This window comes from Oncorhynchus gorbuscha, unplaced genomic scaffold (genome assembly GCF_021184085.1).
Source record: "Oncorhynchus gorbuscha isolate QuinsamMale2020 ecotype Even-year unplaced genomic scaffold, OgorEven_v1.0 Un_scaffold_428, whole genome shotgun sequence".
Classification (NCBI taxonomy): Eukaryota; Metazoa; Chordata; class Actinopteri; order Salmoniformes; family Salmonidae; genus Oncorhynchus; species Oncorhynchus gorbuscha.
In genome coordinates this window covers 99,904-161,539 of record NW_025745273.1, presented here as the reverse complement: position 1 = coordinate 161,539, position 61,636 = coordinate 99,904, and the positions used below count along the sequence as shown (strand labels likewise).

At 42.9% G+C, this 61,636-nt stretch overlaps 2 protein-coding genes and 2 long non-coding RNA genes across 4 annotated transcripts; 3 read left to right on the top strand and 1 right to left on the bottom strand.

Annotated features, from left to right (window-relative positions):
* The first annotated feature begins 8,716 nt into the window (after positions 1-8,716).
* On the top strand, positions 8,717-23,559 carry LOC124018196 (zinc finger protein 239-like). Its single transcript, XM_046333466.1, has 2 exons — positions 8,717-9,321; positions 22,590-23,559. Exons 1-2 carry the CDS (start codon positions 9,006-9,008, stop codon positions 23,192-23,194), a joined length of 921 nt encoding a protein of 306 aa, XP_046189422.1. The 5' UTR covers positions 8,717-9,005; the 3' UTR covers positions 23,195-23,559.
* Positions 23,560-25,292: 1,733 nt separating this feature from the next.
* LOC124018197 lies at positions 25,293-35,668 on the top strand. Its single transcript, XR_006835584.1, has 2 exons — positions 25,293-25,795; positions 32,972-35,668. It is a non-coding gene; the product is annotated as an uncharacterized LOC124018197 (long non-coding RNA).
* A 7,502-nt stretch (positions 35,669-43,170) lies between these two features.
* On the top strand, positions 43,171-48,930 carry LOC124018195 (gastrula zinc finger protein XlCGF8.2DB-like). Its single transcript, XM_046333465.1, has 2 exons — positions 43,171-43,677; positions 46,994-48,930. Exons 1-2 carry the CDS (start codon positions 43,443-43,445, stop codon positions 47,809-47,811), a joined length of 1,053 nt encoding a protein of 350 aa, XP_046189421.1. The 5' UTR covers positions 43,171-43,442; the 3' UTR covers positions 47,812-48,930.
* Positions 47,817-53,569, bottom strand: LOC124018201. Its single transcript, XR_006835589.1, has 3 exons — positions 53,302-53,569; positions 49,893-49,984; positions 47,817-49,441 (listed from the first exon to the last, which is right to left on the bottom strand). It is a non-coding gene; the product is annotated as an uncharacterized LOC124018201 (long non-coding RNA).
* Between the last annotated feature and the right edge of the window lie 8,067 nt (positions 53,570-61,636).

The window sequence follows — 61,636 nt, the reverse complement described above, 5'->3', positions numbered from 1 at the left end:
CATGTCTTGTCCATTCGTCAACCAATATGCCAGCATCATAAGAAAATGTTAGAACAGATCTTTCTCAATGATCACTCCAAGTGGACTCTCACAGTATGAGAGAAACATGAAAGAAAAGCAGTTGATAGCTTAGATCTCAGACTGTACACCAATTTATGGCTTGGTTATTTTCTCTCCGTAGAAGTGGTTCGGAAAGCCTTCAACACATTTGTCACTCTTCTTCAGCCAGTTAGAGGGGGTTTTGAGGTACAGCAAGGACTCCGTGCAGCAAAACGAGACGAAGGGACTTTGCAAACAAAACTGGCCAAGTTCCTGGCCTCTGTCACGGTGCTGACTTTTGCCCAATGCCTGCAGCAAAAGCCTCTACCCCGTCCTCTGGCTGGGCAGAGTACTTTGGGACTTTAGTTACTTCGGTGTAACAAGGGCCTTGCCGTGCGGCCCTACCAACCCTTCTATTTATTCGTAATGGCCCTTCACGTGAGTTGGGTTTGTTCCTTCATTCACGTTGTCACTCCCTTATTTTCCGGTCTAGTATGAGGCCTTGGATAGATATACTCCTATTAAAATATTCTTAAGCGTTATGGATTCCTCCTATATTTCCTTACCCTCCAGTTATCTTTACCTATGTATATATCAATACCTAATAACAACTCTTAGTAGTTATTATGCTCGTCAGCTAGTAGTCACTCGGAAACTAATATTGGTATATGTTTTGACTCTCTTAAAAATATATTATTGTCCACACAATGAAATATTCTTTAGTGCGATCACTTTAACCTATAACCAAGGTCACTTTCTGTTCAGTGAGAGTGTCAAAGGCGTTTGCTCTCCAGATCGTTAATCTGGCCTAGTTGTCAAAGTTTCAAGCTTTTATTAAGTCACTCTGTTTTTTGTCTTATACACATCATTACAATTCAATGGTTCTACAGTTTCTCAATACAACAATAATGCTCAATCAATCCTTAATGCTTTAGGCTATGCCAGATAATATTGCAAAACTTTAAATGTGTTAACACTTCTAACAATATTGACTAAATAGCAAAAATAGTTCAATTACCTTAAATGCTCAGCCCCTTGGTCACTTTCCCGTAATCGGTATTCTCGCAGCTATGACACTAGATTCCGAATTCCAGTATCTTAATACACTTACAACTCTGTGTATGGACTCAATATATTGTAACTGGTATTTTGCTGTTTCCTTGTATTGCCAATCACATCTGTACCTGATGTCTCACTGAATGACCGCCACTTTGTCTGTATTCAAGAGGTGTTTAGACCTCTGTTTTTCGTAGACTCAGTCTCGGGGTCACCAAATTCAACCAAGTATATTCAGATAGTGATCCAATAAGTACATAGACAAAATAATCCAATTTTCTAATATTGTTATAGTCTAACAAAAAGAGTATAGTGCAATAGTAAATTTACCTGTGATGATTCTCCATATGAAGTCTGTCTCATATGTTAACGAGGATCATACTGTCTTATGATCTCTGTTCTCTTTATATATATTTTTAAAGGGGAAGTTCCCACTGGGGCTGTAGACCTACGTAATCTTAGGCCTGTGTGTTAAACGGAAGCTTCCTATTATTACCATTTAATGTCATGCACTACTGACTCTCACATTGCTGCTTCCGTGTTACTGTTGGCTGATTCTACTCAATCATACCAGCTGGTTGTTTCTACCACTGGAGGTGGCGTAGGAGGTATGTCGAGCGTTAGCTGGGAGAAGTCTATGATAGGTATCTCCTCTGCTTCCCCCCGCTGTCCAGTTTCTGCAGGTGCGGTCCATGGTTCCATGAGGTCCCGTGAATGCCCTGTGTTGTTGTCCCCATTGCTTGATGGAGTGGGCAGATTCTTTTCATCTCTTGTCACACCTCCTACCGAAACACCCCACGACAAATGAAAGCCCAGCCGCACTGATGTTCGGGAGGCCTCTCCGCACACAGCTGGACATCACATGAAGCCAAACAGGCGTAATGAAGTGCTGAACAAACAAGCCAAGATGTTCTCCGGTGGCCGGGAGCGCCATCTCCAAACAGGACAGGAAGTGATGGTGCGAGACTACAGAAGAGGAGGGAAATGGACAAGAGGGACCGTACACACACAAACGGGACCCAGAACTTACAAGGTTCAAGTGAGCCCAGACATAATGTGGCAGCGTCACATTAACCAAATGCATTCCACGGAAAACAGCACAACAATCGAGAGAGAACAGGCACAGAGAGTTCCTGAGAGTGACACACAAGGAACTGTAGAGGACGGTGGGGCAGTAGAGAGACCCCAGGCTGAAAGAAGGGAACGTGTTGATGAAGGTGCTGCTATAGCAGACGCTATAATGGAACAAGCACACACTGAGGATGTTCAGGAGCCTCCAGACAATCCAAGGCGCTACCCAGAACGAAGGCACCGTCCACCAGACAGACTAGACTTATAAACAAACAAACAAAAACAAACTGTTCAAGTTCAAATTAAAAGATGCAAAATAACTACAACAAGTTCTGGGAAATGTTTCAGTTGTGGTTTGGTAAAAGTAACTCTGATTGTATAAGAGAAGGAATGTTTTGTTCTGTTAATTACTGATGTCCCCTTTAAGGATGGAGCACCCTTGGTCATGCGCAGTATTGTTCTATGTTATTCTGGTACTAACTAGTTTGAGTAAATTTGAAGCTCCAGTTCAATTGCTTGTATTCAGAGTCTTTCTTATTACATAAATAAGCACTAAGTGTTAAGACACTACACAGAGCAAGGGAAACAACCACCCCAAGGCTCAGAGCGAGTAGTGCGCGCTAACTAGCCAGCCATTTCACTTCGGTTACACAAGCCTCATCTCCGGAGTTGATAGGCTTGAAGTCATAAACAGCTCAATGCTTGACGCACAACGCAGCGCTGCTGGCAAAACGCACCAGAGTGCTGTTTGAATGAATGTTTATGCGCCTGCTTCTGCCTACCAACGCTCAGTCAGATACTTAGATACTTGTATGCTCAGTCAGATTATATGCAACGCAGGACACGCTAGATAATATCTAGTAATATCAGCAACCATGTGAAGTTAACTAGTGATTATGATTGATTGTTTTTTATAAGATAAGTTTAATGCTAGCTAGCACCTTACCTTGGCTTACTGCATTTGCATAACAGGCAGTCTCCTTTTGGAGTGCAACGAGAGAGAGGCATGTCGTTATTGCGTTGGACAAGTTAACTGTAAGGTTGCAAGAATGGATCCCCCCAGCTGACAAGGTGAAAATCTGTCGCTCTGCCCCTGAACGAGGCAGTTAACCCACTGTTTCTAGGCCGTCATTGAAAGTAAGAATGGGTTCTTAACTGACTTGCCAAGTTAAATAAAGGTATACAAAAATAAAAAATACATTTGAAAAAAACGGCAAATCGGCACCCAAAAATACCAATTTCCGATTATTAGGAAAACTTGAAATCGTCCCTAATTAATCGGCCATTCCGATTAATCGGTCGACCTCTAGTTCAGACCCACTAGAACACACCCCCATCTCCATTAACCACATCACACCTGCCCAGTGTCTGAGGCGGTGACATACTAGACCATGGTAGTAAATCTAATACTTAGGTGTTTTTAGTTACGCTTGAAAGGTCTGTGGTGGTTCTGTGGTTATAAGTTACTGACCTTGGAATACATTTCTGGCCATGCTGGCAGGGTTTGAATCAAACCCAATGTCCACCTGGCACACTGACAGGATCTGAATCAAACCCAATGTCCACCTGGCAGACTGGCAGGGTCTGAGTCAAACCCAATGTCCAACTGGCACACTGGCAGGGTCTGAATCAAACCCAATGTCCACCTGGCACACTGGCAGGGTCTGAATCAAACCCAATGTCCACCTGGCACACTGACAGGGTCTGAATCAAACCCAATGTCCACCTGGCACACTGACAGGGTCTGAATCAAACCCAATGTCCACCTGGTACACTGGCAGGGTCTCAATCTAACCTAATGTCCATCTGGCACACTGGCAGGGTCTGAATCAAACCCAATGTCCACCTGGCACACTGACAGGGTCTGAATCAAACCCAATTTTCAACTGGCACACCGACAGGGTCTGAATCACACCCAATGTGATAGTAGTTTGAGAGATTGCCTGCCCTGTGAGTTCTGCTATACTTACAGACATAATTGAAACGGTTTTAGAAGCTTTAGAGTGTTTTCTATCCAATAATAATTATTATATGCATATATTTGCAATTTTGGACAGATTTGTTTTCAGTTTACTATGGGCACGCAATTCCGCCAAAGGGGGCAGTATTCTGCCTATCCTTAACTGGTTTTAAATTATGGAATGTTCTGAAAACTGACTTCAGGTTATTGAGGAATCTAGCCTCGCAGGAAGACAGTTTAATTTTATGGAGGTTTAATTCAGTTCTCTGTTTAGTATTTAACTAAATACTCTTGTTTGTCTTTGGTAGGAGAGCGACAAGACTCTCACTCTGACAGCGGGAAGAGTCCTTCAGGGGAACCAGACCCAGAGACACCCAAACCAGCGAGACGACACCACTGCTCCCAGTGTGGAAAGAGTTTTAAGGGGTTAAGGAACCTGAAAGTACATGAGAGAACGCATACAGGAGAAAACCCTTACAATTGCTCCCACTGTGGAAAGAGTTTTACCAAGTTAGGGAACCTAAAAGAGCTTGAGAGGACACACACAAGAGAAAAGCGTTTCCAATGTTCCCAGTGTGGAAAGAGGTTTACCCAGTTACGGTACCTAAAACAAACAAACAACATGAAGAAATTCACACAGAAGATAGGAAGACCTACCACTGCTCTCAGTATGGAAAGATATTTACTGGGTTAGGGAACCTGAAAATACACATGAGAATACACTCAGGAGAGAAGCCTTATCACTGTTCCTACTGTGTAAAGAGTTTTAATCAGTTAGGGAGCCTGAAAACACATGAGAAGGGACACACTGGAGAGAAGCCTTATCACTGTTCCCACTGTGGAAGGAATTTTAGGTGGTATGTGAGCCTGAAGGCCCATGAGAGAATACGCACAGGAGAAAAGCCTTACCAATGTTCCAATTGTGAAAAGAGTTTTACCCATCAATATATGCCATTTAGCAGACACTTTTATCCAAAGCGACTTACAGTCATGTGTGCATACATTCTACGTATGGGTGGTCCCGGGAATCGAACCCACTACCCTGGCGTTACAAGCACCATGCTCTACCAACTGAGCTACAGAAGGACCAACGAATACACTCAGGAGAAAAACCTTACCAATGTTCCCGGTGTGAAAATAGTTTTACTCGTTTAGGGAGCTTGAAAAGGCATGAGAGAACACACACAGGAGAAAAGCCTTTCCAACATACTAAGACACAGAAGGAGAAGACATACCACTGCTCTCATTGTGAAAAGACATTTTCCCAGTCAGAGGACTTGAAATCACATGAGCGAATAGAGAGCCTGTGTTCTGACTTATGTTTTAAACATAGGTCTACATTTTTTTTGTTCAGCTCAAGACATGATCATGTCGAAAATCAGATAAAAATAGTTTTAAAAATATTATGTTTTGATTATGTCAATTATATCAATGGAAATAGTGTTTTTCCTGTAGTATGGAATTATTGATCAATGGAAATAGTGTTTTTCCTGTAATAGGGAATTATTGTTCATTGGTTCAGCGACATGGGAGGATGTAGATGTACACTACTGTTCAACAGGTTGGGCTCACTTAGAAATGACCTTGTTTTTAAAAGGAAGAGATTTTTCCATTAAAATAACATCAAATTGATCCGAAATACAGTCTAGACATTGTTAATGTTGTAAATGACTATTGTAGCTGGAAACGGCAGATTGTTTATGGAATATCTACATAGGCGTACAGTTGCCCATTATCAGCAACCATCACTCCTGTGTTCCAATGGCACGTTGTGTTAGCTAATCCAAGTTTGTAATTTTAAAAAGCTAGTTGATCATTAGAAAACCCTTTTGCAATTATGTTAGCACAGCTGAAAACTGTCATTCGGATTAAACAAGCAATACAACTGGCCTTCTTTAGACTAGTTGAGTATCTGGATAAATGTAACCTCTCAAATTCATAGACAGGTAGATTATTTTTTTTACCCACAAGTAGTTTTTTACCCAGAGACAGTAGTGCCAATTTCTCAAAAAGAACATAAATGCTGAATGAGGAGGTGTCTGTGTTTTAGTAGGAGGAGGTGTCTGTGTTTTAGTAGGAGGAGGTGTCAGTGTTTTTACCAGGAGACCGGGGCCGATCTCGATGCCTTGCCTACACACACTCTGCATGTGTTGCTACCTTGCTGAAAACCCTCACAATTGTTGGTCAACATATTTTGTCTTGAAGTTTTCATTCAGTAGGGTTTAGAGTACATTTCATCTTAACCCGTTTAAATACGGTTGAATACATTTTAATTAGAATGTTGTCAACAGACTCTACAGAATAGATGAAGAGAACAGAATCTAGTTCTAGAATCTAATCTATCAATTAAAGAAAGTCATCATCCATCTCCAACTGGTAGATTTAAAAATACTCGGATCTTGTAGATTATTTAGGTACATTTTAGTGTTAGGAAAGTATGTATGAATTATAAAAAACAATAGTCCTATAAATCTACCCTAGTTCTTACTAATCATGGAAGTGTGATGGCAACGGCCCAATCTCACATTTACATAAGTGTTCAGACCCTTTACGCAGTACTTTGTTGAAACACTTTTGGCAGCGATTGCAGCCTTGAGTCTTCTTGGGTATGTCGCTACAAGCTTGGCACACCTGTATTTAGTGAGTTTCTCCCATTCTTCTCTGAAGATCCTCTCAAGCTCTGTTAGTTTGCATGGGGAGCGTCGCTGCACAGCTATTTTCATGTCTCTCCAGAGATGTTTGATCGGGTTCAAGTCCGGGCTCTGGCCGGGACACTCAAGGACAACATTGCAGTAATATCGAACAACTTCACAACAATACACACATCTAAAGGAATGGAATTAAAAATGTATACAAATGTAGGGGAGTAATGTCAGAGCGGCATAGACTAAGACACAGTAGAATAGGATAGAATACAGTATATACATATGAGATGAGTAATACATAGACTTTGATACAGTAGAATAGGATATAATACAGTATATACATATGAGATGAGTAATACATAGACTAAGATACAGTAGAATAGAATAGAATTAAATATATCAGGTGAGTAATGCAAAATATGTAAACATTATTAGTGACTAGTTTTAAAATGGCCAGTGATTCCAAGTCGATGTATATAGGCAGCAGCCTCTAATGTGCTACTTATGGCTATTTAACAGTCTGATGGCCTTGAGATAGAACCTGTTTTTCAGTCTCTCTGTCCCGGCTTTGATGTACCTGTACTGACCTCGCCTTCTGTATGATAGCGGGGTGAACAGGCAGTGGCTTGGGTGGTTGTTGTCCTTGATGATATTTTTGGCCTTCCTGTGACATCGGGTCCTGTAGATGTCCTGGAGGGCAGGTAGTTTGCAGGGTTTGCAGGGGGGGGGGGGGGGGGTGCAGTTGTGGGTGGTGCAGTTGCCGTACCGGCCGGTGATACAGCCTGATAGGATGCTCTCAACCCCCTCCTGAGGTTGAAGAGTCGCTGTTGCACCTTCTACACCACACTGTCTGTGTTTGGTGGACCATTTCAGTTTGTCAGTAATGTGTACACCGAGGAACCTGAAGTTTTCCACCTTCTCCACTGCGGTCCCATCGATGTGGATAGGGGGGGTGCTCCTTCTGCTGTTTCCTGAAGTCCACAATCATCTCCTTTGTTTTGTTGATGTTTGGTGAGAGGTTATTTTCCTGGCACCACACTCCCAGGGCCCTCACTTCTGCCCTGTAGGCTGTCTCATCATTGCTGGTAATCAGGCCTACTACTGTTGTGTTGTCTGCAAACTTGATGATTGAGGCATGCGTGGCCACGCAGTCATGGGTGAACAGGAAGTACAGGAGGGGGCTGAGCACCCATCCTTGTGGGTATCACCACCTGGGGGTGTTGGAAGTCAGGAAGTCCAGGACCCAGTTACACAGGGCGGGGTTCAGACCCAGGGCCTCAAGCTTAATGAAGAGCTTGGAGGGTACTATGGTGTTGAATGCTGAGCTATAGTCAATGAACAGCATTCTTACACAGGTATTCCTCTTGTCCAGATGAGCAGTGTGATGGTGATTGCATCGTCTGTGGATCTATTGGGGTGGTAAAGCAAATTGAAGTGGGTCTAGGGTGACAGGTAAGGTGGAGGTGATATGATCCTTGACTAGTCTCTCAAAGTACTTCATGATGACGGAAGTAAATGCTACGGGGCGATAGTCATTTAGTTCAGTAACCTTTGCTTTACAGGCTCCCGAGTGGCACAACGGTCTAAGGCACTGAATCATATCTGGCCGTGATTGGGAGTCCCATAGGGACGCACAATTGGGCCAGCATCTTTCATGTTTGGACGGGGTAGGCCGTCATTGTAAATAAGAATTTGTTCTGCCTAGTTAAATAAAAATATTGTGTGAAGATTGATGAGGAACATGTTCTATTTAATCCATTTTAGAATAAGGCTGTAAGGTAACAACATGTGGAAACAGTCAAGGGGTCTGAATACTTTCAGAATGCGCTGTAAACTAAAGTTTAAAAAAAGTTAATTTAAATACATTTAAAATGAACTTTATCTTAAAATAAAATATGATCCTCAACTGCGTTTACCCTCCAGTCAGCAAACGGCGATGTGCGTCTTTCAGGCGACGCTGCCAGGGTGACGTTAATCTAGTGGACGGTTCTTCAGAAACAGCTCGTCAATCACCTCGGTAGCTTGCTAGCCAACATAGCCGAAAGATTCAAGCTATTTATATGCTTTCGATGTATATTAGATACTGTGTTTTAGACACACGTCTGTCGTATCTACTTGTTAAACTATTTAATTTAATATTACGTTATTTTGTATTATTCAGCTAAAGTAGCTGGCTGGTTAAGTTAGCACTAGCCTAGTTGCTAATGATAGCTAGCTAGTTAACATCCCCGACCATGAGCTCCCTAAACTCCTCTCCTGTTAAAGAAGAGGTCTGCTGGACGGAGAAAGAAACTCTGGGGCTGAACGTTGTCGTGAAAGAGGAGAAGGAAGAGGAGGATGTTACAGTTAAACAAGAAGTAGAAGGTGGGGCTGTTAAAGTGAAAGAAGAAGAGGAAGACGTTTCAGTGAAAGAAGAGGAAGACGAGTTCAGAGTGAAAGAGGAGGAGGAAGAGAAAGATGATGATGCAGTTTTTGGAGTGAAGAACCAAGGGGAGATTACTGTCACATTGGAAGATGAAGAGTTGGAGAGGGGAGATCTGATTAACACCAGTAAGTACCGCCTTAAATGTGTTTTTAACTTTGGATATTCGGAGTTGGCTTGTCAATACCTCTTCAACGGAGGGCCCTGGGATGACGACTGATATGTCTAGAATCATCAGACGACGTAGAGAGCAAGCTACAGCTTGTTTTCTACGTTCCGTTTCGAAAAAGTGACTTAACATGTATATTTGAGAAGGGTCTATCTGCTGACCGCAGACTGGGTGGCACGGCATGTAGTGATTTTTGTGTTGTGATGATTTACTACACACCGTGTCCCCCAATAGTGCCATTTGAGAGTTGGGTTGGCTACACCAAACATTATGTATATACTGAAAAGATGTCTCTCCGTCCTAACGAGGGGAGTATAATTGTCCACAAAGCGGCACTGTGGGTTGTCTTGCTCCCACCTATTCTTTATTTGGACTGGTGGATTCATCGTATTATTGTAATCTTGTTTATATTCTATGAGGGTTGTTGACTTCAACCGCCTGTATTCAATGGAGAGAAATGTTAAGCTACTAGCGTCATGGCATGAATATGCATCTGGAGACAACTCCTATAGTGTTTTATTAGAACACACCATTCTATACAGTCCACCTGGTAGAGGTTCATATCTGACAGAGAACAGGAGAGAAATGACATAGTGGTGGGTTTAATAGAACAGGAGAGAAATGACATAGTGGTGGGTGGAATAGAACAGGAGAGAAATTACATAGTGGTGGATCCAATAGAACAGGAGAGAAATGACATAGTGGTGGGTCTAATAGAACAGGAGGGAAATGACATAGTGGTGGGTCTCATAGAACAGGAGAGAAATTACATAGTGGTGTGTCCAATAGAACAGGAGAGAGATTACATAGTGGTGGGTCCAATAGAACAGGAGAGAAATTATATAGTGGTGTGTCCAATAGAACAGGAGAGAGATTACATAGTGGTGGGTCCAATAGAACAGGAGAGAGATTACATAGTGGTGGGTCCAATAGAACAGGAGAGAAATTACATAGTGGTGTGTCCAATAGAACAGGAGAGAGATTACATAGTGGTGGGTCCAATAGAACAGGAGAGAAATTACATAGTGGTGTGTCCAATAGAACAGGAGAGAAATTATATAGTGGTGTGTCCAATAGAACAGGAGAGAGATTACATAGTGGTGGGTCTAATAGAACAGGAGAGAGATTACATAGTGGTGGGTCTAATAGAACAGGAGAGAAATTACATAGTGGTGGGTCTAACAGGTAAATAAATTGAAATGCATTTTCCCAAATGATATAATTACCCCAAAGAAAGGATTGCCAAATAATTTCCAATATGAATGAGACCCCCTTCACCAGTAGGCTAGGCCTCACTCCAACGACAACGGAATGAGAAATGTTTTAAGGTTATACCAAGGATAATTTTGCTATTTAATTTTGAGTATCAAAAATGTGATTTTCTGGATTTTTTTTCTCATTTTGTCTGTCATAGTTGAAGTGTACCTATGATTTAAAAAAATACAGGCCTCATCTTTTTAAGTGGGAGAACTTGCACAATTGGTGGCTGACTAAATACTTTTTTGCCCCACTGTATATATATATAAAAAAATGGGAGGTCTTTAATCCCTTATTTATGTCACTAAAGTCTTTCCACATTTTATGTTACAGCCTTACTCTACAATAAATAAAAATCCTAATCAATCTACACACAATACCCCATAATGAAAAAGCATAAATAGGTTTTTAGAAAAAATGCTTAATTTATTATAAGAAAAAACATTATTATTTATGATTTACTTATTACTATGTACATAAGTATTCAAACCTTTTACTATGAGACTTGAAATTGAGCTCAGGTGCATACTGTTTCCATTGATCATCGCCTTCTGGCGCCGACAGAGATGGCTGCCTCACTTCGCGTTCCTAGGAAACTATGCAGTTTTTTTACGTGTTATTTCTCATCTTAGGTTTCAATACATACAGTCGAGAAGAATTACTGAATATAAGAGCAGCGTCAACTCACCATCAGTACGACCAAGAATATGACTTTCCCAGAGCGGATCCTTGTGTTCTGCCTTCCACCCAGGACAACGGAATGGATCCCAGCCTGCGACCCAAAACAACGACGTCGTAAAAGAGGCAAACGAAGCAGTCTTCTGGTCAGGCTCCGGAGACGGGCACATCGCGCGCCACTCCCTAGCATACTACTCGCCAATGTCCAGTCTCTTGACAACAAGGTTGATGAAATCTGAGCAAGGATAGCATTCCAGAGGGACATCAGGGACTGTAACATACTTTTCTTCACGGAAACATGGCTCACTCGAGAGACGCTATCGGAGTCGGTGCAGCCAGCTGGTTTCTCCACGCATCGCGCCGACAGAAACAAACATCTTTCTGGTAAGAAGAGGGGCGGGGGGTGTAGCTTTATGGTTAACGTGACATGGTGTGGTCACAACAACATACAGGAACTCAAATCCTTCTGTTCACCTGATTTAGAATTCATCACAATTAAATGTCGACCGCATTATCTACCAAGGGAATTCTCTTCGATTATAATCACAGCCGTATATATTCCCCCCCCCAAGCAGACACATCAATGGCTCTGAACAAACTTTATTTGACTCTTTGCAAACTAATCCACACATCCTGAGTCTGCATTCATTGTAGGTGGGGATTTTAACAAGGCTAATCTGAAAACAAGACTCCCTAAATTGTATCAGTATATCGATTGCGCAACCAGGGCTGGTAAAACCTTGGATTATTGCTATTCTAACTTCCGTGATGCATATAAGGCCCGCCCTCCTTTTGGAAAAGCTGACCACGACTCCATTTTGTTGCTCCCTGCCTACAGACAGAAGCTAAAACAAGAAGCTCCCACGCTGAGGTCTGTTCAATGCTGGTCCGACCAATCTGATTCCACGCTTCAAGACTGCTTCCATCACGTGGACTGGGATATTTTTCGTATTGCGTCAAACAACAACATTGACGAATACGCTGATTCGTTGAGAGAGTTCATTAGAACGTGCGTTGAAGATGTCGTTCCCATAGAAACGATTAAAACATTCCCAAACCAGAAACTGTGGATTGATGGCAGCATTCACGTGAAACTGAAAGCCACTGCTTTTAATCAGGGCAAGGTGACCGGAAACATGACCGAATACAAACAGTGTAACTATTCCCTCCGCAAGGCAATCAAACAAGCTAAGCGTCAGTATAGAGACAAAGTAGAATCTCAATTCAACGGCTCCGACACAGGAGGTATGTGGCAGGGTCTACAGTCAATCACAGATTACAAAAAGAAAACCAGCCCAGTCACGGACCAGGATGCCTTGCTCCCAGGCAGACTAAATAACTTTTTTGCCCGCTTTGAGGACAATACAGTGCCACTGACACGGCCCACAACCAAAACATGCGGACTCTCCTTCACTGCAGCCGAGGTGAGTAAAACATTTAAACGTGTTAACCCTCGCAAGGCTGCAGGACCGGACGGAATCCCCAGCCCGAGCCCTCGGAGCATGCGCAGACCAGCTGGCTGGTGTGTTCACGGACATATTTAATCAATCCCTATACCAGTCTGCTGTTCCCACATGCTTCAAGAGGGCCACCATTGTTCCTGTTCCCAAGAAAGCTAAGGTAACTGAGCTAAACGACTACCGCCCCGTAGCACTCACTTCCGTCATCATGAAGTGCTTTGAGAGACTAGTCAAGGACCATATCACCTCCACCCTACCTGACACCCTAGACCCACTCCAATTTGCTTACCGCCTAAATAGGTCCACAGACGATGCAATTTCAACCACACTGCACACTGTCCTAACCCATCTGGACAAGAGGAATACCTATGTGAGAATGCTGTTCATCGACTACAGCTCAGCATTTAACACCATAGTACCCTCCAAACTCGTCATCAAGCTCGAGACCCTGGGTCTCGACCCCGCCCTGTGCAACTGGACTTCCTGACGAACCGCCCCCAGGTGGTGAGGGTAGGTAACAACATCTCCAACCCGCTGATCCTCAACACTGGGGCCCCACAAGGGTGCGTTCTGAGCCCTCTCCTGTACTCCCTGTTCACCCACGACTGAGTGGCCACGCACGCCTCCAACTCAATCATCAAGTTTGCGGACGACACAACAGTGGTAGGCTTGATTACCAACAACGACGAAACGGCCTACAGGGAGGAGGTGAGGGCCCTCGCAGTGTGGTGTCAGGAAAATAACCTCACACTCAACATCAACAAAACTAAGGAGATCAAATCAAATTTTATTTGTCACATACACATGGTTAGCAGATGTTAATGCGAGTGTAGCGAAATGCTTGTGCTTCTAGTTCTGACAATGCAGTGATAACCAACAAGTAATCTAACTAACAATTCCAAAACTACTGTCTTATACACAGTGTAAGGGGATAAGGAATATGTACATAAGGATATATGAATGAGTGATGGTACAGAGCAGCATACAGTAGATGGTATCGAGTACAGTATATACATATGAGATGAGTGTGTAGACAAAGTAAACAAAGTGGCATAGTTAAAGTGGCTAGTGATACATGTATTACATAAGGATGCAGTCGATGATGTAGAGTACAGTATATACATATGCATATGAGATGAATAATGTAGGGTAAGTAACATTATATAAGGTAGCATTGTTTAAAGTGGCTAGTGATATATTTACATCATTTCCCATCAATTCCCATTATTAAAATGGCTGGAGTTGGGTCAGTGTCAATGACAGTGTGTTGGCAGCAGCCACTCAATGTTAGTGGTGGCTGTTTAACAGTCTGATGGCCTTGAGATAGAAGCTGTTTTTCAGTCTCTCGGTCCCAGCTTTGATGCACCTGTACTGACCTCGCCTTCTGGATGATAGCGGGGTGAACAGGCAGTGGTTCGGGTGGTTGATGTCCTTGATGATCTTTATGGCCTTCCTGTAACAACGGGTGGTGTAGGTGTCCTGGAGGGCAGGTAGTTTGCCCCCGGTGATGCGTTGTGCAGTCCTCACTACCCTCTGGAGAGCCTTACGGTTGAGGGCGGAGCAGTTGCCGTACCAGGCGGTGATACAGCCCGCCAGGATGCTCTCGATTGTGCATCTGTAGAAGTTTGTGAGTGCTTTTGGTGACAAGCCGAATTTCTTCAGCCTCCTGAGGTTGAATAGGCGCTGCTGCGCCTTCTTCACGACGCTGTCAGTGTGAGTCGACCAATTCAGTTTGTCTGTGATGTGTATGCCGAGGAACTTAAAACTAGCTACCCTCTCCACTACTGTTCCATCGATGTGGATAGGGGGGAGTTCCCTCTGCTGTTTCCTGAAGTCCCTAATCATCTCCTTAGTTTTGTTGACGTTGAGTGTGAGGTTATTTTCCTGACACCACACTCCGAGGGCCCTCACCTCCTCCCTGTAGGCCGTCTCTGCACGCTCTGCAGGTCGCATCGACACTTCGCTCTGCAGGTAGTATAACTTTTTCATTACATTTCATTACATTTCATTATAGCACAACGGTTTGATTTGTCTAAATCTTAGCAATTTCTTCTTAGCTAGCTACATAGCCGTCTTTGTATCAAAGATAGTTGCGTAATTATCGTATTTCGCCGTCCTAACGTAGTCTTCACTAGCCAGCTAGCTAACGTCCGCTGATTAGCTGCACTGGAGAAACTATTACACTCAACTGAACGACTTGATTAGTGTAGTGTTAGCTAGCTACATAGCTGTCTTTGCTGTCTTCGTATCCAAGATAATTGTGTAGTTTAGAGTGTGTAGTCTTAGAGTGATTATCTTAAATTACCGAGGTTAGCTAGCCAGCTATTTGTCGTCCTTAACGTAGGAGACTCTGCTAGCTAGCCAACAGCTAGCCGACAGCTAGCCAACGTCTTCTGAATAGACTCAACAACCCGGTCGCATTCACAGGTAGTATCACATTTTCATTTTATTTCATTACAGTATAACGGTTTGATTTGTTTGCTCGTAGCTAGCTTCTGTAGCCTGTCAACTATGTGTCTGTCTATCCCTGTTCTCTCCTCTCTGCACAGACCATACAAACGCTCCACACCGCGTGGCCGCGGCCACCCTAATCTGGTGGTCCCAGCGCGCACGACCCACGTGGAGTTCCAGGTCTCCGGTAGCCTCTGGAACTGCCGATCTGCGGCCAACAAGGCAGAGTTCATCTCAGCCTATGCCTCCCTCCAGTCCCTCGACTTCTTGGCACTGACGGAAACATGGATCACCACAGACAACACTGCTACTCCTACTGCTCTCTCTTCGTCCGCCCACGTGTTCTCGCACACCCCGAGAGCTTCTGGTCAGCGGGGTGGTGGCACCGGGATCCTCATCTCTCCCAAGTGGTCATTCTCTCTTTCTCCCCTTACCCATCTGTCTATCGCCTCCTTTGAATTCCATGCTGTCACAGTTACCAGCCCTTTCAAGCTTAACATCCTTATCATTTAACGCCCTCCAGGTTCCCTCGGAGAGTTCATCAATGAGCTTGATGCCTTGATAAGCTCCTTTCCTGAGGACGGCTCACCTCTCAGAGTTCTGGGCGACTTTAACCTCCCCACGTCTACCTTTGACTCATTCCTCTCTGCCTCCTTCTTTCCACTCCTCTCCTCTTTTGACCTCACCCTCTCACCTTCCCCCCCTACTCACAAGGCAGGCAATACGCTCGACCTCATCTTTACTAGATGCTGTTCTTCCACTAACCTCATTGCAACTCCCCTCCAAGTCTCCGACCACTACCTTGTATCCTTTTCCCTCTCGCTCTCATCCAACACCTCCCACACTGCCCCTACTCGGATGGTATCGCGCCGTCCCAACCTTCGCTCTCTCTCCCCCGCTACTCTCTCCTCTTCCATCCTATCATCTCTTCCCTCTGCTCAAATCTTCTCCAACCTATCTCCTGATTCTGCCTCCTCAACCCTCCTCTCCTCCCTCTCTGCATCCTTTGACTCTCTATGTCCCCTATCCTCCAGGCCGGCTCGGTCCTCCCCTCCCGCTCCGTGGCTCGATGACTCATTGCGAGCTCACAGAACAGGGCTCCGGGCAGCCGAGTGGAAATGGAGGAAAACTCGCCTCCCTGCGGACCTGGCATCCTTTCACTCCCTCCTCTCTACATTTTCCTCCTCTGTCTCTGCTGCTAAAGCCACTTTCTACCACTCTAAATTCCAAGCATCTGCCTCTAACCCTAGGAAGCTCTTTGCCACCTTCTCCTCCCTCCTGAATCCTCCTCCCCCTCCTCCCTCTCTGCAGATGACTTCGTCAACCATTTTGAAAAGAAGGTCGACGACATCCGATCCTCGTTTGCTAAGTCAAACGACACCGCTGGTTCTGCTCACACTGCCCTACCCTGTGCTCTGACCTCTTTCTCCCCTCTCTCTCCAGATGAAATCTCGCATCTTGTGACGGCCGGCCGCCCAACAACCTGCCCGCTTGACCCTATCCCCTCCTCTCTTCTCCAGACCATTTCCGGAGACCTTCTCCCTTACCTCACCTCGCTCATCAACTCATCCCTGACCGCTGGCTACGTCCCTTCCGTCTTCAAGAGAGCGAGAGTTGCACCCTTCTGAAAAAACCTACACTCGATCCCTCCGATGTCAACAATTACAGACCAGTATCCCTTCTTTCTTTTCTCTCCAAAACTCTTGAACGTGCCGTCCTTGGCCAGCTCTCCCGCTATCTCTCTCTGAATGACCTTCTTGATCCAAATCAGTCAGGTTTCAAGACTAGTCATTCAACTGAGACTGCTCTCCTCTGTATCACGGAGGCGCTCCGCACTGCTAAAGCTAACTCTCTCTCCTCTGCTCTCATCCTTCTAGATCTATCGGCTGCCTTCGATACTGTGAACCATCAGATCCTCCTCTCCACCCTCTCCGAGTTGGGCATCTCCGGCGCGGCCCACGCTTGGATTGCGTCCTACCTGACAGGTCGCTCCTACCAGGTGGCGTGGCGAGAATCTGTCTCCTCACCACGCGCTCTCACCACTGGTGTCCCCCAGGGCTCTGTTCTAGGCCCTCTCCTATTCTCGCTATACACCAAGTCACTTGGCTCTGTCATAACCTCACATGGTCTCTCCTATCATTGCTATGCAGACGACACACAATTAATCTTCTCCTTTCCCCCTTCTGATGACCAGGTGGCGAATCGCATCTCTGCATGTCTGGCAGACATATCAGTGTGGATGACGGATCACCACCTCAAGCTGAACCTCGGCAAGACGGAGCTGCTCTTCCTCCCAGGGAAGGACTGCCCGTTCCATGATCTCGCCATCACGGTTGACAACTCCATTGTGTCCTCCTCCCAGAGCGCTAAGAACCTTGGCGTGATCCTGGACAACACCCTGTCGTTCTCAACCAACATCAAGGCGGTGGCCCGTTCCTGTAGGTTCATGCTCTACAACATCCGCAGAGTACGACCCTGCCTCACACAGGAAGCGGCGCAGGTCCTAATCCAGGCACTTGTCATCTCCCGTCTGGATTACTGCAACTCGCTGTTGGCTGGGCTCCCTGCCTGTGCCATTAAACCCCTTCAACTCATCCAGAACGCCGCAGCCCGTCTGGTGTTCAACCTTCCCAAGTTCTCTCATGTCACCCCGCTCCTCCGTTCTCTCCACTGGCTTCCAGTTGAAGCTCGCATCCGCTACAAGACCATGGTGCTTGCCTACGGAGCTGTGAGGGGAACGGCACCTCAGTACCTCCAGGCTCTGATCAGGCCGTACACCCAAACAAGGGCACTGCGTTCATCCACCTCTGGCCTGCTCGCCTCCCTACCACTGAGGAAGTACAGCTCCCGCTCAGCCCAGTCAAAACTGTTCGCTGCTCTGGCCCCCCAATGGTGGAACAAACTCCCTCACGACGCCAGGACAGCGGAGTCAATCACCACCTTCCGGAGACACCTGAAACCCCACCTCTTTAAGGAATACCTAGGATAGGATAAGTAATCCCTCTCACCCCACCCCCCTTTAAGATTTAGATGCACTATTGTAAAGTGACTGTTCCACTCGATGTCATAAGGTGAATGCACCAATTTGTAAGTCGCTCTGGATAAGAGCGTCTGCTAAATGACTTAAATGTAAATGTAAATGTTGGTAATCAAGCCTACCACTGTTGTGTCGTCTGCAAACTTGATGATTGAGTTGGAGGCGTGCGTGTGCGTGGCCACGCAGTCGTGGGTGAACAGGGAGTACAGGAGAGGGCTCAGAACACACCCTTGTGGGGCCCCCGTGTTGAGGATCAGCGGGGAGGAGATGTTGTTGCCTACCCTCACCACCTGAGGGCGGCCCGTCAGGAAGTCCAGTACCCAGTTGCACAGGGCGGGGTCGAGGCCCAGGGTCTCGAGCTTGATGACGAGCTTGGAGGGTACTATGGTGTTTAATGCCGAGCTGTAGTCGATGAACAGCATTCTCACATAGGTATTCCTTTTGTCCAGGTGGGTTAGGGCAGTGTGCAGTGTGGTTGAGATTGCATCGTCTGTGGACCTATTTGGGCGGTAAGCAAATTGGAGTGGGTCTAGGGTATCAGGTAGGGTGGAGGTGATATGGTCCTTGACTAGTCTCTCAAAGCAGTTCATGATGACGGAAGTGAGTGCTACGGGGCGGTAGTCGTTTAGCTCAGTTACCTTAGCTTTCTTGGGAACAGGAACAATGGTGGCCCTCTTGAAGCATGTGGGAACAGCAGACTGGTATAGGGATTGATTGAATATGTCCGTAAACACACCGGCCAGCTGGTCTGCGCATGCTCTGAGGGCGCGGCTGGGGATGCCGTCTGGCCCTGCAGCCTTGCGAGGGTTAACACGTTTAAATGTCTTACTCACCTCTGCTGCAGTGAAGGAGAGACCGCATGTTTTCGTTGCGGGCCGTGTCAGGGGCACTGTATTGTCCTCAAAGCGGGCAAAAAAGTTATTTAGTCTGCCTGGGAGCAAGACATCCTGGTCCGTGACTGGGCTGGGTTCCTTCTTGTAGTCCGTGATTGACTGTAGACCCTGCCACATGCCTCTTGTGTCTGAGCCGTTGAATTGAGATTCCACTTTGTCTCTGCACTGACGCTTAGCTTGTTTAATAGCCTTGCGGAGGGAATAGCTGCATTGTTTATATTCGGACATGTTACCAGACACCTTGCCCTAATTAAAAGCAGTGGTTCGCGCTTTCAGTTTCATGCGAATGCTGCCATCAATCCACGGTTTCTGGTTTGGGAATGTTTTTATCGTTGCTATGGGAACGACATCTTCGACGCACGTTCTAATGAACTCGCACACCAAATCAGCGTATTCGTCAATATTTCCATCTGACGCAATACGAAACATGTCCCAGTCCACGTGATGGAAGCCGTCTTGGAGTGTAGAGTCAGCTTGTTCTGACCAGCGTTGGACAGACCTCAGCGTGGGAGCCTCTTGTTTTAATTTCTGCCTGTAGGCAGGAATCAGCAAAATGGAGTCGTGGTCAGCTTTCCCGAAAGGGGGGCGGGGCAGGGCCTTATATGCGTCGCGGAAGTTAGAGTAACAATGATCCAAGGTTTTACCACCCCTGGTTGCGCAGTCAATATGCTGATAAAATTTATGGAGTCTTGTTTTCAGATTAGCTTTGTTAAAATCCCCAGCTACAATGAATGCAGCCTCCGGATAAATGGTTTCCAGTTTGCAAAGAGTTAAATAAAGTTCGTTCAGAGCCATTGATGTGTCTGCTTGGGGGGGATATATACGGCTGTGATTATAATCGAAGAGAATTCTCTTGGAAGATAATGCGGTCTACATTTGATTGTGAGGAATTCTAAATCAGGTGAACAGAAGGATTTGAGTTCCTGTATGTTTCCTTCATCACACCATCGTTAGTCATGAGGCATACGCCCCCGCCACTCTTCTTACCAGAGAGATGTATCTTTCTGTCGGCGCGATGCGTGGAGAAACCCGTTGGCTGCACCGCCCTGGATAGCATCTTCCCAGTAAGCCATGTTTCTGTAAAGCAGAGAACGTTGCAGTCTCTGATGTCCCTCTGGAATGCCACCCTTGCTCGGATTTCATCAACCTTGTTGTCGAGAGACTGGACATTGGCAAGAAGAATGCTGGGAAGTGGTGCGCGATGTGCCCGTCTCCGGAGTCTGACCAGAACACCGCCGCGTTTCCCTCTTTTTCAGAGTCGTTTCCTTGGGTCGCTGCATACGATCCATTCCGTTGTCCTGTTTGTAAGGCAGAACACAGGATCCGCGTCGCGGAAAACATATTCTTGGTCGTACTGATGGTGAGTTGACGCTGATCTTATATTCAGTAGTTCTTCTCGACTGTATGTAATGAAACCTAAGATGACCTGGGGTACTAATGTAAGAAATGACACGTAAAAAAACAAAAAACTGCATAGTTTCCTAGGAACGCGAAGCGAGGCGGCCATCTCAGTCGGCGCCGGAAACATGATTGTGGACTTCAGGAAACAGCAGAGGGAACACCCCCCTATCCACATCGATGGAACAGTAGTGGAGAGGGTAGTAAGTTTTAAGTTCCTCGGCGTACACATCACAGACAAACTGACAAACTGAATTGGTCCACCCACACAGACAGCATCGTGAAGAAGGAGCAGCAGCGCCTCTTCAACCTCAGGAGGCTGAAGAAATTTGGCTTGTCACTAAAAGCACTCACAAACTTCTACAGATGCACAATCGAGAGCATCCTGTCGGGCTGTATCACCTCCTGGTATGGCAACTGCTCCGCCCACAACCGTAAGGCTCTCCAGAGGGTAGTGAGGTTTGCACAACGCATCACCGGGGGAAAACTACCTGCCCTCCTACACCACCCGATGTCACAGGAAGGCCATAAAGATCATCAAGGACAACAACCACCCGAGCCACTGCCTGTTCATCCCGCTATCATCCAGAAGGCGAGGTCAGTGCAGCTTCTTATCTCAAGGCCATCAGACTGTTAAACAGCCACCACTAACATTGAGTGGCTGCTGCCAACACACTGACTCAACTCCAGCCACTTTAATAATGGGAATTGATGGGAATTGATGTAAAATATATCACTAGCCACTTTAAATAATACTACTTAATATAATGTTTACATACCCTACATTATTTATCTCATATGTATACGTATATACTGTAGTCTATATCATCTACCGCATCTTTATGTAATACATGTATCACTAGCCACTTTAAACTATGCCACATTGTTTACATACTCATCTCATATGTATATACTGTACTCGATACCATCTACTGCATCTTGCCTATGCCGCTCTGTACCATCACTCGTTCATATATCTTTATGTACATAGTCTTTATCCCTTTACACTTGTGTGTATACGGTAGTAGTTTTGGAATTGTTAGCTAGATTACTCGTTGGTTATTACTGCATTTTCGGAACTAGAAGCACAAGCATTTCGCTACACTCGCATTAACATCTGCTAACCATGTGTATGTGACAAATAAAATTTGATTTGAGATGTTTCTACAACTTGATTGGAGACCACCTGTGGTAAATTCAATTGATTGGACATGATTTGGAAAGGCACACACCTGTCTGGCTATCACAGCATTCTGAAGCGATACACCATCCCATCTGGTTTGCGCTTAGTGGGACTATCATTTGTTTCTCAGCAGGATGATCTCCCAACACAACTCCAGGCTGTGTAAGGGCTATTTGACCAAGAAGGAGAGTGATGGAGTGCTGCATCAGATGACCTGGCCACCACAATCACCCGACCTCAACCCAATTGAGATGGTTTGGGATGAATGGACCGCAGAGTGAAGGAAAAACAGCCAACAATTGATCAGCATATGTGGGAACTCCTTCAAGACTGTTGGAAAAGCATTCCAGGTGAATCTGGTTGAGAGAATGCCAAGAGTGCGCAAAGCTGTCATGAAGGCAAAGGGTGGCAACTTTGAAGATTCTAAAATATATTTTGATTTGTTTACCACTTTTTTGGTTACTACATCATTCCATATGTGTTATTTCATGTCTTCACTATTCTACAATGTAAAAAATAGTAAATATAAAGAAAACCCCTGGAATGAGTAGGTGTGTCAACTTTTGACTGGTACTGTATATCTTATGAATGTTTTTACATTCAGTTACAAAAAGTCACTTTCTTACCACTTCTTCCATCGTCAAACATGTAAGGAAAGCTTTTTTTAATCAAAAGGTATGCTGTCAAAAATGTATTGAATTCAAATGGAATTACCCAGCCTACAAAGCACAACAGCCACTTTGTGATGACCAGTTCTGCTCTTTTATTGAGGGATATAGTCTAGATTAAACCTCATATGAAGACAATTTTATCATGTGGAGGTTTCATTCAGGTTTCTGTTTAACAAGATACTCTGTTTGTCTTTTGCAGGGGAGAAACCAGACTCTCACTCTGACAGCGGGAAGAGTCCTTCAGGGGAACCAGACCCAGAGACGCCCAAACCAGTGAGACAACACCACTGCTCCCACTGTGAAAAGAGTTTTTGCTGGTTAGGAAACCTAAAAAAGCATGCGAGACTACACACAGGAGAAAAGCCTTACCAATGCTCCCACTGTGGAAAGAGTTTTGCCGTGTTAGCTAACCTGAAAAGGCATGAGAAAATACACACAGGAGAAAAGCCTTATCACTGTTCCAGCTGTGGAATGAGTTTTACTCAGTTATCGGACCTTCAAGCTCATGAGAGGATACACACAGGAGAAAAGCCTTTCCAATGTTCCCAGTGTGGAAAGAGTTTTACTCAGATAGGGCACCTGAAAGCTCATGAGAGGATACACACAGGAGAAAAGCCTTTCCAATGTTCCCAGTGTGGAAAGAGTTTTACTCAGATAGGGCACCTGAAAGCTCATGAGAGGATACACACAGGAGAAAAGCCTTACCAATGTTCCCAGTGTGAAAAGAGTTTTACCATGTTAACTAACCTGAAAAGGCATAAGAGAATACATAGAGGAGAAAAGCATTTTCTGCTCCCAGTGTAAAAATAGATTTTCATGAATGGCAGAACTTAAAGCTCATGAGAGGATACAGAAGAGAAAACCCTTTCCAATGCTCCCAGTCTGGAAAGAGTTTTACCTGGTCAAGTAGCCTTGAAGGAGCATAAGAGGACACACAATAAAAGTCCAACCACTGCTCGCTCTGAGTGGAAGGACATTCAGAGAACCTGAAATCAAATGAGAGAATAGAAAGGCTGTATTCTGACTTGTATTTTTGACTGAGAATGTGTTTTTGTTTAGGCCACATGACATCATATTGTGTATGATTACACCTGTCTATAAGGTCCCACAGTTGACAATGCATGTCAGATCAAACGCCAAGCAATGAGGTCAAATAAATTGTCCTTAGAGCTCCGAGACAGGATTGTGTCGAGGCACAGATCTGGGGAATGGTGCCAAAAAATGTCTGCAGCATTGGTCCCCAAGAACACCGTGGCCACCATCATTTTGTAATGGAAGGCGTTTGGAAGACTCTTCCTAGAGCTGGCCACCCGGCCAAACTGCACAATCGGGGGAGAAGGGCCTTTGTCAGGGAGGTGACCAAGAACCCGATGGTCACTCTGACAGAGCTCGAGAGTTACTCTGTGGGGATGGGAGAAACTTCCAGAAGGACAACCATCTCTGCAGCACTCCACCAATCAGGCCTTTGCGGTAGAGTGGCCAGACGGAAGACACTCCTCAGTAAAATGCACGTGTTCTTGTTCCCTTCCCTGATGAAGGCCCTTCTCCCCCGATTTCTCAGTTTGGCCGGGTGGCCAGCTCTTGGAAGATTCTTGGTGGTTCCAAACTTCTTCCAGTTTAGTGTGATGGAGGCCACTGTGTTCTTGGGGAACTTCAATGCTGCAGAAATGTTTTGGTACCCTTCCCCAGATCTGTGCCTCGACGCAATTCTGTCTCAGAGCTCAACGGATAATTTATTTGACCTCATGGCTTGGTTTTTGCTCTGACATCCACTGTTACCTGTGGGACCTTATATAGACAGGTGTGTGTCTTTCCAAATCATATCCAGTCAATTGAATTTACCACAGGTGGACTCCAATCAAGTTGGAGAAACATCTCAAGCATGATCAATGGAATCAGGATGCATCTGAGCTCCATTTCGAGTCTCATAGTAAAGGGTCTGAATACTTAAATAAATAAATGTGCAAAAATGTCTAAAAACTTGATTTTGGTTTGTCATTATGGGGTATTGTGATGTCATTTTGGGGTATTGTGTGAAGATATGATGAGGGAGAAAACAACTTCAATTTTAGAATAAGTCTGTAATGTAAAAAAAATGTGGAAAAAGTAAATGGGTCTGAATACATTATGAATGCACTGTATACCGCTGGCAGAGTTTTGGCAATACTGTGTGTCTGCAGGTGTCTATCTGGTCAAAACCACTGATACAGGAGCCCCTCCACCCTCTGGTGGGATGGATCATGTCTACAGAGAAACCAAGATTCAAATACTTAGATTTGTTTGTATTGGGTATTTGTTGTAAAATTGTTAGATATTACTTGTTAGATATTACTGCCCTGTCGGAGTGAGAAACACAAGCATTTCACTACACCCGCAATTATATCTTCTAAACACATGTATGTAACCAATAAAATGTGATTTGATTTTGATTTGAAATAAACATCCTATTTATCAAAGGTGCTTTTGTCTGGGGTCAAAATGACTCCAAAGGATTTGAATTTGTTAAAAGTCCATATTTATACAGAAACACTAAACCATTATTTAAATTTATTAAGAACAAGTTGATTGACAAAGTCATGAAAAAATTGAAGAATTGACTAAACCACATTTAGGCTGTGATAAAAGATATGCCTCTGGGGTCAAAATTATCCATGTTAGAAGTATGGTCCAATGCAAATGTGTAGTGGGTGTAAAGTTTGATTCGTTTTTAATGAGTGAGAAAATAACAATCAACACATGCTTCTCTTTGAACGACTTAATGTAATATTAAACTTTTTTGAAATAAATGAAAAATGTATGTTTGGTTCCTCAACTGCATTGCCCACTCCAGTCAACAGATGGCGATGTGCGTATTTTAGGTTCTGGCGACGCTGCCAGTGCGACGTAAAATCTCGTGGACGGGACGCTCCTTCAACAACAACAGCTAGTCAGACGCCATCGTAGCTTTCTAGCAAACATTGCTACAACATTCACGCTCTTTACACTGTTTTGGTGTATATTAGTCGCTGTGTATTAAACACACTTCTGTCGTATGTACTTGTTGGCCCATTTAATTCTATATTTACGTTGTTTGTCAGCTAGCTGGTTTGCTAAATTAGTTTAGGACTAGGCTAGTCGCGAATGCTAGCTAGCTAACATCCCCGACCATGAGGTCACTTAGCTACTCTCCTCCTGCTAAAGAAGAGGCGGTCTGCTGGAAGGAGAAAGACGGTCTCGTGGAAGAGGAGGATGTTACAATACAAAAACAAGTAGAAGGTGAGGCTGTTACCGTGAAAGAAGAGGAAGATGCGTTCAGAGTGAAATAGGAGGAAGAGAAAAAGGGTGCAGTTTTTGCAGTGACGGAGGAGGAGATGACTGTCACATTGGAGGAAGAAGAAGAGGAGGTTGGAGATCGAGTGAACACCAGTGAGTACCGTCTCTGCAGTCGTTGAACCAATATGCAGTAAAGGGGTTCTACACTTTAATGTTGTTCTGTAGGAATGGCTGAAGTTACACTGTAACGTGTAGAACATCAAGAGTGGACCATCAACAAAACGTTAACAATTGATCAAATGCATCCAATGACAATGCCTGAAATACTGTAGTCCTCAATATCTCCTATTAGATTAGCCCAATATGTAGTCTTAAAGGGGCAATCAGCAGTTGTTACATCCATTTTGGGACTTATACATTAATGATATGTACCCATCTGTTTCTTGAGGAATTCATTTATAAATGCCTCATGAGCTTAGTTCAACTGTCGTACCCCATCAGAACCCCAAATATAAGCTTTTTTTCTGTTATTAGTCAGGTAGCGTGCTGGTTAAGTTAGAACTAGCCTAGCTAGCTTACATTTACATTTTACATTTAAGTCATTTAGCAGACGCTCTTATCCAGAGCGACTTACAAATTGGTGCATTCACCTTATGACATCCAGTGGGACAGTCACTTAACAATAGTGCATCTAAAACTTAGGGGGGGTGGGGTGAGAGGGATTACTTAACCTATCCTAGGTATTCCTTAAAGAGGTGGGGTTTCAGGTGTCTCCGGAAGGTGGTGATTGACTCCGCTGTCCTGGCATCGTGAGGGAGTTTGTTCCACCATTGGGGGGCCAGGGCAGCGAACAGTTTTGACTGGGCTGAGCGGGAGCTGTACTTCCTCAGTGGTAGGGAGGCGAGCAGGCCAGAGGTGGATGAACGCAGTGCCCTTGTTTGGGTGTAGGGCCTGATCAGAGCCTGGAGGTACTGAGGTGCCGTTCCCCTCACAGCTCCGTAGGCAAGCACCATGGTCTTGTAGCGGATGCGAGCTTCAACTGGAAGCCAGTGGAGAGAACGGAGGAGCGGGGTGACGTGAGAGAACTTGGGAAGGTTGAACACCAGACGGGCTGCGGCGTTCTGGATGAGTTGAAGGGGTTTAATGGCACAGGCAGGAGCCCAGCCAACAGCGAGTTGCAGTAATCCAGACGGGAGATGACAAGTGCCTGGATTAGGACCTGCGCCGCTTCCTGTGTGAGGCAGGGTCGTACTCTGCGGATGTTGTAGAGCATGAACCTACAGGAACGGGCCACCGCCTTGATGTTAGTAGAGAACGACAGGGTGTTGTCCAGGATCACGCCAAGGTTCTTGGCGCTCTGGGAGGAGGACACAATGGAGTTGTCGACCGTGATGGCGAGATCATGGAACGGGCAGTCCTTCCCCGGGAGGAAGAGCAGCTCCGTCTTGCCGAGGTTCAGCTTGAGGTGGTGATCCGTCATCCACACTGATATGTCTGCCAGACATGCAGAGATGCGATTCGCCACCTGGTCATCAGAAGGGGGAAAGGAGAAGATTAATTGTGTGTCGTCTGCATAGCAATGATAAGAGAGACCATGTGAGGTTATGACAGAGCCAAGTGACTTGGTGTATAGCGAGAATAGGAGAGGGCCAAGAACAGAGCCCTGGGGGACACCAGTGGTGAGAGCGCGTGGTGAGGAGACAGATTCTCGCCACGCCACCTGGTAGGAGCGACCTGTCAGGTAGGACGCAATCCAAGCGTGGGCCGCGCCGGAGATGCCCAACTCGGAGAGGGTGGAGAGGAGGATCTGATGGTTCACAGTATCGAAGGCAGCCGATAGATCTAGAAGGATGAGAGCAGAGGAGAGAGAGTTAGCTTTAGCAGTGCGGAGCGCCTCCGTGATACAGAGGAGAGCAGTCTCAGTTGAATGACTAGTCTTGAAACCTGACTGATTTGGATCAAGAAGGTCATTCAGAGAGAGATAGCGGGAGAGCTGGCCAAGGACGGCACGTTCAAGAGTTTTGGAGAGAAAAGAAAGAAGGGATACTGGTCTGTAATTGTTGACATCGGAGGGATCGAGTGTAGGTTTTTTCAGAAGGGGTGCAACTCTCGCTCTCTTGAAGACGGAAGGGACGTAGCCAACGGTCAGGGATGAGTTGATGAGCGAGGTGAGGTAAGGGAGAAGGTCTCCGGAAATGGTCTGGAGAAGAGAGGAGGGGATAGGGTCAAGCGGGCAGGTTGTTGGGCGGCCGGCCGTCACAAGACGCGAGATTTCATCTGGAGAGAGAGGGGAGAAAGAGGTCAGAGCACAGGGTAGGGCAGTGTGAGCAGAACCAGCGGTGTCGTTTGACTTAGCAAACGAGGATCGGATGTCGTCGACCTTCTTTTCAAAATGGTTGACGAAGTCATCTGCAGAGAGGGAGGAGGGGGCGGAGGATTCAGGAGGGAGGAGAAGGTGGCAAAGAGCTTCCTAGGGTTAGAGGCAGATGCTTGGAATTTAGCGTGGTAGAAAGTGGCTTTAGCAGCAGAGACAGAGGAGGAAAATGTAGAGAGGAGGGAGTGAAAGGATGCCAGGTCCGCAGGGAGGCGAGTTTTCCTCCATTTCCGCTCGGCTGCCCGGAGCCCTGTTCTGTGAGCTCGCAATGAGTCATCGAGCCACGGAGCGGGAGGGGAGGACCGAGCCGGCCTGGAGGATAGGGGACATAGAGAGTCAAGGGATGCAGAGAGGGAGGAGAGGAGGGTTGAGGAGGCAGAATCAGGAGATAGGTGGGAGAAGGTTTGAGCGGAGGGAAGAGATGATAGGATGGAAGAGGAGAGAGTAGCGGGGGAGAGAGAGCGAAGGTTGGGACGGCGCGATACCATCCGAGTAGGGGCAGTGTGGGAGGTGTTGGATGAGAGCGAGAGGGAAAAGGATACAAGGCAGTGGTCGGAGACTTGGAGGGGAGTTGCAGTGAGGTTAGTGGAAGAACAGCATCTAGTAAAGATGAGGTCGAGCGTATTGCCTGCCTTGTGAGTAGGGGGGAAGGTGAGAGGGTGAGGTCAAAAGAGGAGAGGAGTGGAAAGAAGGAGGCAGAGAGGAAAGAGTCAAAGGTAGACGTGGGGAGGTTAAAGTCGCCCAGAACTGTGAGAGGTGAGCCGTCCTCAGGAAAGGAGCTTATCAAGGCATCAAGCTCATTGATGAACTCTCCGAGGGAACCTGGAGGGCGATAAATGATAAGGATGTTAAGCTTGAAAGGGCTAGTAACTGTGACAGCATGGAATTCAAAGGAGGCGATAGACAGATGGGTAAGGGGAGAAAGAGAGAATGACCACTTGGGAGAGATGAGGATCCCGGTGCCACCACCCCGCTGACCAGACGCTCTCGGGGTGTGCGAGAACACGTGGGCGGACGAAGAGAGAGCAGTAGGAGTAGCAGTGTTGTCTGTGGTGATCCATGTTTCCGTCAGTGCCAAGAAGTCGAGGGACTGGAGGGAGGCATAGGCTGAGATGAACTCTGCCTTGTTGACCGCAGATTGGCAGTTCCAGAGGCTACCGGAGACCTGGAACTCCACGTGGGTCGTGCGCGCTGGGACCACCAGAGTAGGGTGGCCGCGGCCACGCGGTGTGGAGCGTTTGTATGGTCTGTGCAGAGAGGAGAGAACAGGGATAAACAGACACATAGTTGACAGGCTACAGAAGAGGCTACGCTAATGCAAAGGAGATTGGAATGACAAGTGGACTACACGTCTCGAATGTTCAGAAAGTTAAGCTACATAGCAAGAATCTTATTGACTAAAATGATTAAAATGATACAGTACTGCTGAAGTAGGCCAGCTGGCAGTGGGTGCGTTGTTGACACTACACTAATCAAGTCGTTCCGTTGAGTGTAATAGTTTCTGCAGTGTTGCTATTCGGGGGCTAGCAGGCTAGCTAGCAGTGTTGTTTACGTTAGCTAACATCTCTGACCATGAGGTCACTAAGCTACTCTCTTCTTGCTAAAGAAGAGGAGATCTACTGGACGGAGAAAGAAGGTATTGAGGAAAAGGAGGCTGTTACAGTGAAAGAAGAAGAGAAAGTCGTTTCAGTGAAAGAAGAGGAAGACACGTTCAGAGTGAAAGAGGCAGAGAAAGAGGATGCAGTTTTTGGATTGAAAGAGGAGGAGGGGGAGATGACTGTCGCATCATAAAAGGAGGTGAATGAAAGTGGATATCTGGGCCCAGTCTCCCAAACGCATCTTAAGGCATCCAATTGTTCCAACAGTGAACTTAGCTGTAAGATGGTTTTGGGAAACCGGGCCCTGATTAACACTAGTAAGTACTGTCTTCAAAACAGAGGCAGTTGTGGGACTGATGTGTGGTGTTAAAGGGGAAATATGCAATTGCTACATTTAAATGATTTATTTCTATCCATTGATTCTTGAATATAACACATGCCTCATGAGCTTAGTTCAACTGTTGTACCCCATCAGAACCCAAAATAAGCTTTTTTTCTCCAATGTTTAGAAACAATGTAAATCAACACTGTTTTGCCTCAACACGGTTAAAACTATGCTGTTGATATCATTACATTTACATTTAAGTCATTTAGCAGACGCTCTTATCCAGAGCGACTTACAAATTGGTGCATTCGCCTTATGACATCCAGTGGAACAGCCACTTTACAATAGTGCATCTAAATATTTTAAGGGGGGGGGGGTGAGAAGGATTACTTTATCCTATCCTAGGTATTCCTTAAAGAGGTGGGGTTTCAGGTGTATGAATGGTCAGTCCTTCCATCCATAGGTCTGTTTATGAATTTGAGAGTAGTTACATTTCTCCAGCCTCACTATTATCTTATTACCAAAACATTGGTGGAATTAGTTTAGTTATTGTTTGAATTGCAGATTGGTTGATTGTTGTGGGCAATCTAGGATTTAAACAGAAACAAAATGGCAGCACAGAGACCTGAGCTGTGTTTGAATACTCATACTAACCTCATCATTTGTGACAAATTGAGTATGTATGCTTATTAAGGCAGCGGGTAGCCTATTGGTTGTTGGATCGAATCCCCGAGCGCCACTGTATATCATTTTTTAAATATTCGATTGTGTAATTGGCTGTACGTTTGTTTATTCAATGTGCAACTCTGTGTTGTTGTTTGTGTCGCACTGCTTTGCTTTATCTTGACAAGGTCGCAGGTGTAAATGAGAACTTGTTCTCAACTGGCCTACACTGGTTAAATAAAGGTGAAATAAATAAATAATAAAAATAAGATTAGGTGAACTGTATAGCAGTTGATTTGCTACACTCAAACAAATAATTTCAGAGTTTAAATCCAAACCGAGAGTCACCTTTATTGACAACACCCAAATGTATACGGTCATGGTTCTAAAAATATTTACACATTATTCATAATGTGTAGAGAACTGTTCCTTGATGGATAGGCTATTGTACAAAACGCAGATATTTTCCTTTATTCAGGACATTTAGAATGACAACACATTACATTATCCCAGTATTCTCAAACCCTGTGACCCTCAAACACCAGTATTTTACACAATTTAAAAGATAAACTTGTTGTTAATCCCACCACAGTGTCCGATTTCAAATAGGCTTTACAGCGAAAACACCACAAACGATTATGTTAGGTGAGTGCCTAGTCACAGAAAAACACAGCAATTTTTCCAGCCAAAGAGAGGAGTCACAAAAAGCAGAAATAGAGATAAATTAATCACTAACCTTTGATCTTCATTAGATGACACTCACAGGACTTCATGTTACACAATACATGTATGTTTTGTTAGAGATATGAACTTTATCGATCAAAAAGATCTCAGTATACATTGGCACGTTATGTTCAGTAGTTCCAAAAAACATCCGGTGATTTTGCAGAGAGCCACATCAATTTACAGAAATACTCATCATAAATGTTGATGAAAATACAACTGTTATACATGGAACTGTAGTTAAACCTCTCCTTAATGCAACCACTGGGTCAGATTTCAAAAAAGCTTTACCGAAAAAGCACACCATGCAATGATCTGAGTACAGCGCTCAGAGACCAACACAAGCCAAACAGATATCCGCCATGTTGTGTAGTCAACAGAAGTCAGACATAGCATAATAAATATTCACTTATCTTTGATGATTTTCATCAGAATGCACTCCCAGGAATCCCAGTTCCACAATAAATGTTTGATTTGTTCGACAAAGTTCATAATTTATGTCCACTTACCTCCTTTTTGTTGGTGCTTTTAGACCAGTAATCCAAATTCATGACGCGCGAGCAGACAAACTCAAAAAGATCCGTTACAGTCCGTAGAAGCATGTCAAACGATGTCTAGAATCAATCTTTAGGATGTTTTAATCATAAATCTTCAAAAATGTTCCAACCGGAGAATTCCTTTGTCTGTAGAAATGCAATGGAAAGCAAGCTAACTTTCACGTGAACACGTGTGGTCAGCTAATGGCACTCTGCCAGACCTCTGACTCAATCCCCTCTCATTCCCCCCCACTTCACAGTAGAAGCATCAAACAATGTTCTAAAGACTGTTGACATCTAGTGGAAGCTTTAGGAAGTGCAATATGACCCCATAGACACTGTATTCGATAGGAAAAGAGTTGAAAAACTACCAACCTCAGATTTCCCACTTCCTGGTTGGATTTTTTTCTCAGGTTTTTGCCTGCCATATTAGTTCTGTTATACTCACAGACATCATTCAAACAGTTTTAGGAACGCCAGAGTGTTTTTTATCCAAATATACTAATAATATGCATAGTTTAGCTTCTGGTACTGAGGAGCAGGCAGTTTACTCTGGGCACCTTATTCATCCAAGCTACTCAATTCTGTCCCCAGCCATAAGAACTTAATGTGAGTTTCCTTGAGTAGCATCCTAATCTTGCACTGATATTCAGAATACATTATGAAAAACTAAAATCTTCGCTTCCCATTTTTGCTCCAGGCAGAAACTACATCCATAACTAGTGGTTTCCTCATTAGCAGGGAGGAGTTTCTACAACAAAATTGTGTTTATTAAACACCATATTGTGTGCGCGTCGCCCTTGTGCGCCAACTTTAGCAAACACAGAAAGGGGCCTATATTGGAGACCAAAAGTTGTCTGACACACTGCTTAGAATTTCAACAACATGAATAACTTATTTCTAGTCTACAATCTTAGATGTTACTACTGTGAAAACAAGACAAAATATGGCTTCTTGCTCATTTTAAGACAATTGTAAAATAATTTTAACATTCATTACAGCCATCAATTGTTGTACAACATCATGGCTACGCTGTTGACATCACCTTTTACAGTGGATTACCACTGTTGTGGGCCTTTAATCATCTGTCTGACTTTGTTGTTCACACAGGAGAGATACGGGACAATCGTGGATCCTCTGGGGTGCCTCAACAACCTCATGAAGCTGAAGAGGCAGAGAAGAGTCTCTCCAGATCAGAACATCTCAATAAACACCTGCAGAGACCCACAGGAAAGGGAAACTCACTGCTGCTCTGACTGTGGGAAGAGATTCACCTCATCAGGCATTACAATTCATCAGAGAACACACACAGGAGATAAATCTTACAGCTGTGATCAATGTGGGAAGAGTTTTACAACATCTAGCACTCTAACTCTACACCAGAGAACACACACAGGAGAGAAACCTCATAGCTGTGATCAGTGTGACAAGAGATACTCTGATAAAAGATCTCTGATCAAACGTCAGAAAATACATGGAGTTATTTCATGATATCAATTAATTCATGTCACAATGTAGAATGTTTAAACATTGTAGTAGGAGTATTTTAATGAGGTCACAATGTAGAAGCCTAAATGTTTGTTCCCTGTTCTATTGATTTCAGCATGATATGGATTTTAGCCTCAGGGGAACATCCAGGCTCTGAATTGAAAGAGTACTATTTATATGATTTAACACAAAAAGAGTTGTGTTATACTTACCATGTTGGTGACACATTTGAATCAAAATGCAACACTTCAAAATGTAGCTAGCTGTTTTCTACAAGTTGTCCTCTAACCAGTGATGTACACATTATTCCCAGATTCCGTGTGGGTTTTGAGCTGTTAGTTTTAACAGGACTTGCAACCTGATCTCCCTGCATTCACTTAATTGATTTTAGCATGATATCGATGGGATATGACAAATAAGTGTTGTGTTCCTTTGCTTAGCAACCCCTATATTTAAATGCGTCGCTCCAAAATATAGCTGACTGTCTTCTGCAGGTTGTCCTCTAACCAGCGAGGTAAAATATCTTCCATTTCCATGTGTTTTGTTTAGTTGTGTTAGTTTCAACAGCATGTCCACCTGATTTCTGTTTCAGTATGGTATGGTAGATAAAGGAATAACGACAGACACCAATGTCAGGTTCAATAGCCTTGTTTGTGCATTGTACGAATCCCTACAGCTGGAGTCCGGGGAACAGTCCGGCTTGTCGATTACCTATCAACTAGACTCCGTAACAATTCCCCGACGAATCGATATCAGTGATTTATTGCTACTTGTCTGAACAACAGTGGTTTTTGTGCTTGTGTCCATGGTGAGGACAACTTGGTTTCTGATTGTCTCAAGGTTGGACAGTAAAAAAAAAATGTTTTTTGTTTAGCCAGTGCGTTCCATTGATCAAATTATTTTGACTTTCCGTGATAGAGATGAGTTTTGTTTGGGCTTGTTCCAAGGAGACGAGAGTTCTAGAAGCTAGTGAGTTTTGGGAAGACAAGAGTTCTAGAAGCTAGTGAGTTTTAGGATTCTATAGAAATAAACATATTCTAGATGCTAATGGGGAAAAAATACATGTTTTTTTTTCTTTCTTGTTTTTATTTGTTGACAGCCAGTAGACACCATGTTTATATTGGTGAAGGTGAAGCATTGTAGTTGATAATAATGTGAAATGGAAGTTGTTTTCTGTTCGCGGTGAGCATTCTCTTCAGGTGTTAGTCTTTGGTTTTTCCATTTGAGGTTGGACTTTAGCACGTACTGATTGGTGTCACCTCGTTAGGCAGTATGTGTTTCACCTGAGCTGGTCCAGGTTCTATTTAAGAGTGTCTGGCCCAGTGCTCCAGTTGTCTTGATAATGTGGAATGTCAGCACCTTTAGTTGCTCCACCTTTTTTGATTGATTTCCTATCTGTAAGTTTGGTGTGGGTTATTATTTTGTTTCCCTCTTCTTGGGCAGATTTAGTGGGTCTCATGGGTGTCTTTTAGGTCCCAGTTGTTGTTACTTGTCAACTTTCAGTGGACACTGTGAGAGCAAAACTGCAAGATTATGTTATTATACTTTTATTGCATCAAATGGTTGTTTTATGCAACAAAATAGAGGGTGTCTGTGTTCTACTGAGGATGTGCCTCTGGGAGAAAACACTGACAGGAGATTTACAATGTCTTTTGGGTGATGAAACCTAAAGAGACCGCATTCCAGGACATGAGTTAATGTTTCTGTTCTATATGGTACCAGGGAGAGATGACCCCAGGGCCAGACTCTGGTCTCTACACAAAGAGTACTGTTTTTACAGCAGATACTTATAATTCTCAGCAGATCGTATCTTTCATACCAATCTTAACCTTATGACCCATTCTATACATCTGTTGTTCGCCATGTAGGTTGAAAGGGGTGTATCTTGGCTATAAAATACCTTTGTACTTTTGTTCGCAGTCTGTTCTGTGTTCCATGTAGGACTAAAGATCAAGACCACCCAGTGTTACATCTTCCTGTTGGAACCATTATACATTCAGGATGTAACACAACAACATGTGGGACAAGTCAAGGGGTGTGAATACTTTCTGAAGGCACTGTATATATAAAATTACCCCTATCCCCCCCACCCAGCAATCTAATAGCATCAGTCAGGCTGTAATTGTTAATATTATCAATGGGTTTTCCTTAGAATGCCCATTAGTCTTTCAGTTGTTATTCTTCTGTTTTTTTGTATGTTCCTCGTGGTAAATATTTCAGTTCATTTTCATTGTTTTTTATTAGTTTTTTCCTGTGAAGCCATTGTGTTGCATCCATGTCTGAAATGTGCTGTATAAATAAAACTTGATTTGATTTCAACATATTGCGGAACAAATTAACCCAATGACCGACTAATCAATCAACAGGCTCTTGCTATAGCAATGAACAAATATGTGCAAAAGCAACACATCTTGGTCCATCTTAGTATGAAAAACAGTATAAATTCAGTATATCTTCCACAATGACAGTATAATGCTGGTATGTAAGTTTAGTATCACTTTTCAACCAACCCAGTTCATTTGTTGGAAATGAAAAATGTCGAAATCAAATGGATCCAACAGATCAATTCCACTTTTCCAGCCTTCTGAAGGCGTGGTGGAGTGGTAAACACCACCCCCAGCTCTACCAGGGGCTTGAGGTGGTCTCCCACAGCACTGCTTATGTCATGTTCTGTGGCCTTGTCGTTCCATTTCTTGACTGCCCCTGTAACACAGAAATAAACACATTTAGTCATATTATATAAAACACTCAAAATAATGGATATGGAGCATCTATGGACTCAGTTACACCTGGCACCTAAATGTGACTTCTGTCATCTGATCACTCCAAGCTGAATTAGGTTCAGATCTACCAGGATTGGCCTATGACAGTCTGGAAGCAGCTAGGCCACTGAATATGCATAAGCAATGTAAGGAGATGAGTAGGGAAAAGTACATTTTACACAAATGAGCTTCATAATAAATCAAATGTTATTTGTCACATACATATGTTATTACGGGTATAGCGAAATGCTTGAGTTCCTAGATCCAACAGTGCAGTAATATCTAACTAAGTGCTCGGTGTTCCTAGCTCCAACAGTGCAGTAATATCTAACGAAGTGCTTGTGTTCCTAGCTCCAACAGTGCAGTAATATCTAACAATTTCACAACAAATACCTAATACACACAAATCTAAGTAATGGAATAACGCTTGGATTGCGTCCTACCTGACAGGTCGCTCCTACCAGGTGGCGTGGCGAGAATCTGTCTCCTCACCACGCGCTCTCACCACTGGTGTCCCCCAGGGCTCTGTTCTAGGCCCTCTCCTATTCTCGCTATACACCAAGTCACTTGGCTCTGTCATAACCTCACATGGTCTCTCCTATCATTGCTATGCAGACGACACACAATTAATCTTCTCCTTTCCCCCTTCTGATGACCAGGTGGCGAATCGCATCTCTGCATGTCTGGCAGACATATCAGTGTGGATGACGGATCACCACCTCAAGCTGAACTTCGGCAAGACGGAGCTGCTCTTCCTCCCGGGGAAGGACTGCCCGTTCCATGATCTCGCCATCACGGTTGACAACTCCATTGTGTCCTCCTCCCAGAGCGCTAAGAACCTTGGCGTGATCCTGGACAACAAACTGTCGTTCTCAACTAATATCAAGGCGGTGGCCCGTTCCTGTAGGTTCATGCTCTACAACATCCGCAGAGTACGACCCTGCCTCACACAGGAAGCGGCGCAGGTCCTAATCCAGGCACTTGTCATCTCCCGTCTGGATTACTGCAACTCGCTGTTGGCTGGGCTCCCTGCCTGTGCCATTAAACCCCTACAACTCATCCAGAACGCCGCAGCCCGTCTAGTGTTCAACCTTCCCAAGTTCTCTCACGTCACCCCGCTCCTCCGCTCTCTCCACTGGCTTCCAGTTGAAGCTCGCATCCGCTACAAGACCATGGTGCTTGCCTACGGAGCTGTGAGGGGAACGGCACCTCAGTACCTCCAGGCTCTGATCAGGCCCTACACCCAAATAAGGGCACTGCGTTCATCCACCTCTGGCCTGCTCGCCTCCCTACCACTGAGGAAGTACAGTTCCCGCTCAGCTCAGTCAAAACTGTTCGCTGCTCTGGCTCCCCAATGGTGGAACAAACTCCCTCACGACGCCAGGACAGCGGAGTCAATCACCACCTTCCGGAGACACCTGAAACCCCACCTCTTTAAGGAATACCTAGGATAGGATAAAGTAATCCTTCTCACCCCCCTTAAAATATTTAGATGCACTATTGTAAAGTGGTTGTTCCACTGGATGTCATAAGGTGAATGCACCAATTTGTAAGTCGCTCTGGATAAGAGCGTCTGCTAAATGACTTAAATGTAAATTAAATGAATAAGAATATATAAATATATGGATGAACGATGTCAGAGTGGCATAGACAGATACAGTAGAATAGAATACAATATATGCATATGAGATGAGTAATACATAGACTAAGATACAGTAGACTACTATAGAATACAGTATATGCATATGACATGCGTAATACATAGACTAAGATACAGTAGAATACTATAGAATACAGTATATACATATGAGATGAGGAATACATAGACTAAGATACAGTAGAATATGATAGAATACAGTATATGCATGAGATGCGTAATACATAGACTAAGATACAGTAGAATACTATAAAATACAGTATATACATATGAGATGAGGAATACATAGACTAAGATACAGTAGAATATGATAGAATACAGTATATACATATGAGATGAGTAATACCAGATATGTGAACATTATTAAAGTGACCAGTGTTCCATTCCTTAAAGTGGCCAATGATTTCAAGTCTGTGTATGTAGGCAGCATCCTGTCTGTGTTAGTAACGGTTATTTAACAGTCTGATGGCCTTGAGATTGAAAAACAGCTTATGTCTCTCGATCCCAGCTTTGATGCACCTGTATTGACCTCGCCTTCTGGATGATAGCGGGGTGAACAGGCAGTGGCTCGGGTAATAACAAAGAACAAATGTGTGTCCCTGAGGGGAAATTAACTTTTATACAGCCAAAAGGGGTGAGAAATTACACCAATATCAGCGGACAACTTGCACTAATGTAAATAAACATAGATGATGGAACATATTCCCATATTCCCTCATAAAGCTGCTGTCTGTGCTGTCTGACAAAATCACTATTTTAGTAGTTCATTAAAGTAAATAAGGCTTTATGACTGCTGAATACCAACTATCAATCACTTAGATCATGTATTTTCAGGTAGAGATACATATTTGGGACATCCCTAGCCCATTGAAGTTGACATTTAAAATTGTTGAGGTAGTGACGTTCCAAGGATCCCGGATAGCGTTGACCATTTTTCTGTCTCTTTTACATAGCAGGTGATGGGTTCTGACTTCTGAACTTAAAGATATTGAATATCCTTATTCATGTCACTGTTTGATGGAGGGGAATGTAGAATGTTTACATTCTGTCAGAATGTGTTATTGTTAGACGTCAGGGATCCTATGGGAGGAGAAGGGCCACAGTCTGGAACAAGTCAACAGGACAGCGGTGAGGTGGAGAGGAGAAGGGCCACAGTCTGGAACAAGTCAACAGGACAGCGGTGAGGTGGGGAGGAGAAGGGCCACAGTCTGGAACAAGTCAACAGGACAGCAGTGAGGTGGGAAGGAGAAGGGCCACAGTCTGGAACAAGTCAACAGGACAGCGGTGAGGTGGAGAGGAGAAGGGCCACAGTCTGGAACAAGTCAACAGGACAGCAGTGAGGTGTGGAGGAGAAGGGCCACAGTCTGGAACAAGTCAACAGGACAGCAGTGAGGTGGGAAGGAGAAGGGCCACAGTCTGGAACAAGTCAACAGGACAGCGGTGAGGTGGGGAGGAGAAGGGCCACAGTCTGGAACAAGTCAACAGGACAGCGGTGAGGTGGAGAGGAGAAGGGCCACAGTCTGGAACAAGTCAACAGGACAGCAGTGAGGTGTGGAGGAGAAGGGCCACAGTCTGGAACAAGTTAACAGGACAGCAGTTAGGTGTGGAGGAGAAGGGCCACAGTCTGGAACAAGTCAACAGGACAGCAGAGAGGTGGGGAGGAGAAGGGCCACAGTCTGGAACAAGTCAACAGGACAGCAGTGAGGTGGGGAGGAGAAGGGCCACAGTCTGGAACAAGTCAACAGGACAGCAATGAGGTGGGAAGGAGAAGGGCCACAGTCTGGAACAAGTCAACAGGACAGCGGTGAGGTGGAGAGGAGAAGGGCCACAGTCTGGAACAAGTCAACAGGACAGCGGTGAGGTGTGGAGGAGAAGGGCCACAGTCTGGAACAAGTCAACAGGACAGTGGTGAGGTGTGGAGGAGAAGGGCCACAGTCTGGAACAAGTCAACAGGACAGTGGTGAGGTGTGGAGGAGAAGGGCCACAGTCTGGAACAAGTCAACAGGACAGCAGTTAGGTGTGGAGGAGAAGGGCCACAGTCTGGAACAAGTCAACAGGACAGCAGAGATGTGGGGAGGAGAAGGGCCACAGTCTGGAACAAGTCAACAGGACAGCGGTGAGGTGGAGAGGAGAAGGGCCACAGTCTGGAACAAGTCAACAGGACAGCAGTGAGGTGTGGAGGAGAAGGGCCACAGTCTGGAACAAGTTAACAGGACAGCCGTGAGGTGGGGAGGAGAAGGGCCACAGTCTGGAACAAGTCAACAGGACAGCCGTGAGGTGGGGAGGAGAAGGGCCACAGTCTGGAACAAGTCAACAGGACAGCAGTGAGGTGGGAAGGAGGGAGGAATTTAGGCCGAAGTCAGATGAAATGAGGAAGAACTGACATCACAAAAGTTCTGCCTAGCAACAGAGGTGTAAGGAGAATACTCAGCATAAAGGGTTAAATACCAGTAAGGAGGAGACTCAGCATAAAGGGTTAAATACCAGTAAGGAGGAGACTCAGCATAAAGGGTTAAATACCAGTAAGGAGGAGTCTCAGCATAAAGGGTTAAATACCAGTAAGGAGGAGACTCAGCATAAAGGGTTAAATACCAGTAAGGAGGAGACTCAGCATATAGGGTTAAATACCAGCGCTTGTGTGAATATGTTTTGGTCTTGTGCAGCTGTGACTCAGTGGGTGAATAAACTTGGTTTGAGCTTTTCTTATCGTCTGAGTTTGTACTCTTTATTTAGAACTTAACACAGGTGTAAAGGAAACACAGAAAAGACAAATAGGTACGCAGTGGATTATGGGCATTGTAGTTAATTACAACGTTTTATGCACTAAACTATGTCGAATATTGGCCTGTTGGAAACAACAACTCTACTTCATCACACAGTTCAGCCTGGATCTGATTTATCTCAAGAGAAACTACAACTCCCGACTACATCACACAGTTCAGGCTGGGTCTGATTTATCTCAAGAGAAACTACAACTCCCTACTACATTAAACATTTCAGACTGGGTCTGATTTTTCTCAAGAGAAACTACAACTCCCTATTACATCACACAGTTCAGGCTGGATCTGATTTATCGCAAGAGAAACTACAACTCTCAGTTCAGGCTGGTTTTTCTCCAGGACTCTAGGTTAGCCTATGGGTTCACATAATTTTTGAATGTGAATGTTTAAATGATGTATTCAATATAGACAAGAAAAATACAATAATGTGTGTTATTAGTTTAAGCACACTGTGTGTGTCTATTGTTGTAACTTAGATGATCAAAATGTGATGTTGACCAAATTATGCAGATATCCAGGTAATTCCAAAGGGTTCACATACTTGTTCTTTACACTAACACCTTGTATATAGTCTATTGTCATTTTACTGTTGCTCTTTATTTACTTGTTCCTTTAAATTTCTTATTTGTACTTTTTTAAACTGCATTGTTGGTTAGGGGCTTGTAATTAAGCATTTTACTGTAAGGTCGACTACACCTGTTGTATTCAGCGCATGTGACTAATAAAATGTAATTTGCTTTGATAGACTCTCAGTGCACCGTCTCACCTCATACTGTATTGGAGCAGCATCTGACCTGATCGTTGATGCTAATCAGCATGTTTGAATCTGAGAGTAAAATAGAGCCGACTACAACTCTAAAAATTAAAGGTTCAACTGGAGTTGTTCTCAGATCCCCTAAGAACCGTAGTGTTCTTGACAATGAAAAACAGCCCCAAAAGGTTCTTCAAAGAATTTGTTAGAAGGTGGGTTCATCGATGAACCTCCGTTGTTGCTGGCCTTCTTCTGGGAACTTCGCAATTACAACTGAAAAAGATGGTGACAAGTTTGGATGCGACAACAAGTTAAAAAGGTTAAGTTGGGTTGATGTTTGGCTCTGAAATAATTTATATAACAATATAACATACTGATGATGAATAACGAAGACAATTCTGGTTTTCTGTGAATATCTTCCATAACGTTACTATAGTTAATTACCTTAAATATTAGAAAGCCGGATTTGACCGTCGGCGTTGTATGAGCTACAGTACAGTACCGTTATCTAGCTAGATAACATTATGTCCTATGCACAACTACAGTGCCTTGCGAAAGTATTCGGCCCCCTTGAACTTTGCGACCTTTTGCCACATTTCAGGCTTCAAACATAAAGATATAAAACTGTATTTTTTTGTGAAGAATCAACAACAAGTGGGACACAATCATGAAGTGGAACGACATTTATTGGATATTTCAAACTTTTTTAACAAATCAAAAACTGAGAAATTGGGAGTGCAGAATTATTCAGCCCTCTTAAGTTAATACTTTGTAGTGCCACCTTTTGCTGCGATTACAGCTGTAAGTCGCTTGGGGTATGTCTCTATCAGTTTTGCACATCGAGAGACTGAAATTTTTCCCCATTCCTCCTTGCAAAACAGCTCGAGCTCAGTGAGGTTGGATGGAGAGCATTTGTGAACAGCAGTTTTCAGTTCTTTCCACAGATTCTCGATTGGATTCAGGTCTGGACTTTGACTTGGCCATTCTAACACCTGGATATTTTTTTAATTTTTGAACCATTCCATTGTAGATTTTGCTTTATGTTTTGGATCATTGTCTTGTTGAAAGACAAATCTCCGTCCCAGTCTCAGGTCTTTTGCAGACTCCATCAGGTTTTCTTCCAGAATGGTCCTGTATTTGGCTCCATCCATCTTCCCATCAATTTTAACCATCTTCCCTGTCCCTGCTGAAGAAAAGCAGGCCCAAACCATGATGCTGCCACCACCATGAAGTTACAGGTCTGTGAGAGCCAGAAATCTTGCTTGTTTGTAGGTGAACAAATACTTATTTTCCACCATAATTTGCAAATTAATGAATTAAAAATCCTACAATGTGATTTTCTGGATTTTTTAAAATCATTTTGTCTGTCATAGTTGAAGTGTACCTATGATGAAAATTACAGGCCTCTCTCATCTTTTTAAGTGGGAGAACTTGCACAATTGGTGGCTGACTAAATACTTTTTTTTGCCCCACTGTATAAATGATGTATTGTTACACAATGTAGGAGGAGCAGTACAGACCTTGTCTGTTCATTATATACATCTACATGATGTATTGTTACACCAAGTAGGAGCAGTATAGACCAAGTCTGTTCATTATATACATCTACATGATGTATTGTTACACCATGTAGGAGCAGTATAGACCTACAGTAGCAAGCTACTTATTTAGATTTAGTATGACTTAAATGAATCTGCCTTAAATGTGCTGTAGTGAAAATTTTTTATTCACACTAATCAATCAACACATTCCTGTCTTTGTATGTCTCAATATAATAGTATTATTTAATTAAATCCATTTAAAATAATCTTCGTCTGAAAATAAAATATGATCCTCAACTGCGTTTACCCTCCAGTCAGCAGACGGCGATGTGCGTCATTCAGGCGACGCTGCCAGCGTAACGTATCATCTAGTGGACGGTTCTTCAGAAACAGCTCGTCAACCACCTCTGTAGCTTGCTAGCCAACAAAGCCTATTTATACGCTTTCGGTGGATATTTGCTACTGTGTTTTAGACACACTTCTGTTGTATCTACTTGTTAACCTATTTAATGTAATATTACGTTATTTTGTAATAGTCAGCTATAGCAGCTGGCTGGTTAAGTTAGCACTAGCCTAGTCGCTAATGATAAACATCACCGACCATGAGCTCCCTAAACTACTCCCCTCCTGTTAAAGTAGAGGAGGTCTGCTGGACGGAGAAAGAAGCTCTGGGGCTGAACATTGTTGTGAAAGAGGAGAAGGAAGAAGAGGATGTTACAGTAAAACAAGAAGAGAAAGACGTTTTTGGAATGAAGGATGAAGAGGGGGAGATTACTGTCACATTAGAGGATGATGAAGAAGAGAAGACTGGAGAACTGATTAACACCAGTAAATACAGTGAGTACTATCTTATAAAACAGGGGCACAAACTCTGCAGTTGTTGAACTAATGTGTGATTTTTAAAAGGGCGTTCTACACTTGAATATGTTTTTGTACTGTATGAATTGTTCATGATGTCCTCCAGTGATTTTTCACATTTTCCTGTTGAAAAGTGACATATAAATACAGTAAAGTATAAACACACTAAAGGGAAACAAATAAATGTTTTGAGCAAAATAGTGTTTTTTTTAGACAACTGGAAACAAGAAGGTGTGAGTGATGTCATAGTAAGGCATTCAAGGAGTTGGCTTGATGGGAAGTCGTGATGTCATCCAATAGGCGACTGATTTTCATGTGAATATTCATTATTCTTTTTAAAATCCTTCCTGTTCGGTCAAGTTGGTTGTTGATCATTACTAGAAAGCCCTTTTCAAGTCTTACCATAGACTTTCAATACGATTTAAGTCCAAACTGTAACTAGGCCACCCAGGAACATTCAATGTCATCTTGGTAAGCTCCTCCAGTATAGATTTGGCCTTGTGGTTTCGGTTATTTTCCTGTTCGTACAGTTTTTTTGTTTTCAGATCTCTGAAATGCACTCTACCTTCATAACATTTAGTGTTCGCCTTATATTATGCTGGGAAAACAGTTTTCATGGACGCAGAAATCTTAAATCATTTCAGAGTTTGCAAAATCCAATGGTTCTAACCGAGAGTCACCTTAACTTTATTGACAACACCCAAATCAATACCGTCATTAATGCGGTTCTTCAATAATTACACATAATATTTAATTCTGTAGCTATTTAGTTAGTCACATGTTCAACTATCATCAGCTGATCCAGGAAATAATTTTCTGAATGACAGTCACATGACAAATATCACGACATGCAACAACAACCAAAGTGCTTCTTCATTCATTACTCTGGTAAAGACAGTTATGCCGTTCTCCACGTTGGATCAAACATCCTTAACAAATTGATGTTTATAATGTGTTATTGTCTGCTTGATTTACAGTAGCGTCTCGTTAGTCTGTTTGCGCACAGAGATACTTAGCTCATAATGTGTAGAGAACGGTTCCTTGATGAATAGGCTATTGAACAACACACAGAGCTATTTTCCTTTATTCAGGACATTTAGAATGACAACACATTAAAGGGTAGTCTAGTGGGATTATTCACAAAATTATCTGGTGATCAGGTTATAAAATGTCGTGACAAAGACATTTTAGATTCCATGTTTCACCTGAAATATTAAATGATTTATAGTCTATGGTGTTAGGTGAAGTTATGGGTCCTACAGTAGGTCTAGGTTCATGCTCTACAACATCCGCAGAGTACGACCCTGCCTCACACAGGAAGCGGCACAGGTCCTAATCCAGGCACTTGTCATCTCCCGTCTGGATTACTGCAACTCGCTGTTGGCTGGGCTCCCTGCCTGTGCCATTAAACCCCTACAACTCATCCAGAACGCCGCAGCCCGTCTGGTGTTCAACCTTCCCAAGTTCTCTCACGTCACCCCGCTCCTCCGCTCTCCACTGGCTTCCAGTTGAAGCTCGCATCCGCTACAAGACCATGGTGCTTGCCTACGGAGCTGTGAGGGGAACGGCACCTCAGTACCTCCAGGCTCTGATCAGGCCCTACACCCAAATAAGGGCACTGCGTTCATCCACCTCTGGCCTGCTCGCCTCCCTACCACTGAGGAAGTACAGTTCCCGCTCAGCCCAGTCAAAACTGTTCGCTGCTCTGGCTCCCCAATGGTGGAACAAACTCCCTCACGACGCCAGGACAGCGGAGTCAATCACCACCTTCCGGAGACACCTGAAACCCCACCTCTTTAAGGAATACCTAGGATAGGATAAAATAATCCTTCTCACCCCCCCCCCTTAAAATATGTAGATGCACTATTGTAAAGTGGCTGTTCCACTGGATGTCATAAGGTGAATGCACCAATTTGTAAGTCGCTCTGGATAAGAGCGTCTGCTAAATGACTTAAATGTAAAATGTAATGTAAATGTCTATGGTATTGTTATTGAAGTTATGGGTCCTACAGTAGGTGTATGTTATTGTTAGGTGAAGTTATGGGTCCTACAGTAGGTCTATGTTATTGCTAGGTGAAGTTATGGGCCAATTTGGCAAACACTTAGTTTACAAACCCTCATTGTCAGGCTGATGGAAAAGCTTGCCAATGACCATTTTACTGGTTGAAGTGTTTTTTAAAGTATGAAGCAGTTGATTTGAGACAAACATTACACAAAGCAGGAGATTCAAGCGAGCCTGACAATTAGAATCCGAAAGTAGTGTGAAATGCACTCATATTCAACCTGTAAATGTAGGCCTATGAGACCTCCCCTGAGTTTTCCCCCACGGTGGTGAATTAGTAAATAGCGACACAGAGCTTAAAATGAGTTTCCTTGAGTAGCACTCCTGATCTTGCTCTGATCTTGTGCTGTAATATTCAGAATACATTGTGAAAAACTAAAATCTTCGCTCACCATTTTTGCTCCAACCATATATACTACATCCATAACTAGTGGTTTCCTCATTACCAGATATACTACATCCATAACTAGTGGTTCCCTCATTACCAGATATACTACATCCATAACTAGTGGTTTCCTCATTACCGGATATACAACATCCATAACTAGTGGTTTCCTCATTACCAGATATACTACATTCATAACTAGTGGTTTCCTCATTACCAGATATACTACATCCATAACTAGTGGTTTCCTCATTATCAGATATACTACATCCATATCTAGTGCTTTCCTCATTACCAGATATACTACATCCATATCTAGTGGTTTCCTCATTACCAGATATACTACATCCATAACTAGTGGTTTCCTCATTATCAGATATACTACATCCATAACTAGTGGTTTCCTCATTACCAGATATACTACATCCATAACTAGTGGTTTCCTCATTACCAGATATACTACATCCATAACTTGCGGTTTCCTCATTAGCAGGGAGGAGTTTCTGCAACCAAATTGTGTGTGCTCCGCCCTCGTGCGCCCATTTTTAGCAAACACAGAAAGGGCCCAAAATTGGAGACCAAAAGTCATCTGGCACATTGCTTAGAGTTTCAGTAACTTTAATAACTTGTTTCTAGCCTCCAATCATCGATTTTACTACTAATGTGATAACAATACAAAATTGTTGCTTACTTGACTGTTTTAAGACATTTGTCAAATAATTTAACAGACGTCAATTGTTGAACAACTTCATGGGTACGCTCTGGGCATCACCTTTTAACTCAAATAAACAGTGGATTTCTGCTGTTTTGAGCCTTTAACCATCTGCCTAACTTTGTTGTTCACACAGGAGAGAGACAGGACTATCGTGGATCCTCTGGGGATCCTCAACAACATCATGATGCTGACGAGGCAGGGAAGAGTCTCTCCAGATCAGAACACCTCAAGAAATACCTGCAGAGACCCACAGGAAAGAAATCTCACCACTGCTCTGACTGTGGGAAGAGTTATTCAAGATCAGATTCACTTAAACTACATAAGAGAATACACCAGCGAGTACACACAGGAGAGAAACCTCACCACTGTTTTGACTGCGGGAAGAGTTACTTAAAATCAGATTCACTTAAACTACACCTGAGAATACACACTGGAGAGAATCTTCACTGCTGCTCTGACTGTGGGAAGAGATTCACCTCTTCAGTAGACCTTAAAATACATCAGAGAATTCACACTGGAGAGAAACCTTTTGGCTGTGATCAATGTGGGAAGAGTTTTACTAAGCCAAGCAACTTGAAATCACACCAGCGAATACACACTGGAGAGAAACCTTATGGCTGTGATCAATGTGGGAAGAGTTTTACTCAGTCAAGTGGCCTGATATCACACCAGATAACACACACAGGAGAGAAACCATACAGCTGTACTCAATGTGGTAAGAGTTTTGCTACATCTGGCTATCTGAAGATACACCAGAGAATACACACAGGGGAGAAATCTTTTAGCTGTGATCAATGTGGGAAGAGTTTTGCTACATCTGTCTATCTGAAAATACACCAGAGAATACATACAGGAGAGAAACCGTATAGCTGTAATCAATGTGGGAAAAGTTTTACTCAGTCAAGCAGCCTGAAATCACACCAACGAATACACAGGAGAGAAATCCCATAGCTGTAATCAATGTGGGAAGAGTTTTACTCGGTCAAACAGCCTGATATCACACCAGCGGACACACACATGAGAGAAACCTTATGGCTATGATCAATGTGACAAGAGATACTCTGATAAAATATATCTAATCAAACATCAGAAAATACATACATGAAGGAGTTGTTTCACAATATCAATTAAATATTGTCACAATGTAGAATGTTTTAACATTGTAGTCTGAGTATTTGAATGAATTTCACAATGTAGCACCCTAAATGTTTGCCCCCTGTTCATTTGATTTTAGCATGATATGAATTTTAGCCAAATCCAGGCTCTGAATTGAAAGAGTATTATTTATGTGATTTAACAAAAAAAGAGTTGTGTTACACTTACCACGTTGGTGACCCTCTTGAATCAAAATGCAACACTTCAAAATGTAGCCATCTGTTTACATCTATTACTATTTATGTAAATTAACAAAAAGTGACTTAACAAAAAAAGAGCAGGTATGATGTTGTTTGTATGATGTTGTCGTGTTTTGTTTATAAAATAAAATATTTTCAGGTCTTTTTTCAATGACTTGATAAATTAATTTCAACATACTTGTCGCCGATTCACATGGATGCAGTATAATACATTTTATTAACATTCATACATCACTCCAGTATTTCTTTACACCATTCAAATGCTAATTGTCTTTATTCCACGACTGAAGTATGAATCAAATTACCTCATATTTCAAACATTCCGCCTGACAAAGATACATGTTTTATTATTCCATGCCTCACCATTCATTAAGTTAATTATTGCCAATACATATTAACAAAGGGGTGTATATTTGATTTTGATATTTCATATTTACAATTCATGTAACGTTTAATTTGACTTTAGTTTTTTGGGTTTCTTGATGGAGAACGTTAGAACAAATATTGGAGTAAAACAAGCTTATATTTTGTGTTGGATGTTGCATCCAATTGTTAATATTTTAATCAAAGACATTTCCTTAAAATGCTCAGGCTTTCAGTTAAGTTTCTGTTTGTTGTGTACTAAATATTTCAGTTTATTTTTATTTGTTTTTTTCCTGTGAAGTCATGTCTGAAATGTACTATATAAATAAAGCTTGATTTGATCATATTGCAAAACAAATGAACCAATCAACAGACTCTTACTAAACCAATGAACAAATATGTGCAAAGGCATATCTTGGTCCATCTCAGACTGAATTTATACTGTTTTTCATGCTATCTTCTACCTTGTCAACATAGTGCATGGTCCATCTTAGTATGAAAAACAGTATCAATTTAGTATATCTATCTATGTATCTATCTATGTATCTATCTATGTATCTATCTATCTATCTATCTATGTCAATATAGTGCATGATATGTAAGTTTAGTATCACTTTTCAACCAACCCAGTGCATTTGTTGAAAATGAAAAATGTTGAAATGAACAATACATCACAGGATTCAACTACTGAAAACTGAAACAAACAAATGGATCAAACAGATCAATTCAACTTCTCAAGCCTGCTGAAGGCGTGGTGGAGTGGTAAAACACCACCCCCGGCTCTACCAGGGGCTTGAGGTGGTCTCCCACAGCTATGCTTATGTAATGTTCTGTGGCCTTGCTGTTCCATTTCTTGACTGCCCCTGCAACACAGAAAGAAACACATTCAGTCATAGTATATAAAACACGCAAAGTAATGGATATGAAGCATCTACGGCCTCAGTTACACCTGGTACCTAAATGTGACTTATGTCATCCGATCACTCCAAGCTGCATTAGGTTCAGATCTACCAGGATGGGCCTTTGATATAGTCTGGATGCAGTCAGGCCACTCAATATAAAGAGGTGGGGTGAATGAGTGGGGAAAAGTACATTTGACACAAATTACCTTCATAATATCAAAGAACAAATGTGTGTCTGAGGGGAAATTAACTTTCATACAGCCAAAAGGGGTGAGAAATTACACCTATATCAGTGGATAAATTGCACGAATGTAAATAAACATAGATGATGGAACATATTCCCTTTTGTTTACGTGATGAACCGCTAAGGGGAGATACATATTTACCATCCAAACCATGTGTGACCTCTCACCTCTCTGGCTGTAGAAGTGTTCTTCCTAACCAGTCCCTCAACAGCTCTCTGACTGAGCTCCACCCTCACTGGGTCCTCAGAGGAGAGGAAGGCTAAGGAGGGATGGAAGGATGAATGGATAAGTCAGTCAATAAAGTGTAGAGCTGCTGTCTGACAAAATCACAATTTTAGTAGTTCATTAAAGTAAATTAGGCTTTATGACTGCTGAATACCAACTATCAATCACTTAGATCATATATTTTTAGGTAGAGATATATCCTTGGGACGTCCCTAGCCCGTTGAAGTTGACATTTCAAATGGTTAAGTTAGGGGTTACGGTTAGGGTTTAGGGTAGAGATGTCCCCAAGGATCGCAGATATCATTGACCATCATGCATTCTTCTGTTTCTTTTACATAGCAGGTGTAAATTAAACAGTGGTGTAAAAAGTACCCAATTGTACTTAGAAAATATTTTAAATGCGCAATGGATTATGGTCATCTAATTAGGCCAATCTGTATGTCGGGTTGTTTGAGAAGACCTTAATTGTCAACACTAACAATCCATTCTAGCACCTCATCAGGCTCTGTAAATGTCTTCCTTTGATGACGTGTTCCTTCTATTCCAGAGGACAGCAGAGGAACTTCATCGATTCCCCCAGTGAACATCTGTAATTCACCCTCACCTTTGAGGTCCATTTATTTTACCTTTATTTAACTAGGCAAGTCAGTTAAGAACAAATTCTTATTTTCAATGACGGTCTAGGAACAGTGGGTTAACTGCCTGCTCAGGGGAACGACAGAACAACAGATTTGTACCTTGTCAGCTCGGGGGTTTGAACTTGCAACCTTCCAGTTACTAGTCCAATGCTCTAACCACTAGGCTACCCTGCTGCCCCATGAAACAAGTTACCCGATGGTTGGACGATACTTTTCTCGTCAATCATCTTAAATACTGGAAATCAACCAATCGTCCATTGTTAACGCAGTGGAAAGGTCAAATGCTTTATAATCTAAAAATGTAAAGTGAGTGGGCTACGGGGATAAATAAAAATGGTTAAGTTTAAAAGAGCAAATAAAATATATAAATGTTTTAAGTCCCATTGCAAAATTACACCTCACAGTTCTATTTTTCGAGTTGTTACATAAAACCAATCAGAATTCAGAAGAATGATAAAGTCAGGTGTGAACTAATATGGAGAACCAGCCTATTCGCTGTGATGTAAACTACAACAGAAATAACTTAAAATGTAGAACTTTTTCCAAACCAATCATTTGCGCTCATGACTTGAGTGATTAAAGTAAACCAATGTTTTGGAAATACATAACACCATCTAACCAAAAATCAAAGAACGTTAGCTATATGCAGTTATCTTAGCCAGCCAGCTAACATCAGCTATTTAGCCAACTAGCTATTAGCCTAACCAGTGTAGCCAACCAGCACGGTTATGGTCAGCGAGACCAACTACCGGAGACCAGTTAGAACCCAACTAACAGTAAGCCAAGGTGGAAAAAGTTACAAAACTCCTGTAGTCTAATTCACAGAAAACATGCTGAAAATTAGTGATGGGGAAACAAAGCTTCCTGAAGCATTGGCTCTTACCAGCCAATTGTGTCAAAAAAAGGTTAATTACTCAAGGCTTTGAGCGACACAGAATTTTGAACAGCCACATTGTTATAGATGACATCCCCCACACGTAGCAGCGAAGCCATTGTGTCATATATTAAACCACTGGCCGTGTTCGAGAGCATAAAATCCATGCTGCTGTAACGGATGTGAAACGGCTAGCTTAGTTAGCGTTTCAATCGGTGACGTCACTTGCTCTGAGACCTTGAAGTAGTAGTTCCCCTTGATCTGCAAGGGCCGCGGCTTTTGTGGAGCGATGGGTAACGATGCTTCGTGGGTGACTGTTGTTGATGCGTGCAGAGGGTCCCTGATTCGCGCCCGTGTATGGGCGAGGGGACGGTCTAAAGTTATACTGTTACACTGCGTTGTGGGTAAACGTTGACTGGCTGACTGATTTATAAATAATAATAAGTAGTTATTTATGATGCAAGGTGATTTGTAAATTATTCAGTCGGCTGTAATGTCGAAGGAGCCCAATTCCAAACCAATCAGGGGTTCGACGAAATGATTCTTCAGACGTCATTGATCACGTGCTGCTGATAAAGTTACACTGCTTTGAATTATACCGCTTAGCGACTTCAGTACATGCCTCATAGCTCCAGTCTCAAACTTAACCCCATTCCTTCTGAAGAAGAGGAGGAGGGCTGCTGGAAGGAGAAATAAGCTCTCATGAAAGAGGAGGAGGAAGAGGAGGCTGTTAAAATACAAAAACAAGTAGAGGTTGAGGCTGTTACCGTGAAAGAAGAAGAGAAAGACGTCTCTGTTAAATAAGAGGAAGACTCGTTCAGAGTTAAAGAGGACGACGACGACGTTTCAGTGAAAGAAGAGGAGGGGGAGGTGACTGTCACATCGAACAATGGAGAAGAGGAGAAAACTGGATATCCCAGACGCATCTTAACCTGTTATGGCTGCATCCCTTTGTTCTCACTTTCCACCTGAAGACATATCCAAATCGAACTGCCTGTAGCTCAGCCCCATAGGCTGAGATAAGATAATTTTGATGGATAACACAAGAGGGCAACTGTAGGTGTGCAAAGTTTCAGACTGATAACTTCAGGAATGGGTGAGCTACGTCACCCAGGTGTCCCACACAAGTCGCCCTAATGTACCCAAGTGGCCGAATTTGTGAAATGACCTAAACTATATACAGCAGTGCAAATAACTATATACAACATATCAAAAAGCAATTCTAACACACACACACACACACACACACCAAAAAATGTTTTAAAAAATATTAGAAAAAAAACAGTAAAAAAAAACAGTACACCCCTTGAAAGTCCTGGTCATAATATTTTGCTGCCTGTGCCATTTCCCATAGCAGTCTCTTTCTGATGTAAAGCAGAGGCAAACTGAACAAGTTGTGCATTTCATGCGACACAGAACGCAACAACGCCTCCATGTTGTGCCCTTTTGGCCCTGAGACACAGTCATGCCTGCAGTAATGAACTGTGGCATATGAACACCACTGGGGGCACAGGTAGAGCGGGCAGCGGCTCCCAGTCGGAGTCGCTATCACTGTGAAACATGAAAAAAGATTTGTATTGTACGAGCCTTTTATCATCACATAAAATAAACAGATATGTATTGATTGTATAGAGCAGAGGGAACAGTCACTAACGTGTTCCATTCAACTCCTGCCATTGTATATATATATATATACATACACACACACCCAAACAAACCAACACACACACACACAAACAAACTACACATTTCATTGCAAAAAAATGTATATATTTTTTTATATATAATATATATATATATATTTTTTTTAATATTTCATAAAACGGCATTCGCACTCACCCGTCCAGAAGTACGTCCTGTCCTTGCAGAAACAGTTCGTTTGAATCATAACACTCCAAGATTCCTCAAACAAAAAATCTGTCTCACTTTCACTTTTCCACTTTAGAGTTGGACTTCGCTTTACATGAATTATTCGCCATGATATTTTCAATAAAATCGTTGAAACTACAACTTTCCGAAATACAGCTGCGCGTAAAAAGCCTTACAAGCAACTCCTCTGATCGTCAAGGCGAGTAAGGAGTTCCCTGCGCGTGCGATTACAACCAAGGATTTGTGGTCCAACCCCAAACCATTACATACTGGCGTTCACCTCATTGGCTATCTACCCAGCGGAATAAGGAAGATCAATGAGCAGAAATATAGTCTATCGATTTTATTTGACCTTTATTTAACTAGGCAAGTCAGTTAAGAACAAATTCTTATTTACAATGACGGCCTGTTCGGGGGCAGAACGACAGATTTGTACCTTGTCAGCTCGGGGGTTTGAACTTGCAACCTTCCGGTTCATAGTCTAATGCTCTAAACACGAGGCTACCCTGCCGCCCCAATGAAGCTTTGCTAAAATTATTGGTGTGTTAGGTAGTCATTTATTGTTGTCTTCAAATCAGCTCACTTCGGTCAATACTACCCACAAAAAAACGGTATTTGGCTGTTTTGCAAACATCCAGAGGAATGCACTGAAACCCACCATGACTAGATAAACGATTGTTTACAGGGGTGAATCACGCTGAATGCTCTGTAAAAAAATGATAGAGTTGGAATTCACTGCACAAACAGTTTAAAAAATGTTTTGATTTAGGCTATAAAAATGGATTTTATCAAAGAAAACGGCACTTCATTTGATCAATGGGTCACTTAGGAAGATAAATAAGAGCAAGATAGCAGAATGTAAGTCATAATTTTACCTTCAGATGTGAATGTGTAAAAACTGTCATGGCGGAAAATGTTTCTGTTCTTGATTGCTCTTCTCAAACAAAAGCATGGGATTTGTTCTCTGTAATAGCTATTTTGAATTGGAAAACGTAGTTTGATTACCAATATTAAAATCTTTTGAAGGGTGTAAGACACTTGCATTTTCAAGAATGTTTAATGTTACGAAGTTGTAATTTTGTCATAACAGGGCGTCTGATAGTTCTAACGATGAACGGGCCCTGATTAACACTAGTAAGTACTGTCTTAAAAACAGAAGCACGAACTCTGCGGTTGTTGAACTGATGTGTGGTGTTTAAAGGGGAAATTTGCAATTTCTACATCCATATTTTGACGTTTCAATTATTTATTTATAGGCATTGATTCTTGAAGAATATAGCGCATGCCTCATGAGCTTAGTTCAACTGTTTACCCCATGAGAACCCCAAATAAACTTTTTTTACTCCAATGTTTAGAAACAATGTAAACCAACACTGTATAGCCTCATAACATGGTTAAAACCATAATGTTGATATCATGGATGGTCAGTCCTTGCATCCATAGGTCTGCCTATGAATTTGAGAGTAGTTACATTTCTCCAGACCCATCATCTTATTACTAAAACAGTGGTGTAATTACAGTTTTGTTTATGGTTGAACTGCAGATTGGTTGATTGATTGTTGTGTGGCTTTTTTAAAGGGGCAACCTAGTTTTTAAACAAACAAAATGGCTGCCCAGAGTCCTGAGCTGTGTTAGAATACTCATACTTAACCGCACTATTTGTGATGTTAATAGAGCATATGGCATGCTTATTGCTCATAGTATGATGTAGTTATTATGCCAAAAGTTCCAGGATGTCGTACTAAATTCGCCAAAATATGACATAAAACACGCAGTACTTTAGGGCCCATAATGCAATTCTTCAGGAAATGGGCGTGGCTTCACATCGTTTTCAGATTTGAAGAAAATGGCGGAAAATATGCAGCCGAAGTCCAACGAGAGCGGATACAAATTCATTGCTTTAACAGGGACAGCAGCCGTAAAAGGTTAACTAATTATGACAAATGTTCAGCAATGTAATAAAGTAATGACTTTTCAATTAAGTTACACGTTATGTTAGCTACACTATCCCTACAAAATGCATAGCATATCTTTACAGCAGTATGTATAGGTATGTGAGCTAGCTACCTAACGTTAGTTGGCTACATCAAACTTGCCAGTATGGTAACTATATTCTAACTTAACTACCCAACGTTTATTGACCTGATTATTCATGTTATCCAAGGGGTCGCGCGCGTCTCAATGGACATTGTTAATTCAGGGGCATAAATTCTAATTCATAAACTTCTACTCCAATTTCAGAGCACTCGCTTTACTGTCATTGTGAGGTCAGAACGCTTGGATCGACCCTACTCCTCAGACATATAGTATTAGTTCACAAACAGTGGTGTTATACAAGCTTATGTTTTGGTTTCTGGTGGGTGTAATATGGTTGAAACATTTGAGGCATTTATAAGTTATATTCTTCAAGAATCAATGGTAACATAGTAAATGGCTCTTTCTATAACTGCCAGTGTAGATTTCCTGTTGGGGTCAAATTGTTAGAGCTGTTGATAAGTCATTGTATAATATTCTGGCAATTATTTTCATGCCATTACATTAAAGGCGAAATAATGTATTTTCTTAGCAAGGTGTTGCTCAAATAATGTTAGCTGCTAATCGCTAGTTAGCAGGCTAGCTAGCTTGCTAAATGTAATAATTATTAAGAGTCAGAGCAAACGTAGCTAGCAAATACTGCCTGGTACCAGTGCTGTTGTAGGCCTAGATAAGCATGTTTGTGCAGCGGTATCTTATCAGGGAGGAGTAAGCGAAGTATGAATATGTTAGCTAGCTAGCAGGCTACATGAAGTAAGAAAACAACATGTAATGTAACATCTAACTAGGGTCAACTGGAAACACTGACCAACACTTTGGTTCCTACCATGTCTTCTCTGAGGTTTATAGTCAGACTACACTCATCAGGTGTATTGCTGCCACGTACTGTACGGGGTTTAAAAAAATAACCAAAGCGCAAAAAAAATTGGGATTAACAAATCATGCTAATTACGTAAAATAAAAAATAAACACAAACAAAATTCACTCCACTACCCTAAATTTCAAACAAAAATGGTACTATTCATATCCTTACACAGGTTCAGGAACCTGGGAGGTATGAGGATTCTGTGTTATGCAATATAGCCCGTTACTATATATGTAATTGAATATTATCTGCTGTTGGCTTGTGTGGATGTATGTGTTATGCAACTTAACAATGTCTCAAGACAGCTAACAGTTTCAGGGCCATGGGCCTTTCTCATGATGGAAAAATACAGAATTTTGTTAGATAATAGGAGCCAGGTGCCTGATAACTGTATATTCTACACAGCTACAGCGACTGACCGCTGAAGCACTTAGGGGGCTGGGACCAGCCTCTGCGCCAACAATCAACGATAGGCTGGGTGAGTCTAAAACACGCCCGGTCTCTACTCTGACAGGCCGGCTCGGAAGCAGGAACTACTTCTGTCATCAGAGTATATTATAATATCTTTGTCAGGAACAAGTCAGTTTTGCCCTGCGAGGTGGGACAGAGAGCCCGTATATACGAAAATTGCATTTACCACTTATTGCTTAGCTTATAGAAAATACATAGCATACAATCGGTGACTCATTGTCATATTTATCCTGATACCAGATTTGAATTGACGCAACCCTGACAATTGGTGACCCCGAACGTGATCTGGTGAAGGACTTCGCTGGACATTGGCGTGCCAGCCAATTGGCCGTTACTGTCATTTAACATTACATTTAAGTCATTTAGCAGACGCTCTTATCCAGAGCGACTTACAAATTGGTGCATTCACCTTATGAAATCCAGTGGAACAACCACTTTACAATAGTGCATCTAAATATTTTAAGGGGGGGTGAGAAGGATTACTTTATCCTATCCTAGGTATTCCTTAAAGAGGTGGGGTTTCAGGTGTCTCCGGAAGGTGGTGATTGACTCCGCTGTCCTGGCGTCGTGAGGGAGTTTGTTCCACCATTGGGGAGCCAGAGCAGCGAACAGTTTTGACTGAGCTGAGCGGGAACTGTACTTCCTCAGTGGTAGGGAGGCGAGCAGGCCAGAGGTGGATGAACGCAGTGCCCTTATTTGGGTGTAGGGCCTGATCAGAGCCTGGAGGTACTGAGGTGCCGTTCCCCTCACAGCTCCGTAGGCAAACACCATGGTCTTGTAGCGGATGCGAGCTTCAACTGGAAGCCAGTGGAGAGAGCGGAGGAGCGGGGTGACGTGAGAGAACTTGGGAAGGTTGAACACTAGACGGGCTGCGGCGTTCTGGATGAGTTGTAGGGGTTTAATGGCACAGGCAGGGAGCCCAGCCAACAGCGTCGGACGGTGTCTCTCACAAAAAGACCGGTCTACCAAAAATAAGGTAAGCAGACACCTATGGTGGAATAACTAAAGTTCTGCAAATTGGCATTAACCAAATTCATTTTGTGAGAAACCCTGTCTGATGTAAGTTACCAAATTATAATTCCCTATACCTAGTATAAAAATAATATAACAATATAGACAACTGTGGTGAATGCAATTTTAATTGATCATCCCTATTTTGCAATGTGTAAATGAAATATACTGAATGAGTGGATAGTCAGGGACTACATGTTATGAATGTGAATACATGGAAATAGTCAGGGACTATTGGGGGTAAATTACCATATGATAACGAATGCAATGTACTAGATAGGTCAGGGACCTGTTGGTTTTCCTGTGGGTGGGTAGGTGTACCTACTAGTGTGAGTGTGGGGGAACGACAATATAACAGATAAATACGGGTTTATATTGAAAATAAGATAAGTTCGCTGAGTGACTGTGGTACATTGGGTATTAAGTCAGGGTACTAATACCATGTGTGAATGACCTAAGGGGTTAAAGAAGTGTCGGGGACACAGTTCATATGGAACAATTTACCTAGCGTATGATAGTACATTGAATATTGCAGTCAGGGACTGAATATTCCTAGCGGACCCACATTGCAGGATTGAGTGTGTTGAGAAACAAGGTAGATTTATTTAGCTTTTTAAAATTAATTTACACGAGTATACACAGACGTGTACTAAAATGTTAATAGAAAAGGTACTGAAACGTTGAAGTCCACATGTTTGCAGGTTTGAGTTAATACCTAGTAAGGTTACTAATGGAATAAGAATATATAAATATACGGACGAGCGATGTCAGAGTGGCATAGCCAGATACGGTAGAATAGGATAGAATACAGTATATACATATGAGATGAGTAATACATAGACTGATACAGTAGAATAGGATATAATACAGTATTGTAACGGTTCTGACTTGAAGTTATTATTTATAGGGGTGCCAGGTAGGTTGTGCCTACCAGAGAAAACATTGGTTTCTCCTTTTGGTTTGGGAAGGAATGAGTCCCATCTGGTCTGTCAAGTCTACACCAATACAAAGGACTTATTTAAAAGTCAGGATGGAAATACACTTTTCATAAACCCTTAAAACATTGGAAAGAACTTCAAAAACAACTGTATTCTTTTGCATGGGTTGTATTACCAACATAAATGATCACACACACACACACACACACATAACAATATAACAAATAATGAGCTCTGGTTCCTCCAGAAAGGTCCTGTTCCTCAGGCCTAAAAGAGTCCAGTCTGGTAAAGGAGTTCAGGGAACTCAAGTGACCTTTGTCTCGCAATGTTTGTAATGTAAATGTCTGTTCATTCAAGTGTAGCGTAAACCCAGTATTAATCATACAATCAAAATAACAACTATTTTACCACAACTATAAAGCATATCAAATACTAATACGTCTTCACTTTCAGCTAACTACATAAATCATCACGGTCTTCATCACATCAAAAACAATTGAAATACCGTATACGAAAAGGTGGTGGTCAGTCAGACAATCCAATCCACCAACAGATCTCCAGCAGAGAAAGGCCACTTAAGAACAACGGAGAGGTGTAGTCCATGGACGCACAGAGTGGATCCGATCATGGGTAAACTCTATTAGGCTAAAAAATACACTTTTATAGGCAACAAAACAAACGGAATTGAGAAGCATCGGAACTGAGGGTTGAACACATCCTCATTCACGTCTCCATCACAACCCCCTTTTTGCGCAGCTGATGCTGGCTATTTCATTGGGAATCAAAGGGGAAGCGCACTATTGGAAGGAGAAGCACTGAGACGGTTCAGAAAAATTCAGGTCCGTCACAGTATATATATATAGATATAGATATATATATATATATAGATATAGATATATATATAGATATATATATATAGATAGATGAGATGAGTAATACATAAGATACAGTAGAATAGGATAGAATACAGTATATACATATGATATGAGTAATACATAGACTAAGATACAGTAGAGTAGGATAGAACCTCGTCTGTTAATTATATACATCTACATGATGTATTGTTACACCATGTAGGAGCAGTATAGACCTAGTCTGTTCATTATACACATCTAGATGATGTATTGTTACACCCTGTAGGGGCAGTATAGACCTAGTCTGTTCATTATATACATCAACATGATGTATTGTTACGCCATGTAGCAGCAGTATGGAGGTCAGTGGGGGACAGAATTGTTGACACCCTTGATAAAGATGAGGTAAACGACTCTATAAAATAAAGAATTCAAATATTGAGCTATATTGTATGTAAAAAAAAATAAAGGGAAATTATATTGTTTTATACTAATACAATTGTTCAGAGAAAGAGATAGTTTAACCTGTAATTCTCAAAAGGTAGGGGTCTGAAATATTGGCACCCATGTTTTCAATACTCCAGCACCCTCCCCTCAGGAGGATAATGACACTGAAATGTTTTATGAGAATAGAGAACACATTGGGTGGGATCTTAGACCATTCCTCCATACAGAATCTCTCCAGGTCCTTGGACTTCCGGCGCCGACAGCGATGGCTGCCTCACTTCGCGTTCCTAGGAAACTATGCAGTTTTTATTTTTTTTACGTGTTATTTCTTACATTAAATCGGAGGGTCTGCTGTCCGGACCTCTGGCAGTCTCTATGGGGGTGCCACAGGGTTCAATTCTTGGACCGACTCTCTTCTCTGTATACATCAATGAGGTCGCTCTTGCTGCTGGTGAGTCCCTGATCCACCTCTACGCAGACGACACCATTCTGTATACTTCCGGCCCTTCTTTGGACACTGTGTTAACAACCCTCCAGGCAAGCTTCAATGCCATACAACTCTCCTTCCGTGGCCTCCAATTGCTCTAAAATACAAGTAAAACTAAATCCATGCTCTTCAACCGATCGCTACCTGCACCTACCCGCCTGTCCAACATCACTACTCTGGACGGCTCTGACTTAGAATACGTGGACAACTACAAATACTTAGGTGTCTGGTTAGACTGTAAACTCTCCTTCCAGACCCATATCAAACATCTCCAATCCAAAGTTAAATCTAGAATTGGCTTCCTATTTCGCAACAAAGCATCCTTCACTCATGCTGCCAAACATACCCTTGTAAAACTGACCATCCTACCAATCCTCGACTTTGGCGATGTCATTTACAAAATAGCCTCCAATACCCTACTCAACAAATTGGATGCAGTCTATCACAGTGCAATCCGTTTTGTCACCAAAGCCCCATATACTACCCACCATTGCGACCTGTACGCTCTCGTTGGCTGGCCCTCGCTTCATACTCGTCGCCAAACCCACTGGCTCCATGTCATCTACAAGACCCTGCTAGGTAAAGTCCCCCCTTATCTCAGCTCGCTGGTCACCATAGCATCTCCCACCTGTAGCACACGCTCCAGCAGGTATATCTCTCTGGTCACCCCCAAAACCAATTCTTTCTTTGGCCGCCTCTCCTTCCAGTTCTCTGCTGCCAGTGACTGGAACGAACTGCAAAAATCTCTGAAACTGGAAACACTTATCTCCCTCACTAGCTTTAAGCACCAACTGTCAGAGCATCTTTCAGATTACTGCACCTGTACATAGCCCACCTAAAATTTAGCCCAAACAACTACCTCTTTCCCAACTGTATTTAATTTATTTATTTATTTTGCTCCTTTGCACCCCATTATTTTTATGTCTACTTTGCACATTCTTCCATTGCAAAACTACTTGCTATATTGTATTTACTTTGCCACCATGGCCTTTTTTGCCTTTACCTCCCTTCTCACCTCATTTGCTCACATTGTATATAGACTTGTTTATACTGTATTATTGACTGTATGTTTGTTTTACTCCATGTGTAACTCTGTGTCGTTGTATCTGTCGAACTGCTTTGCTTTATCTTGGCCAGGTCGCAATTGTAAATGAGAACTTGTTCTCAACTTGCCTACCTGGTTAAATAAAGGTGAAAA

What these genes read in the sequence shown, in the direction of transcription:
- LOC124018196 (XM_046333466.1), top strand. Translation starts at nt 9,006, where the DNA reads ATGAGCTCCCTAAACTCCTCTCCTGTTAAAGAAGAGGTCTGCTGGACG. An exon ending in GGGAGATCTGATTAACACCA is followed by an intron (nt 9,322 to 22,589) that starts GTAAGTACCGCC and finishes TGTCTTTTGCAG; the next exon opens with GGGAGAAACCAGACTCTCAC.
- LOC124018195 (XM_046333465.1), top strand. Translation starts at nt 43,443, where the DNA reads ATGAGCTCCCTAAACTACTCCCCTCCTGTTAAAGTAGAGGAGGTCTGC. An exon ending in GATTAACACCAGTAAATACA is followed by an intron (nt 43,678 to 46,993) that starts GTGAGTACTATC and finishes TTGTTCACACAG; the next exon opens with GAGAGAGACAGGACTATCGT.